This window comes from Amia ocellicauda, chromosome 21 (genome assembly GCF_036373705.1).
Source record: "Amia ocellicauda isolate fAmiCal2 chromosome 21, fAmiCal2.hap1, whole genome shotgun sequence".
NCBI lineage: Eukaryota > Metazoa > Chordata > Actinopteri > Amiiformes > Amiidae > Amia > Amia ocellicauda.
The window spans coordinates 11,035,104-11,107,192 of record NC_089870.1 but is presented as its reverse complement, the minus strand read 5'-3'; the positions used below and the strand labels follow the sequence as shown (position 1 = coordinate 11,107,192).

Genomic DNA, 72,089 nt, shown 5'->3' with positions numbered 1-72,089 from the left:
GTTGCATGAAAAAGTCTTAACAAATTCAAGTAAATGCTAACTATGTTGGTGAAGGGAAAAGGTGCTATACTTTAGTAGGTTATTAAATACTTATGTGTACATGTGTAACAGGCTCATTGTGTTTATGATTTGTGGAAATAAGATATCATAAGTTAGGACAAAGGCAAACCAGTAGTCAGAGTCAAGTTGTTTTTAGCTTTGATGTTTTGAAGAGACTAATTTTAATATATTGTAAACTCCAATACATAGTTTGACATTAAAAACACTTAATTTATAGTGCTTGCTTAATTAGTGCATAAAAACCTGACAATACGGGGAAGTTGTTACTATTTTGTAGAGTATGTATTATTCCTATCATATTATAATAACAAATTATAAATGACTCTAATTTGGACAGCTTATTCCGCATCACTTAAGTCAAACTGCTCACCAGACAGCTGGTTATTTATTTGATTAGGCTGATTGGTTTTCACATTGATTGCTTTCGATTTTGGGGCAAATGCTAACCACCAGTGCTGCCCCTAAAGTATCTTGGAATTATGGCAAGTCTACCTGGCAATGGCGATGTGTGTGTTTATATTCCTTTCATAGGCACTGGGAAAATGTTCACTTTGGACATTATGTATAACTCAAGTTGAGTCACCAGTCCTGGCAGTTAACTGTAATTAATTATGTTGCTATTAGTTTGTCTGGGTTGACCAAACCCTTAGAGAACACTCTGAAAAGAAAATCAAACAGACTAAGCATCAGGAAAAGTCATACATAATAATTCAGATTGAGGTTTTCTGTCTCTAGGAGTGTATTTTGTGTGTACAAGTAACTTTGAGATCCTTTGTTGTTACTGATTTAAGAGCACCACAGTTTTTATTGATTTATTGTGCATTTTATTTATGCATTATTTTATTGACCAATTGAATAAAGAAATATATTTTTCCTACCCATAATTCAACAAATGGAGTTAAAGCTACAACAAAACCATAATTTATACATATCCTATTTTTATATCTCTATTTATAAACAAAAAATAATACAGTGCCTTGCAAAAGTGTTCAGACCCTTCCTATGGTATCCAATTTTGTGAAATGACAAAATGATGCATACACAAAAAAGTTAATATTAAAAAAAACTTGAATGCTCAAAATGAAGACTTCTAAAGGTAAGATAAGTTATAGTAAATGTCAGCAAGAGCAATAGAGAACAAAATTAAATGTTGATTCCATAAGTATTCAGTCCCATCACCAATGGCAGCCATTACACCCACAAGTCTTTTCTTGTGAGTCTCTGCCAACATTGCACACTGGCTTGGTTCAATTTCTGCCCATTCTTCTTGGCAGATTTTGTTCAAGCTCCCAAATTGTTTGGGGATCGCTTCTGGACAGCAAGTTTTACACTGATTCTGCATAGGATTTAAGTCGGGACTTAGACTGGGCCACTCAAGGTCATTCACTTTCCTATTCTCAAGTCACTCCAGTGCAGCTTTGGCCTTGTGCTTTGGATCATTGTCCTGCTGAAAGGTGCATTTTCACCCCAGTTTAAAGTCTTTAGCAGACTGAAACAGGTTATCCTCTAGTATTTACCCGTACTTTGCTCCATCCATTTTCCTTTCAATTCTTACAAGCTTTTCAGTCCCTGCTGAGGAGAACATGACTTGGAATTTGGGGTGTAGGAGGGTGTAGGCCAAATACACTGCACATAGGAGCCTATCATCAGGGTTTGCTCTCAAGCTTTTCTTGTGATTCCGTGTGAGAAATGATGTTCCATAATTCCCTGGGAACTGTTTCTTAATTTCAGATAACCAAGCTTGCATGTGCAACCCAACGTTATCTAGGGATGCAATGGTCCAAACAGAAACAGACGCAAATCACACAGAGCAGTGATGATACGAATCACAGCAACAGCATTCAAACGAGGAACACTTATTTAGTCTCTTTCCCTGTACTGAGATCATTACCCCCAACAATTCTATGAATTATCGTCCTGAAAAAACTATTTATATGTCTATGTAGCCACAGATCTGAAAAGCAAGCAATCACAATGGAGTGGGATCTTGAGGTTTGTTCCCCTTTCTAAGAAATGGGAGGTTTTTGTTTCCCTTTTGTTTTTTTTCTCCTCCAACTCTTTAAAATATCAGTTACCGAGGTGATGCGGAGTCCAGAACGGTCAATTTCACATCAGAAACTCTGCCTGGGTGTCTTTATAAAAAGCAGCTGCGTTTTTTGTTTTTTGTTTTCTTAGAAAATAACCCTTTTTTCATGGGTACAGTTCACTGTTGTTGCATTCAATCAGCATTCATTAGGCCACACTGTGACATAATGGCAGTGCCTTTAGAACTGCATTAATTTCATTCTTATGAGCGGTGATCCTACAAAGTGGGGTGTCCAATGAAAAAGTGACAGCAATTTCTAAGGTAAGGGAACCAAGATAATGCTTTGGAATCAAGCCTGCATTAGTTCAGAAGCAGTACAAGTTAATGCATGTCCAATACACCTGATCAACCTAATGTTTTCTCTCCGATTGATGCGGTTTTCAATCCTACCAGGTTTGTTGTTAAACACTGTGAATCACTCTAATGTGACCCTGCCCTTTTGCTATAAAAAATATGAACATTTTGAAAGACACATAAAGAGAAAGAAAGTAAAAGGAGCAAGAGAGAATGAAAGAAAAATGACCCCATCTGATATTCAAACAGACAAGGGGTCTCTGTCCTCTGTGATGGGTTTAAAGAATTAAACTATTTTGACAGAGAATAACAAATGGATAGTTTTTTGTTTATTCATCTTTTCTTTGTATTCATCAAGTGTAAAATAGTAGCAGAGTGTCCTTCCATTCTGTTTCAATGCCGTCATGTTATTAATGATGGTTTGCATCTCAAGTTGCTCATGCACATTTTCTTTTTTTTTTTCTTGAAACAGAGAGCCTTGCTATATTCCTAAGATATATTCTCAGCGAGGAAACTGTGAAGATCTTTTTCCTTTCAGCCGTGCTACAAGTTAAGGTCATTTGACTGTTTGTGGGGACAGTAGGGATTTTCTCCACGAGACAATGAGAATGGAGAATGTTAATTCAGATAGCTGAAGCAAAACCACTGAACCCAGCTCATGCACTTGTGAGCCAGTAACAGTGGGAAACCAAAAATGAGGCCAAACACACACCAACATTTTCCACTCTCTTCTAACCACTATTGTCCTGAAATGTTGGCAGGTACTGGTTGGTATTTTACAGATGACTCTCTGTGAGGGTTAAAAAAACATTGGAATAAGTGGTATCTCGCAGTTGATAGTGAGAATTGACTGATGTTGACCCTCTTGGCTTGCAGATGCTGGGCATCACAGGAGGTTTTTATAAACACTTTTATGGTCTGTTTTGTGTAAATAAATAAATAAATAAATAAATAAATACATACATAAATAAATAAATAGAAAAGGACAGAAGAAAACACAAGAGAGAGAGAGACAGGCAGAAAGAGACTTCAAACAGAAAAATGTGAGGTCAGAAGTAAAGCTTTCTCTGTTAAAAACGACCTCATCTGGATTTCATTTGATAAATTCCACATCTTTTACATACACTGGTTGCAATTTTCACTAGCTCCTGTATTAAAAAAAAAAAAAGAAGAAAAAAAAAACAATGTCCTGGCTTTCTGAGCAGAGCTTCAGCAGACAGGAGCTGCCCCAACCCCCCTCCTCTCTCCTCTCCCTCCCCACACCAACACACCCACCAGCAACGCCACTCCAGCCCAGCCTTTGATAGGGACGCGTGAAAGAGCAGGCGGTTCAGCAGTTGAAGTGAAGCAGAGCTCGTGTGAAAAGGGCCATTGAGAGGGCCTGGGGTGTCGCGCACCTGCACTGCCTATTCAGCCCCACTGTTTACACACTGTCATCCACTATTAATGCTTCCCATGTGCCTCCGTGGAGCTGCCCTTTCCTTGAGACGGGACCCCATCCTGTGTCCTTGTAGCTGTTTAATTGAGCATACAGCACTCCTGATTGAATTAACTGCTCTGTCTCTGGGTCTTCTAAATGAGGGGACTATCTTTGAATCGCCAGTGTTGGACAGCGAGTCAGGGCCGACGACGGGGGGGTCTGAAGCCGTCAAGAAAACGTGGCCCTTTCTTTTTGCAAATGCAGGTTGGAAATGTGAACTGGGGGCAAACAGAGGTCCCGGGCTTCACAGAGATGGGCATCGTCCCCCCCAGGATCCTAAACTCAGACGGTTTCAAAGTACTTTGGTACAAAGGGAATACAAAAAAAATCACACAAAAAAATCACAGCGATGCTGAAGTATATCCGACACACACATTTATACACCAAAACCGAGATATTTAATGTTAAACCTCTTCAAGACTACCTAATTTGCAGTCTTTTCTGAGGATTCTTGCCCCATATTAATGAGATTCACCACCAAGATTGTTCTTCACAGAAACTTCCAAACATGCTTACTGAAATTAAATTAAGTCGAATCCAAATATTTTCTTGGACAGATGCTTGTGAATCCATTTGATGTTCAAACTGTATTCATGAATACTACTGTATGTATTAAGTGTGATGAGTCTTAAATCAATGAATTTGTGTTTCGTTGTGCACGGTTATCTGGACCAAAGTATAGGCTTCCCGTTTACAAGAGCTGTTGTTGCCGATGATTGTAAGCCATGCAGACACGAGAATTGCTTGTGGAAGCGAAGGGTTTCTGTCAGCTCAAACTCCCGTTTAAAGAACTTCAATTGTATTGAGATCAGAATTGTAATTTCTCTGCCAGGGTCAGAGTCTCCATTTCACTTAAAATGCTGAAATGTTTGAAAAACCCAAAGCATGCCAAGGTGTCTATGCAAACCTAAATTCACACTGGGAGATCTTGTGTTCCTTTGGCAAGTTGAATGATTTTTTTATATATAATTTTTAATATACTAGTTTTTATAACATTCTCTTATATTCTCTGATCTGTATGAAGAATGCCATCTGAATACCTGATGATATGAATTGTGAACAGTGAGGGATAGTATATGGTAATGTTATACCCTTCCCACAAGTTACTGTTTCATGATCCGTCCCTCTGGTATATTTAAAGCCAACTACAATCAATGACAAGGTAAATAACTCCATTAAAATGCCATAAAGAGCAAAAGGAGAAGTTCATTTCTGATGTGGTCTGACCATGAAAACAGCAATTGCCTTCTATTACATATTACAGTAAGAAATTCTTTATTCTCCACAGTACAATCTGAAGTAGAAGGCAGTTCTTTTATTTTATTATGAAACAAAATATATATTAGTCTAGAGATGAAAATCCCATAGTATGTAATCTGCACAGATTAAAAAGAAAAAAGAAAAAGAAAGAAAAGACAATCTGAGAAAACCCTCACACACTATTATGTTAAGTTGTGGGTTTAAATTGTGGTAAAGCGTAGTTATTCCTAACATATTTCTCTAATTTAAAATAGTATACAAAATAATATATAATTAACAGAAGTCTTTATTCTCATGTAAACCTTCAGATATGATGCAGTAATAAAGTACTTCAATTATGTTGTGGTCACTATTAATATATGATATACTTATTGTGATATTTTGTCAAATTTGTATTTTTCATTTTTCCTGTGGAAATGTATCCAGGTAGACATTGTTTGGTGATATTTCATCATAATCAATAAAGGGATAGAGAAAGCGTACATTCCCCCGAAGTAAAGTCACCCGACATCAAATTTTAAATGTATAACAATTTTTTAAATAATTCACTGCAATTCTTGAGCTATAAAATAAATGTTGTGTGTTGTGCTAAGATAACAGATATTTGATATTTGCAGGAAGCTAATTATTTATAATAATAAGAACATACTGAAAAATATCGATTGTGGTTCACATGGTAGATAAATAGTTTTATCTAGTTTAGTTTTGCTTTATGTACCAAACAATTTAGATTACACATCTAGTTTTCTGTCAGGGTTTTACTTGATTAAATCATTGAAGGAGTTTGGAAGAATTTTTATTTATTTTTTGTTTGGGGGGGCGTCATGCCATCACAAACCACATTATTGCTTAAGGGGAAGAAAAATACAATCACATATTTTTTGGAATGGCATGCTACAAGCCAGTTCATGTAGATGTTGTCACCTAGTTGTTTTCATATTATATTTTGGAAAGGCAAAAGCATTGGCTTATAAATCTGCATATTTTAACTCAACAGTTCCCCCATACTGTATGATTTTGTGAAATAATTTCATATTCTTTTAAGGTTCCACCCAGGATTGTATAGACCAAAAACCACAGTGAAAATGTTCTAATCATTAGTGTTTTATTTGTGTATGAAACTATATCAACTGTATTCTTGTATTAAATTTGACTGTAACCCACACTAAAAATAGCAGTTAGCGGTACTATAAAAATAACTATCAACTATATTACCTGTTTGTACAGAGGTATATGAAAACTAAATTGACAAATCAAGTTTAACATCTACATATATCTAACTATATCCATAGTTGACTGGAATATGAATGTTCTGTATATTGAATCGAATTCTTAAATTGTAAAACTATGGTAAGCTACTACAGTATTGTTCTCCTGGCTATTATCCATCTACTGCTCTCAATCAGAGTGAAAATTTGCCTACGTTAACGAGCCAATCAAAAAGCAGCAAAAGATGCAGTGAAAGAACGAGATCACATGTGCAGTGTCTCTAACTAAAGAGCACCCAGTAACCCTGCTGTGACCCATCTGTGTGGAATTGAACATACCCCTTTGTCGGTCAACTGTGCTGTGATGGCATATATTGACATGTCGACAAACAAGCCCTTTTATTCTGGTCACTTACCCAGTAATTACGATGTGCCACTTCATGTGGCATCATTTTTGTTTTGGAAACCTGCACTGAGGTGCCAATTAAAGTTGTGCATAATGGGTCAAAAGTTTAGGAGGTCAACAGAGTGAATACAGTATTATATTTTACTTTTTGGTCACTTAAAAAAAGAAAATGGGGATTTGAAATTTAGTGCTTAAAAATAACAACAACTGGAGACTTGTGTTGCAGAGCTGTCAGACCGTGAGAGATTTTAATGAGTTTGGTGCAAGATAGTTCAATGGCTATTTGCTGGGTTTGAAGACATTAACAGTTATTAAAAAACAAAAAATGCATCAACTCACACTTACCTTTACAACTGATAGCAATGAACGCTAGGGATTAGGGTGGGATACAAGCATTAACTAGTTTATGATTCTCAAATCTGCCAAATCTGCAGTTATTTCATTAATCTCTCATGGATTTAGGCAGTGTAAAATACAAACAGAAGGCAAGCACAGACTCCAGAACACATAATAAAAGAGTTGTTAGAAGTGGCATCCTGTTCTGGCACTGTTAGAGAAATCTAAGTAAGAGTTTATGGGTTTCAAATGACCTTTCATTAATGGATAAGAATAGTCTTTTTGTTTCTCCTCTTGAAAGGAAATCAAAAAATATAGTTTGCTTGTCACATCCAAGAAGAGTCAAAACAAAACCATAAAATATTCTGAAATGTGTCCAATGATTCCTATTAGCAGACAATGGTGTGGGTCCTTTAAAAGTCTGGTAGCTTATGCTGGATTTCACACCCTTCACAACAAACTAATGGGCAGCAGAAATGTGCGTTACAGGTAGGAAAAGGACACTGAGTAAAAAGTAACCAGGATTAAAGTAGATTTTCCAGTTTTTCCTGTTTCCCGTCTCTTCATTTTTCTATTCCTCCCCCAGCTCATCCCTACTACTCAGCACAGGACAGATACAGACAGTTCACATATGACCTCCGAAACATAAACTGTGAGGCAATGAGCTTCTTTAAACATTCGGAAAATGGCTGATCATATTCATTAACCACACATTCAAAATCATTTAAAATTCTTATCAGATGTATCTAGAAATACAAACACTGCCAGACAATCCAAATAGGACACAAAATTGTTGGCAATTAAATTGGCTAAGGCAATACATAGTTGATCGGTTGTCAATGAAGGGGCAGGACCACGTGAACAGTGAAAGACCATCTACAAGGGGAAATAACTAGAATTGCTTTGTATCTGCAGCCTGAAACAACTTTTGAGCTCTGCTGCAGAAGGATGTGTCACAAGCTGTGTATCAGAACACACACAACATGGATTTTGAACTAATGTCACTGGACTGCTATAACTGAATGTGTGGTTTACAAAACCAGGGCTTAGAAGGAATGACAGGAGCTCATAAATCAAATGCACTGGTCTGAAATCTCTAAAAGAATTAATTAAACATACAGTAGGAGACAATAACACACGTTTTGCAGTTTCTCTGGATTTTAGTGCATGATCTTTGGCTTGCAAGGGGAACGGTGTTAGCACTGCTTTTAAAACATTGGCTATGATGAAAAGGGGGTGTTTACTCAGTCTGTTCATTTCATCAGTCCTTGAACTCAAGTCTTACATGTTGGAAAAACTAAAAACAAAACAAAAAAAGCAAAAAACATCCAAGTTCATTTTAGACTGAAATTAAATATCATGCTTCCAGTACTATCACGTCCCTAAAATGAGAGACAGATGTTTTTGAACAACCTTTCCATGCCTATCCAGAACTCCGATCATGGTGCCAGGGGCATGACCCTAATTTATCAACAAATTCATGGTGTTTTTGGATCATTTTCAAGACACGGATTCAAGATCAGCAGGAAATGTAGCAGTCTCAAAAACAGTTAAAAACAACAATCTTAAATATAGCAATCATAAAAAATATTTGACAAAACTAGTTTCATATATGAGAGCACATGTACAAGGCCATATATTGAGTGGCAGACACGTTTACAGTCAGACTTTTTCAGTTCTGTCGGATCTTTAGAGTTTTCTGTCGGCTGAATCAGTGTTCTACCAACTCTGAAAATGTATCATTGATTAATTGGTATAGTTTAATTAACAATATTTAACAAAACACTACATAATTTTATTACAAAACAACAAATAATTGTTTCAAATTAAATACATTCAACAACAACTGTATACAGAGTGATAAGGTCAATGGATATGTTCTGGAAGTATTTCAGTATGTAACCTGTTCTCTGATCTGTAAAGTCCTAGAATCTTCAGGACATGTAGCTCAAGCATTTATAATTGTAAGAGTAGTAGACAACTGATGTGGATATTGAACAATCATTGCAGCTAAGAAAAGTAAGACCCATGGTTACAGAAGACAGATTTCAGTGGTCAGTGGGTATTGTTTGACCAGGAGAGAACATATAGGCTACATAGGGGGAAAAAAATGTTTACAATCATGAGGGTTCTCCTGTTTCGTGCATTAGTCTTCTGAACTTTAACTAAATCTTTAACTGATCTTTTGTTTGACATTTGTAAGAACTTTAAACTTCAGTACAGCATTTCAAAGAAGGAATTAGGTCTGATTTGTTTATTGGCATTTCTGTGTAAACTGTAACAGCTTTCCCCCTGACAAGAGACACCACTATGAACAAACAACAGGCGCCAATCTATGTTATCGTTTTCTGCTGCCGGTTGTTGTGATTATCAGCAATGGACAGTGTGGAAGAAGCTAATCTTCATTTCAAATTAAAGGGCAAAGGGCAAATGTTTGTTACAATATGTATACATCATACCCTTTGGAGCAGATTGTAGGCACGGATAATGTAGAAAATGTGTGCAACACAAACCCAATCAGTAACTTTGAGATGAAGAACAGTAGAAGATCCTGGAGGTTGCAGCAAAACTATAGCCCATTTCTAATAAAAATAATCACTGTACAGTTTCTACCAAAGAGTATACTATTCAGACGTAGGGCTGCACAGTGCTCTGTGATACACATATTGCATTGATTCAGCTTTCATCTTTTACATTTAATATTCTATTCAGAGGGCCTCAGGCTGGACACTTAAAGCTTTATTGAGCATTCAAAGCTACACCACATTATCTCTGCCTTCATTTACTTGAAAGGAACCTACATAGCAAGAGAAACCTGGAAGTAGAGACTGGAACTCCTGGCCCAAACAAGATGGCGTAGTCAGACAAAGCCCATGAGGGGGGAGCCACATTTGGTGTAGTCGGCAGGATCATTCCCAGATTTAAGCGCAATGTGTTTTTGGCTGCTGAAAGGATCATAGCCAGAATATCGTTATATTTATATTAGTTGGGCTAAGATAATAAAATAAAAACAGCACTGTACCAGTAGATCCCAGGGGGAGGAAGAATCCATGCCATCTCAGTACATCTGACTCAGCTGTCTGTCAGTTCCTAGGACTGTCCTGTATGGAGACAACAGTGAAGGCCTTGGTTTGATAAACTTAAACTTATTTATTTTTATTTACTTTATTATTATTATTATTATTATTATTATTATTATTATTATTATTATTATTTTATAATTGTTTGAGTTGGGATTTTAGACCGACAACAGCCACCATTTATTCTTGTATTTTGTGTCTATATGATGGGGACAGACCTTCAGTAGACAACATAAGGTTGAACTTAAAAGTTTAAGGGAGCAAATGCAGCTATTAACGTGTAATTAGACGTCGGCCCGTGCGCAACATGACTGACTCCAGATTAAGCCCAGAGAGTAACCCAGGGTCAATTCCTACCCCAACAACTGTGGAGACCCCACCTATAGAGCATTTTGTGTATGTACCTCAGTGCCCCGAATTTTCAGGGAAAACAACTTTCCTTAAGTTGGTAGAAGATTGGATGAAGGAGGCACAGCCAGACTCACAGCCAGGCATATGTCCCACATAGATCAAGCATTTTTTCTCCATGATCATTTAGAGGAGATTAAATATCACCCATGAAGAGAGAAGAAATTGTAGAGATACTGCCCAGGTTATATGGCTGATCACAGCCTCATGTGTGTTTGCAGTTCTTTGGCCATAAGCAGAGGGAGGGAGAATCCCTTAAAGAATACTCTCATGTTTTAATGTCCCTAGTGGACACGGTGATTTGAATTAATCCAGAGTGCAATATAAATTCTAAGTAAATCTGAAGGGATCAATTGGCAGGTATGTGTGAAACAATATGCTGCATATGAGCTTAAGAGGCTGGTTCAGCAAGACCCTATGTTGTCCCTCTCTGACTTGAATAAAGAAGCAATATGGTGGGAGGAGGTGGATGAATGAGGTCACAGTGGGGAGATCAGTCATTTCTCAGATCTTGCCAGGTACAAGTTGAGAGTGGAGGAGAATATGATGTTGTAGTTACTGCTCAGAAAGCCAGGTCAGGTTTGGGATTTGTTAATGAAGTACAGCCAGGACTTTTCTAAGAGTGAGAGATATTAGGCTTTATTAATCTTGTAGCTCATTAAATTCTCCTGCTAGATTAGGGATTCCAGTCTGCCAGCGATAAAAAAGAATCCTCCCTTCTCAGTATGGGCCTGTGAAGGATCATATCTCACAGCTCCTAAGCAGCCAGGTCATTCAAGAGAGTAGCAGCCCATATTCCTCCCCTATAGTCTTGGTTCAAAAAAAGGACAGTAGTCTCTGCATTTGTGTTGACTACAGCCAATAAATGGCAAAATCGGGAAGGACGCAAACCCCCTGCCTTGAATTGAAGAATCTCCGGAAGCCCTCCTGGGTGCTCAGTGGTTCTCGATACTTGACTGAGCTAGCAGATAAGATCTAAGGCTTCTGAACCGCAATCTGAAGGAACTGTTGTTCAAGAAGCTCATGCACTGTATTATCCTTTGCAGAAAAGACTTTGAGTTTTGCGTCCCTCCATTTGGCCCTGTTGCTTGTCCCTTGCACTTTCTCCAAGTGCGTTGACAACATTCTGGCCCCCCTGCAGCTACATGTCTTGAACAATCTAGACAATTGGCTGGTTTGCACTCACTCATGCAAGTTCGACTGCATCCACAAGTTGAAGAAGAGCTATCTTATGCTGAAACAGCAGATGCCGCTCCTTGGACTTCAGCTAGACACTCCATGTCTGCTTTCCTTACTGCTGGGTTTTGCTATGATCCACCTGTTTCTCCCTATTCCAGCTGAGAGACAGTGTCAGTGGAACATATCAGAGGTTGCTGGGCCTGTTAGCAGCTGCATTGCAAGTCCTTCCCCTGGGCCTCCTCCAGATTAGTCCTTGGCAGGCATGGTTACACACTCTGTAGGTACACTGACTCGACACCAGCATGCTGGAAAGCACTCAGCTCGGGGAGGAACCCTTCGTACCTGAACCTCTGGGTGTGCCTCAGGCCAATACATCACCAAAAAGTTCTGATAATGGATGCTTCCAATGCAGGTTGGGGAGCAGTCTGGAACAGAAGAGGAGTCTGTTGGAGTCCCAAAAAGGCTCTTCACATCAATGCATTTAAACTCTGGGCTGTGTTTCTAGGGCTCTAGTCTTTCTTGACGGTCCTGCAGAACATACACATACTGATTCTGATGGATATCACCATTGTAGCGGCCTCTATCAACAGACAGGATCAACAACACTGAATCGTCTGGCTCACAAGCTCTGCATTGTCTGGCCTCAGCCTCTCTTGCTCTTGGTCAGAGCAGTTCACCTCCTGGGTGTATAAAACAGGGCAGCTGACTTCCTGTACAGGAGACGTTCCCTGGCCTCCAGGTTGCTCCTTCACCCACAGATGGTACAGCACATCTGAGACCAGAATGGCAAGCAAGCATAGATCTCTTCAACTCACAAGAGTCCACTCAATGCCCACTATGGTTCTCCATCTGAGACCCAGCCAGCATGCTGGGGATTGATGCACTGGCCCACAGGTGGCCCTGCTGTCTCTACTAATTTCCCCCATTCCTCCCATGGTGATAAACAGGATAGCATGACCCAACCTATCATTTTATCACCACGTTGTATCTTAAAAAATAATTAATCACAGCCTCCCCCCATACTGACACAGCAAAATAAAAGATACACAATGTTCCCCTTTGGATTATGTGGCACACTATTCACATTACAGAATAATCGGACCCTAAAACCCCATCAAGCTTATTACTTATTATTTTAACTGTGTGAAGGTTCAAAGTAAAGAAATCTCATCCACTTGCAGTTGGTGCTACTGGCCATTAAGAAAAGCCTGCTTACCCGGCAAAGTCAAAGAAAGGATTAACTGAGTCAATAGGCTGCACCACAGAGAGAAGTGAAAACTCTAAAGATCCAAGTTGTAAGAATGGGGTTAATAAAGGGAGTGTAAACATTGGAGTGCCACGAATTATGGAGTGATAGTAAAATGTTTACACAACCCCTGTATTAATTCAGTTCAACCAACTGGAATTTTACAGTTTTCCCTAGGCTTAAGTAAGAATAGTTGAAAGAACCATATTTATTCAATTTCAAATGAAAGGTATGAATGCTTTAGTCTACAGCTCTACATATATATCATTTTGTATTAAGATATATAATGCAATGTTCTCTGTAAGTTTTCAAATTCAAAATACTTATTGTGGTAGTTTCCTCCCATGTGACAGTATAAAAATGTTGCTTTCAGAGAATCTCTTTAACATAACAAAGTGCTCCCTTTGAATACTCTGCAGGGCTCCCGACTGTGTATAAAACTAGACTACTTTATAAACAAAGAATTTCAAAACTTAAGAAATCCAAATTCACTTCCAAAACTATTTATCAATGATTGGCTGTGTTGAAATGTGTCATTGCAACAGTTCCCTGACAGAACCCTACATGTAACTGAAACTAACAAACCAACTCAATTCAATTCCTACTGTTTTTTTGTTTTGTTTTGTCTTTAAGCCACAGAAATTAAGATGCTCTCACAAAGTAATTGAGAAATCCTTTGGGAGAGGAAATCTGTGCTTGCAATAGAAGAATATAGGAGGACCACATGCTTGTATTGATATTTCTTTATTAAACTACTTGTACTAAAGCTGCTGGGATTATAAAGTATGCATTCAAAAGCTGCCATGACCAAAGCCACACAATGTTGATGAATACAATTACGTTATACTTGTACATGGAACTATAAAACAATAAACAAGTGCAAAGCACACACAGGCTGAAATAATCTAGAACACAATGACAAAGTTAAGTAAAATTCACTACAATATATACAGCAAAAATAGCAAATGAGATGCAAAAACCTGCAGAACAGAAGAGTGAGCATGAAGACCAAACTCAAGGGTTTTCATTTGCTTCCGTGCATTTAGAGATATAGGCTATATGTTCTGGTGCTCAAATTGTAATTATTAATACATGTGCACATGTGGCCAACAAGAACTGCATTATGAGCAGCATCTCCGCTAAGAAATACTATTACCACTCTAAACACTATCAGAGATCTGATGTTTGTTAGCATTTTTTTCTATGAGTGTGGAAATGCATTGATTTTCTTTAAATGATAATCATAAAATGCTAATTTATGTAAATTTGCCTATGATTTGCCTATGATATATATATATATATATATATATATATATATATATATATATATTCAACTTCAATATTTAGTCTATATGGCTTTTCATATATATATATATATATATATATATATATATATATATATATATATATATATATATATATATATATATATATGAAAAGCCATATAGACTAAATATTGAAGTTGAAAGTATTCACACACTTATTTGTCTCTTTATAATACTTATAATAAAATGTCTTATGTACGGTTATTTGAGATAGCACCCAGAATAGAAAGGCACTATATGAATGTGTTATCAATACAAAAGGGGGGGAAGTAAAAGGTCAACATGATAGCAACCCAATCGGAAACCACTTTACCGAATACCGTAAAACTAAACCTAAACTACACAAACTTCAATATTATGTTACAGAATAAATGGCAAAGAACTGTTCGCTTTTCACATTTTTTCACTGAATTCTAGCATGTTATCTATACTGGGAAAAACTAACCTGATCATGAAGAAAATAACTGAAACAAAATGTGTGTACCCAGCGCCCTCTAGTGAGATTTGTAAAAACCAACAGAACAACTTTCAAAGCCTTTTGGTCCACTTTCAAAATTCCAGTTAAGGTCAAGTAATAATTCCACATATAGAAATACTTTTTGCTACATTTCCAGCTTAATGAAGTAAAAATCTTGGAAAAGCCCCATGATATTCTTCCATTTTAGATATTGGGCTACTGTGTTTTACTGAATATAAACATCAGGTCTGCCAGTATTTTATGAACCGTGTTGAGTACTGTTGAATACTTTTACGGATAATAAAATCCTGGCAAACCTGATATATGTAAAAATGAGTGGACATAACCCTATTCATGTCTTTCATTCAATACAGTACATTTACAGAATGAAGACTGCATTCAGTACCAATTAATTCAATTAAATAAATGTTGCCTTGCTGCTAGAGGTCTCTGCAAACATTGCTGCTCTGCTTTGTTTACACCAGGCATTTCAACTTGGAAAATATATGTGCCTAAACTAATTAAGCTGGACTTCAAAACAGTGACGTGCATTTACTATTAAGCATGCTTCTCTGTGTGCTGTTTGTGTTCTTCCATCAATGCCACAGAACCCCAACACAAACATGCCACAGTTCCTACCTATGGGTGCACCTGCCTCGATTGCTAAATACCTGATGGCACAGATGGTAAGATGGTACTTCTAATCAATTCTGATCTCCACAAGCACATACATGGATTCACAATTTGGACTGATTGTTAATTCTACTGGAATGCTCATTTGGATGCTGCCAGTCAAATGTGTGATGTAACTTGAGTCATGATGCAAAATGTATTATTTAGTGTCAATATGTCTTCTGGAGGGTTCTTCAAAGCTCTGAAGAATGGAGATTATAACATTATTTCCAAATGCACCTTCTATATTTTGACAATGTATAATGTCCATATGTATAACAAACCAAGGACGGAGGTTTGGTTTGAACATTAGTGGGGGGACAATTTTTCAGGAGACAGCTGTTAAATTGTCACTTCTGGACACGAATGCAAACACACATTAGGTCACTCGGTATTTTACATATATTTCATGACATGTTTTCCATTGTGATTAATCTATTTGAGCCAGACAGATTTCTATCAATCTCTACAATAAAGACAATACGACTTTTTTTATTTCACGAATCCCCTGGTGTCTGAAACACTATAGAGCGCAGGAATGGGAACACTTACAGATAGTATCAAAAATGTAACTTACCAAAATGATGTCATAAATAAAGTTAGTGGTTGTTTTTTTGGTTTTTTTGGCAGCTGGGTTATGGTTAATGACACTTCAGGCGAACAAAATCAATGAACGTGCATGGTACTTATATAAATTATTTTACTTATACTTTATAACTTGAAAACTGACGTGAATTTTATTTTCACTTTTCACGGACTCATACTGCGTCACGTCATGGTACATGGTACATCCTTCCCACATGACGTGACGCAGCGTGAGTCCGCGTTACACTGGTGCATTGTGGGAATTTGAGTTTTACTGTCTGCTGATTGATTGTTATAATGGTTTCAACTAATTAGCTGCAGCGCCGACCACAGTTATCACTCACACTCAAGCCGGACAGTCACCTGCCATGCCGACTGAAAAAAAAAAATGTTAGTTACTTGGAGTCTTTCTTTTTCTGTCATGTCTACACAAAAACTACAGATAACGGAATTTAGGATGTAAACAGGGCCTACAGCTACAACAATAGGATCCGAGGAATAGATCGGCGGACCTGTGAGTACTGTTGTTGCAAACCATAGCCCAAAAAATACAAGCACTGATAGCATAACACATAGAGGTGCCGTCGATACAAGAAAAACACACAAATTAGCAAACACATTTAACACAGGAAGGTCTTCCAGTGGGTTGAAAACGTTACTCAGGCACCGTTTTGGTTAGAGTTTGGTTTTGACTATAATGTTTCATGTTTTATTTTCTGAGAGCATATTTTTATTATTATCGCCTTACCTGTACTCTTGCCCTAAACCTAACCTCATAGGAAGAAGAGAGAAAAATACAACCATTATGGTAAAAAACATACAACAACATTAACTGAGTAACGTGGACAGATCAACGCTGTCGCCGTGACGTCATTCCAAGACTAACATTACACTGTATTGCCTTATTTGGATCCATAGTCTCCAAATCCACAAGGAATGACACACTTAACGCACTAGTGTAACTGAGATAAAAAGGCGGTGAAACCTGTTGAACTTGGTTTTGGTTTATGTGAAATCGGTATGCTTTACTAAAATGTTTTATATATGTAACAAGTATTACAAAATATTCCAACGCCTTTATGCTGTCCAAGTTAAATTCAAATAAACACTATATACCATTTGCAGTTATGTTTTCATTTGAAACCGATACACTTTTTCACAAGCCTAGTTTATGTTTCATTTTCTTTTCTTAGCTTCTAAGTTTTCAGGTGGCCAGCTGATTTTGGCATCAGTGTATTTGTATATTTATTCTGGCAGCCAAGATACAGCCATTCTCTTGTTAGACAATTCTATGCAACAGGAATTGAGAAAATGTACACCACCGTAGATGTTTGCCTAATTCTTTTTACTAACCAGAGAATAGATTGGTTAAAATAGTAAGACACTGATATTGCAGTTCGAGTTACAAATCCCACACAACGAGTATTTCCCAAGGCGCTTTGGAAAGCCTGATTTTTTGCTTTAGTTTGAATATGTAAAGAAATGCATTTTGCTAGTCTGGCTCTGAGGTGGAGCTGAGTTTGCTGCTTGTAAATCTGTTTGGCAGTGATTGGAAGACTTCTCTCAATAAACAGAATTAACTTTCACTGTCTGCTGACCACCAAGAAAGCCTATTGATTAGAGCAATCTGTTTCTTTTTTTTTTTACCATATGTGTAGATGCCTGCTCCAGTCAGTAACGATTGCAATCTGGATAATGGAAATGTCGTGTGATAGAATCTTATTTTATTTTCTTAGACATACTTAAAACAGACGTATATTTCACACGCCCTTGTTATAAAGCAGGTAAAAGTCAGTCATTACATCAAATACAAAAGTCTAGAGGGTAAAAGAGAAAGCACAGAAAAAAAATTGATAAAGGGTCAAGCTTTCTTAAACGTGTATGAAGATTGAATAATCAAGATTTCCACAGCCTCCCCTATACCAAATGTTTGGCTATTGTCACGATTAAGGCAAATTTTGTCCCCCCCTTATTTACAAAAAGGTATGTTTGCTAAAATAAAACAAAAACGATATGCAGTATTCCTTAATTTAACACAATTACATTATTACTTTTAAGTACATGAATTGAATAGTTCTACTATCCATGCTTATATCTGGCAGAAACAAAGCCTATTGAGATGCAATCAGCATAATGGTTGAGGCCAGAGTGTGTAAGTTAAGGCTTTATTGTATGCAGTACATGACTGATTCATTGGTAGACTTATGGGGTCGATTGTTTGTTTAATAGTATAAGACTTCCAATGAGCAGCTAATGAAACCGATATTACATCAGACAAAGCTGATAATAAATGACACCCCTGATATAAATGTTCAATGATTTGAGGTATGGATATGAAAGTGTCCCATGGAAGATTTGTATAGTAGAACCATGATTATAAAGCATTAATATTATAAACCCTAATGTGTCTCATATTTTCAGTAAAAGCAGAATGGAGGAATACATATTACATTGTCAAAAATGGGTATGCTTTAATGACTTGCTGCAAATCTTGCTATGTAGTACTCAAATAGCCTAAATATAACTTTGGCCTTACAAAAATTGTATTAAAACCAAAATAAACAATGACAAATATATGCTTTTGTTCTTAATGAAGGAACATTTCGAATAACTCCTTCACACATGGCCACACACACTACCTGCCACTATGACATTTTCATGGCATGTTCATCCCCAAGTATATAAATATAGATGCAAATTAATTTTATTCCAATGTTGCATGTGCTTTATACTGTATTCAATTTTTGTTGCCCTCTAGTGAAATAGTTGATTTACAGCACCCAAGAAGCACAGGCATTATAAGAAATGTTTTCTATGAAGGATAACACATAAATAAAGACTTCACAGTTCATTCAACCTTCCCTTGTTCAGGACAGAGAACGTGTCACAACAATAACCCAGATTCAATATTCAGCCTGATTTAGACATGTAAAAAAGAGTAAAGACACTATACGGATACAGTTCTTCCTTTAGTCGCTAGATGAATTTGTTGAGGAAAAGTTCAAGTCCCTCCAGCAGTTGGAGTAGTTTAAATGGATTGCAGCCTACATTTACCTGACCCAGTCAGACCAATCTCCCAATGCCTCCATCCAGCCCGACCCCTGGCCTGACTGTCTGTACTATTTCAGCCTGCCATAGAGCAGTTTGCTCCCACTGGTTATATTTTTCATAGCAGGGTTATTTTTCTGAAATGTGTCTTTGAGCCATAATTCCTTACATTTCCAAAGTTCATGTTAAACTTTAATATGCTGTTAAAGGACATCATGTTTTTCACACGCACTCCCATCTTTTTAATCTGGGTTTTTTCTAGTCACCAGACTCTTCTAGTCTCTTTGTCTTCCAGCAATAACCCCAGGAGGGCTAATGAGGCACTGTACATCATGGTCAGTGTTTAATGTATTTCAATCAATAAGAATGTTCACCCGTTTCATCAATGCCATATTTGGATAACTAATTTTCATGAAAGATGAACTTGCAGTTATTCAAGTTTCTTATCTCCTTATTTCTCCATGGAGGAAACCAACTGGGGCTATACATAAGAAAGTAAATCAATAAACAGATAGATCAATAAAGATAGGCTTGTATATCTTTTTTCTGATCTGGAAAGTTTTATCATGTAGTAGGTGTTCAAATTAGTACTCATTTATATTTTAGCCAGTTACTATCCATGTTGATCACCATTGAATGAGAGTAAACAGAAGGTGTGTTGCATGTATGACATCACAATGAGAGCTCATTCAAATCAGTTTGTATACAACAATTGGAAAAAAAAAAACTCGTATTTACCCTGCATTGTTTGCTTTCAAAGAGGTTAATTAAAAAAATAATAATAACACATGAGTACTTCACATTTTCTACTTTCAACTGTTGCTCATTTAAAATAAACATAAACAACAGCAATTTGTGTATAGGCATGTACTTGAACAGTATGGCGTGAAAGGAAAAGAAGTAGTGCTTGCACCACACAGTCCCAAGAAACTAAACAAAACACAGTACACCAAAAAAACTGTCCCTTGAAATTGTGGGTTTAAAGGCTTTCCAAGGTCTATGGGAGTGACATCAACATAACATTCTCATGTACACGAGCCCTGTAGCACCAGCAATGAAAACAGTTTGATTTTGCTCATGCAAGATCGGACAGATCCAGTCAGCAGCCTCACAACAGCTGGTTGGAGATATGTATATATCCTGCAGCTCAGTTCTACACAGCATCACCGTATCAACATTCAGTGGGAGTGACAGAACAACGATCACACCTGGCACTTACGGAGTTTTGCAATAATGTTTCCTTCCTGTGTCGATCCTCCATTTGTCCTTGAGAGTGGCCAAAGTCAAATTCTTTGGATGCTCTTTTCCCACTTTAACCGCCTCAACATCAGTTCTGTTTTTTAATAATGATTAATCTTAATAGTGGGATTATCATTAATGTGCTAGCACACTCCTGATCAGTCACCAGCTCCATAGGAAATTCTTGCACCAAAACTCAAAGTTATGCAACATCTGTTCTGCAGTCCAGAGTAAATCCTGTTACACTTTAATCGCTAGATTACACACATGGTACTTAAAATCTGTTAAGTAAGCACATGGGATGTAGGAGTCAATAATATAGATGTAAACCAATCACTTGTGCAGTGAAGAAATGTATATCAGAACACAGTGTCATGCATCTTGTAGGTAATCTATAAAATAGGGATGGTCTTATACTTTTCCACTAATTAATTTAATTTAATAGAAATATCCCATCTTTTTTTTTTGCGTGATTTTTATGTGGGCATATGCCCATATTGTCTTTGGTTGTGCTTATTTATATTTTATTTTCTATTACAGAGTAAAGTTAAGAAAAGAGAGGGAGATGGGAAGAAACATTAGAAAAGAGGCAAAAATGAAGGAGAGATGGGAAGGGGGAAGAAGACTAGCTGAAAGAGGAAGAAACTTAAGTATGAAGTGCAGTTCATGAATATAAGAGCAATACACAATGAGTTTGCCCGAATAATTACTGTTCAAGTCAAACACAGCAAAATTGGATCCTGAACAAAGTACTGTTAGCTTGGTTTTCCCAAAAACAAACTGCCCCCACAGCCATCTCTACAACACTGCTTAACCTACCCACCTTCAGGATCACCACTTATAGCCATGATTTTATTGCATTCAAACTCAACTGACATGCACAGACACACACTATTTAATGTATTGCATATATGTATGTATGCTCATTGTATATTGTGTGTTGTACTGATTTTTATTTACTGCACTGTAATGCTTTGAAAATGTAGTATTCTCAGGTCTCAAGTCTAGGGTAAAGAACTACTCTAGAATTACGCAGAGAATACTTCATAGACCTAAAAAAACGAAAGTGCCCTTTCTGGGGCTCAGTTGGGGGCGGAGGGGGTGCGGTCGGGTTTTTCAGCAGCTCTGTGTGTAGAGAAATGTACATTACTAAAGCCCAGTGTAGGTCATTTCACTTGCCAGGCTGACAGGACGTGTGCAGCTGCAGATCTGCGTCAGGGAGAGGGCGGACAGACGCGTCGAACTGGGACTGTTTCTGAGTCTGTGTCTGTGCCATGCGCAGCCCATAGCAGGACACGGAGGCAACAGCGATGGGAGCTGCTGGTCCTCTCAGTAACCCGATATTATTATGCAGCGACTGAAGGGAAAGACAGGAGACATACGACTGGAAACAAAGCTCCGTGTTGAGATTGATCAGCGATTGCGAAGGTCAGTGGTTTTTATGGTTTGTCGTTATTTTACCTTTCACATAGGTACTGTCGAGTATTATATATATATATATATATATATATATATGTAATACATGTGTTAGTAAGTAACGGAAATTGAGACGGGGGCGTATTTTTTCTTCACTATTATTACAGTTTTGAGGGTTGCACGCACAGGACTATGCGGCAGCATGACTAGAAAATAACATTGTACTGTATTTATTGAAAAAAATGGTAGATCATTTAAGATCGAATGAAAAAATAACCACACATCACACAGATATGCATGTAGGGTGAATGCAAATAACAGACAATATGACAATTCAGATGCATGTATCTTTATGCGTCTATTTATCGGGAGAGATATGTAAATATTCACACAAATGCATAGATATTGGTGTATGTATGGGGGGTTATGTGTGTATATTTTTAAATGCCACAAACTACAGAAACGTTTTAGGTGGGGGGGGGAATCAATTTGATACCTTATACCTTATCATGTAATATACCATAGCTTTGCACATGGTTACATAATTCCCAACCACACAGCTTGTGCAACTCAGCAGGATCAGTCTTTTGTAGATAAAATATGCATGCATGCTCAAGCTGCCTTGTTTCCTTAGATACAGATTGCATCAGTTTTAAAGCCCATTCACTATAATCCTCCCTGATTAAAATCTGCTGTTTTATTTATTTTTATCCATACCAATGGATTATGATTTCTGTTTTCAGCTTTCTCTGGCCATGGTGGACCCTTCAGATGAAGAGGAAAAGGGCAAAACCGCTGATGCAGGGTCTGAGGGCTCGGGCTCGGCCTCAGCCCCCGAAGACCCCAAGGCCCCGAGCAGAAATGGAGCTGAGACTGAAGCAGAGAGCTCGGTCCCAGGCAGGCAGCGCGAGCAGTCACCGAAACTGCACCTGGATCTGTTCAACTTCGACTCGCGGGAAGCGGAAGGCAGCCGCTACGTCCTCACCAGTCCCCGCTCCCTGGAGGCCTGTGCCCGTTGCGGGGTCAAGCCAGTGCAGTTGCTGCCCCGATCCCTCAATGACTTTGCGAGAGATGCCCCAGGTCACTCCATGAGGGTGGCAGCGAGCCTGTTTGAGGTGTATGAGAGCGAGAGGCACGGCAAGCTCAAGCAGTGCCGGGAGGAACGTGAGAAAATCATCAGGGAGGAAAAGCGACGTATTTTGAACTCTGTTGCCAGCAGTGTGCCTCCGTCTCCCGGTAGACCCCCATCTGCAATTGCTGGGCCCAAGCCCCCCAAGAAAGTCACCCCCGCAGCCCCAAGCCCAGCCTTAAACACCACAGCTGCAGTCTCAAGTCCAGCCTTAAAAGCCACCCCTGCAGCCCTCAGTCCTTCCACAAAAGCAGCTCCTAACGTGATGCCTGTTTCAAATTCTTCAATGGCCAAAATTATAGCATCTGCTAATGGCGCCCCAATGACTCCTGCTTGTCAGACCAATGGACACGCGGCCAAGCCCAACGGTAAAGGGAAGAGCCATTCCATGGATTCGCTTCCAAAGAAGCGGGAAACATGTTCCTCCACTACGACCCGGACGTCTTCAGAGTCCGGGACCTCTTCCTTCAGCTGGGACAGTCCCCGGGAGAAGGACAAGTGGCTGAAGACGTCCAGCCCCCGGGCAAGGACGGTGGCCACCCTGAATTCCTTGATGGGCCGCAGCCTGAGCTTAGGAGACCTCAGCCACTCGCCGCAGACCACCAAGAAGGTGGAGAAGATCGTGAGGGAGGTAAAGCGGCGAGGGCTAAAGGAGGTGCCCGAGCGGGACCGCAAGATCGCCGCGCTGATGCTGGCCAAGCACCAGGAGGAGGACATCATGAGTCAGACCCGCTTTGTGGCCCACCTGCAGTGGGACAGTGAGCGGAGGCTGGAGGAGATGCGGCGCGAGCGGGAGGAGCGGGAGAAGCAGAGGGCCGTGCTGCAGTGCCAGCGGATGTGGCATACGCAGGTGGCCAGCCGACAGCGCCGTCTCAGCCAGGAGCAGCAGGACGCCGCGGCCATCAAGTTGCGGCAGGCAGCCGAGAGTGAGGAGAAGTGGAGGGAACTGGCTGAAAGGCAGGAACGCTCCCGGCAGGAGAAGCTGCGGCAGGCGGCCAAGGAGGAGAAACACAAGAAGAGCCACCAAGAGCAAAACCTCAAGGCACTGGAGGATGAACGGCAGGCCATGCTGGAGCAGGAGCTGCTGCTGCTGCAGGAGAAGCTCACCATGGCCGAGCTGAAGAAGCAAGAGAAGGAGCATCAGGTGCAGAAGGAAAGGCGGGGGCTGAACCAGGCCGAGAAGATGAGGCACGGTGCCCTGATCAAGGAGATCGCCCGCAGGGAGGCTGAGGAGCGGGAGACAGCCAGGAGGTCCATGGAGGAACGACTGAGCAAATCGGTGGAGAACTACGAGCAGATCCAAGAGCGTCGTAATCAGGAGCTGAAGGAGAAGGCCCGGAAGGAGGAGCAGCAGATCCAGAAAGCACGGCGGGCAGCAGAGAAGAGGGAACGGCAACAAAAGGAGCACCTGGAGGCCCTGGCGAAGGAGGCAGAGAGGAGGACTCAGCAAGCAGCCCAAGTGGCTGAAGAGAGGGCCAAAGAGAAGGCCCTGAAAGCCATTCAGAGCCGGCGGGAAAAAGAGAAGATCCAGAGGCTGAACCGGCAGCGGGTAGAAGAGGAGGAGCAGCAGCGAAGGCAGGAGCTCCTGATGTCCATTGAGAAAAAGCTGGAGAAAAGCGAGCAGATCTTCCGCGAGAAGAGAGCCGTGCTGGAGAGCGCCCGCTCCGTTGCTCGGGCCTCTTTCCACGTCCGGGACCGTGTGCGTGAGGAGACCAACATGCGCACTTTTGACAAAATGGCACTGGAAGCACAATTGAAAGCCAGCCTGAATGAGAAATAACCCCTCTGTGCTGGACTGCCCTAAGCTGCCCCTTCTCTCCAAACTAAAAAACTTATAGGTTGAGAGTAGATCCAATAGGAGTATCAAGTGGAAGTCATTCCATTTAGCAGAGGCCACTTCTCCCGTAGAAACATTCACATCATGTCTTTTGTTTAATTCCTCTCACCCCCATTCCTGAAAGAGATTTGTTTTATTCACACACGTTTATTAATATTAAATAGTGAAATAGAGCCCTGTTGGAAACCTAAATGAAATATTCAAATATGAGATATAATGTGCTTTTGAAATTTGCTGTCATTCACTGAGATTTTAAGCTTGGATATCTTCTGAGTCCGTATGTCCCATTTGGAAAACCACCTGTGAAAACTGTGTCAGGAAGGATTACGATCAGTTTGTTGATTAGAGTGGGTTTCAGTGCTAGCTCATGCTGTTTTATAAACACTAGCATTTGCCATTCATTTTGAAGGGATTTTGACCTAAATTACCGAACCAACTTCACCTCAGCACAGGATGCAGCTAGCTCGCTACCATGCCAAATCTGTTACTACTGTGTTATCTAAAGATCAAATCCCTAGCAAGCCACAGGATTTATGACAACCCTCATTTTATGCTTCCGTAATAAAAAAAAAAAGCAAGGAATTAGCTTGACTGTCTGTGCCAGCTGCTTATGTTCCCCAGTCGGAAATCTGGCATGTAAAGTCTGTAGCTTTCCATCCTTGCTAAAAGTCTGCAATAAAGTCAACCAAGTGCTTCTTTGAAATCAGTGATCGCAGGTGCACTTGGTGTCTGGAAGGACACACTGTGGCTGTGGGATATCAAACCACCTCCAATAAGCAAAGGTATGTGGTCGCTTTTAGTAGCTTAAACATGATCTGTGTGTAAAAGCCCTTTCAATGTATGCAAGAGATTGGGACAATGTTATTAATAGGTAGACAATGGAGTATAATGTTCATTAATGTGTGTTTAGCCTCTATCCACTTAACTTGGCTTGAGAATTCAAATCCTGCTGGATTAGGTGGGATCCCCCAGACTGGCAAAGTCGTGTATAATTGCATGAGAAGTGGGAAGTGTGGACAGAGTTCAATTCCCAAATTAAAGAGTCATTTATCAGTTCCTTTCAGTTCCACCATTTTTTATTTTTTTTTACAAATTAGTGGCATTAAATGGCGTGGAAAACTACATTGCCACATTCCTGGTGAAGAATGGCTAATTAGTGTTAGGTTAACACGTATGTACAGTGTTCAAGTTACCCTGGAATTGACCTTTTCATATTTTGTAGGTATCACATGTACAGTATTTCAAATGTAGACATCTGTAAGCAACATGTTTTATGTCCATTTGCAGGGGATTGGGGATTGGCACAGGTGGAGGGATACATTTGCCACCATGGGAGATGACAAGTTATTTTTATATCTAGGTTTCATTGTTTCCTTGAACAGTATGGGTGCAGTGAAGTTAGAAGTTGTCCCTTCTCACAAATAGAAACCCTACACCATGTAACCAGGGTTCAGTAATCAGTAAACAGTATTCTCTATCTTCATGTTTATATAACAGAGTGCATTGAAGTGTCTGTATATGAATCTATAAAAACGAACATCTTTCCTGTTTGATGTATGGCCTGTCAAAACCAGATCTAGTGGTGATTCATTACAGAAAATAACTGCAACTGTTCATTCATTCATGTGGGTGTCCTGTATAAAGTTTGCACATCTCTATCATATTCCATTTGTCCCTGAATGTTTTATTTGGTTGTCTGGTTATAATTTCAGTCCAAGAAAATTCACAGCATTTTTCAAAGAATTCACGAAGGGTCACAGTGAAAAACAATATGTTTTGGAGGCAGAAATAAAGTAAGTTATCAATAACTGTATTAAACTTTAATTTATAAACAAAGATATTTAAGAAATATTTTTAGAAGATTAATTATACATAATAGCTATTAATCCTGACATTTTAAACATTGACATGGATTGCAGTAAAATTAAAAAGTTTGTGCAGCTTCAAGCAGATGTTTGTCCTGTATCTTCTGTAACAAAACTCCCTGTACTGACACTGATCTATTTGCAGTAAACTGTAGAGGTACTGCTATGTGAAAGTGTATGAAATAAATGGAAAGTGAGGATTGATTCAAAATATTAGAAGTAAAATAAAAATACTAAATTCACAGGAACTAGTCAAAGTCACGATTTTCCATGAAACCATGAATTTTCCATGGCCCTAGTTATTAATTATCCATTCAGGATCTTCAGACATCCCCACAGTGTATCAGAGGATTGGCAATTGGAGATAGTTTGTCCTTGACCTGCTTGCCTGAGGGACCGACAGTCTGGCTGTGAGGATCCTGCTGCACAGCTGTTGCACAGGCAGTGACAGGGAGTCGAACTGATGGACACTGAAGGGGAGTTTATTACTCATAGTCATGATTTTCTAGGAGTGCAGTGGAGGGTGAGATGGGGTTAGTTTTCTCTCATTAACTTCTGTTTTAAACTACCTTTAAAATAGTCTCTCAAGTGACTAAATTGGTAGAAGCCTCCACTTGGGATGTAGGCCAGACATCACTGTTAGGACTGACAGTGTGATTTCATTTCATGTTGTTTGGTTTTGTTTCTTCCCAGAGTTTACAGAGAAAGCAAACCTCGATGGACAAGCCCCTTGGTGAAGCTCCCTAAGCCCTCTTCTCTTATCCCACTTTGAGAGAGCTGTTCACAAGGTAAGTTTTTCAATGGCACTCTTCAGAAAACGCTGACAAAGACTTATGGTACAAATGTAGAGTTGCATACCACTGAGACAGAGTGCAAACCTCTCATTCAGGGATAGTTAGAGGACTCCACTTTCATAGCAGTTTGATCCCTTTCAGATCATACAATCTGCATGCTATCATGCACATCTTTTTTTTGAAGTAGTATATTTTTAATAAACCAATAGCCTTAAATTATGTGTATCTTTTCCTATTCCTATTGAAATCAGTTCAGCTACAAGCATGTCAGACTTCTGTCTCATTTTCCCTGCCTGAGCTGCCCAGTTTCTGAATTTGTGAAAAGCTGGCTTTTATCAGAAGCATGCTACTAATAAAAACATAATTTATTTGTAATCCCACAAACGTTTACCTTTCAACATGGCTGATATGTTTCTCTTATTTCCAGTCAGTCCACAAATAGAAAGATGCCCACTTCTCTCTAGCAAATTGCAAAGCCAGAGAAGCTGACAGCAGTCGGCCACATCCTTTCTAGCTGCCTGTGGAAGTGGGGCTTTCATTCTCTTTAACTGCTTAATCATTGCCCTCCTAAAAACAGATCTAATATTTTGTTTTATTAAACAGCTATTTTTATTGATCTACACAATCTTTCTACAAGCATTAGGGTTAGAGACAGTGTGAGGTCTGGACAAAGGATGCCAATACAATTTTGACTTTTATTAGATTTAATTTCGAAACATATATTATGAGGAGGAAAGGATAAATTACTGTTTAATATCTCTACACAAAGATCAGGCTAGTAAATTATTTCCAACTGACACCAGAATCCAACTAAATTATTTTAATGCCTAAGTGTCTTAAATAGGTAATTGGCTGATTGGTCAGTTATTTGTGGAAATGGACTATGTCCATATTCCCTGTGCTGGTCACTTAGTCAGGAATGCCCCCTAAAAAGCAAATCTTAAGGCCATGAAGGTCATTCTACCCAGGGATGGATAAAGCCTGTTACCTGACACATTGTAAGTGAAAGAGAAAATGAGCCCTGCATGACAATGACCACAATGAGAAATAATACAGGTTTTATGTTTTCACATCGGATCCTGGGACAGAGCTCAAGTGAAAATGTATTGTTTCCCAGTGGTCATCAACCTCTGTCCTGGAGTGCCCTAATCTAGTTGTATAGGTCAGCCTTAATCACCCGACTTCTTAAGAATGAACACATGTGATCAATTAGGCAATTCACTCGGTCCATTGAGGGAACTCTGGTCCCCGAGGGCTGAATAGTATACAGGTGGTTGTTCCAAAGTTTCTCTAACTTACAGACTTTACTAAAATGGTTTCTCAATTGTACAGAAATGCATGTTTCAAAGGCATTGTGTATTGATGATTAAAGAGCGATCTCCAGGACCAGAGTTGAATACAGTTGTCCCAGTCAAGTAGTTCTTGAGCCTGTTATTGGAGTACCCATAATGCTCAGCTATTTAAATCAAATCTCACATCAAGTCTCCACTTGTTTCACAGCTTGCAATAATAAAAAGGACTATTTAAGAAAGTGCGGTGCAATTAAATGCTCAATTAAGTCATTCAGAGCCCAGATTGAAATGGATACAGATGACACAGGGCTACAGGTTCAGACTTGGCCAACAAAAAGGTCAGTTGTGTTATTTTAAGAACTATTCTATTCAGTGAAGTGATCTGAGTTCTAACGGCCACTGATGGAAATAAATAAATATTTCCCTATCCTGTGTCGTATGCACTACTTGTCACATTATAGACCTCAATCATAAATAGCTTATGAATAGCCATCAATGTAGACATGTATGCAGACCATCTGTGTAATATTATTTTGATTCTGGTACTAATAGTGCATTCCCTGTATTGTACAGTACTTTTTGTTGCCTTTTGTTTTCTTCAGTGGTCAAATAAATAGGCAAAATGTTAGCCAATACCACTGCTGTGATAATGATAGTGCAAAGGAAATAGGGACAAGATCAAAGCTCAGTGTAACTTTTATAATTTGATTAATTTAGTTTTAGTAAATTTTTGTAAAGTTTGGGTTCCATGAGATTCAAATACATAGAATACAGCCCTGTAATCGGATTGCAATACAGAATAAAAACAAACATGTCTAATGTTAGTTAAAGTTCTTTGAGGCAGTGTTTGGTTCTATTTTTGTGTCACATTAAAGGTCAATGTTCTTCGGAGAAATAAAAAAGCAGCTTGCTAGAATATTGTCCTAGCAGGTGGCTGAGGGAACTCAAGAGGTTTGCAATTGCAAGTGTCAATGTTTCTCGAAAAAAATAAAGACTCTTGTTTTGCTAGAGCAATGAATGAACTGTTATAAATCCCCAAAGATGAATGAAGGCAAAGTACATTCCAACCCCAGAGTAATCTTAACTGATTAAAAAAAAAAAAAAACGCTGAAAAACAACATCTGGGATTTTACACGTAGATGCAGCGGTCGCTATGGGGATAAGTATAAAGGATATAGCTGGATTTAACTGGAATCAGAGCCAGTGAATCTCTAAACCCGTGGGTTTCGATGCCTCTGAAACTATCCATATTGTACATTCGTGAAATTAAAAAATGTATTCTCCATAATTAGTAGCTGTCCATGATATCTGTTGATTAAGGGAAATCTGAATACATCTGGAATGTGGTCAAGAGGATACACTCATAATATAGCAACCATAACACTTCAAACTTGTCTTGTGCTGCTGATTATGATTACCAGTTGATTCAGTTTTGCTTCTCTGCGTGTAACATTAAAACAAAACAAAAATATCACTTTACAACAGATCACAAGGCTGTAAAATGAAAGTGGTGAACGTTTCCACCTCCTCCTCTGTTCCTCTTTCATGTATCTTGTCACTTCTAGTGCCTATATTGCAATCCTTTATATATGTGTATCTTCCTTTGCTTCTAGTGTTTCACATTTGAAAGAGAAGAGAGAGTAAGGGGGTTCCCAGATGATTCCCTCTGGTTGACATACTGCACCCAAACACCAGAGTGTTGGAGAGAGTCAAGACTCTGATTCTGCCACTGCTGGGCTGAAGAGTCTCAACGCACAACTCATGGAGACCCCAAGATGTAGTCTGCAGACTTTGGGGTTGGCAGCCACGTCTGGGGAATGCCTTCTTCAGCCAGTGACATTCGACTGCAGGCCTTTTTCCCCTGTTAATATCAAATTATTATCTCAGTTGTTTTTTTTTCTATTCCCATTGTGTAAACCCAGCTCTTATATCTGCATGTCTTTTCTATCTGAATACATTTTGTACTTCCATAAGCAAGGCTTGCCGCATGTTCTGTTCCATTCAGGTTTTCTCCATTCTCCATCTGCAACAATGAATGTACAAAAGGCTGCAAAAACTAGTTCTCCCATGAGATACTATGCAGTCCAAATCATGGAGCTAAAGGGACCACTTCTTTGTCTATTTTTGCTGTCATCCGCCTAGAGGATCAAGACAGTTATGTTTTGCAGGATCTTCCTTCCATAGATATCGGTAATATGGATACACCTCAACAATGCCAATGTAAGAATCCGTGCAGATAACAAATAAAACATTGTTTTATTTTCACTGCAGCCTGAACATTGTGTCACTACAGCAGTTTGTTTTTCTTTTCGAGGTGCCGGCTCTTGTTTTTCAAAGCCACACTTGTGCTTTTGCAGCGGACTCGGTTGAACTTTTCCTTTTGAAGGTTTGTGTCGGCGTCTGCTTGTTTTCTTCTCTATCCGTTGGGCTTTGTCCATGCCACATATTGATCTTTGAAAAGGCCCTCATGTTGCGTATTATATTTCTGCCTTGAGCTCGAGCCTGCACACTCCTGGTCCTGGGGGGAAGCACTGAGCACTGTTTTCAACATGGCTGCCACCTGGCACGACCCTGGCATGTGAATCGCTACTAAATCAGAAACTAATTCATAATCGTAAAAGAAAGCCAACAAGTTAATAATTGAATTGCTTACATTGGTATACATTTGTTTGGGCTTTTTTCTGACAGGGATTCATGTGACTTTTTATCATTAGGTAATTAGCAGACATTTGTATTTAAGGGCCTCTATTCAATTTGCAATAATAAATAGCACAAAAATGCTATTAGTATGAATGAATGGAACTCATAATTAGACTACCAGACTCCGTTGCTCTGGTCAGTTTAATCCAATTTGAAGCCAGGTACCAAACAAGGGTGGATTGAGAGACTGAGGGAGTGTCTAACTTTGAGTGCTGCAGCATTTGTGTGTTGTGTTTGAGTTTTGTTGAAGATTTTTATTTTAATTTCACAAATAATCCACATTTTTGTTTCCTTTCTGTCGTCCCCTGGCTAGAAGTGAGAACAGTCTGGCTTCGCTTGTTGGTTTTGTAAATGCAGAAGTTCAGATACATTTCTTATGAGGAAAAATGTGGAGGAGATTAAATATCTAATATATAGAAACGTTATATGTGTTTTAAAGGACCAATATATTTGAGGGTGATCATATTATTCTGCCATGAATTCACTTTGCTTGCTTAATATAATATGAATGTATAATTTGGAATCATGTATTAGTTTTATGGTTTAATATTTCCCAATTTGGACACATGACTTCAGCCATCTGACCAACACATGAGATGTTGAAGACTCTACCCACTTATAATATCACAACACACTTGCAAAATATGTTGGTCTTGGATGCAATACTGTCATGAACAGTTGATTGTTTTTAAGATTCTGTAATAATCTGTTATGTTATGTCAAATGTCAATTTTCAGAAAAAAACTCAGGATTAACAAAACAAAGAAGCATATCCAACAATCTTTAATTCGATTGTTTAAATTATTTGTGGCCATAAGACCTCTGACTGTAAATAAGATTATAAGCAGTTTGTTTATATATATATATATATATATAAACAAACTGCCCATCTATACCATTTATAATCCTATTTACAGTCAGAATACAGATCAGAATACAGATTTTATATATATATATATATATATATGATCTGTATTCTGTGCCCCTCAGCATGTGAACAGTTCTCTACACTCCCAGTAAGAAGCTGTGGGATTTCATGTTAATTGGCTTCTGCTTGTCTTTACACAGTTCTCTCTACAGTTTCAGGAGAAAGCCCCGTCAGCAGCCGATTGATTCACTGGCCTCAATCCATCTGCTGTGAATGTGTCGGCACAGACTGGCGATTGTCCCAGTGCAGCCTGGACTGAAACCTCATCTGCACATCAGTAGCACCCTCTCATTGCGCAGTGGTCTGCAAGTAAAGCAGCCCTGGGGAGTTCGGAGCTGCATGTCCTCCCATGTGACTTTGGGTTAACTCATCATGCCTGTATGCTGCTCTGGGCATCTCATGTTACTTGGAGAGCTGAGTAATGTCCATTGGGGAGAAAGGTCTTAAAAGTGTATGCAGATCTGTCTATTTTGTGGATGCCACCACTAAGACTATAACAGGATTGTAAGAGTTTTCTAAGACACAGTTGTGGATAACAGTGACACAGCTGCACCACACCCCGGGAAGATTTAGGATTCGGAATTCACTAGTTTAATTCTCAACAGTTTGATAAGGTATTTGAGTTCTTGTATTCATGTCTGCATTTGCACAAAAAGCTTCTTGCACCTTTGATGTGCAGCAGGTGAGACCAGTTCTGCTTAATTGCCACCAATAATTCAGTCACTAAGCATTCCTGGCAATCGCCCCCCTGTATAACACACTCATAGGAACACATGCTCTCCATGTGTCTTGTGCTTGTTCGTGTGCTGGTTCCCCCAGTCTAAGTGTTTTTTTGTTGGTATTCAGTAGGATGAACAAGAGGGAAGATCACTGGATTGGTTTGGGTCACCTGAGGTAATGTATTATTTTTATTATTTTAGGCAGTTTACTGTTTTTTTTTTTATATTAAAAAGTTACTTTAGTATATTGTCAGTTATGTTTGGTCATTCATAGTTTTTCTCTTTCTACAGGAGAAACAGCTGGCCACTGTTTTGTGTGTTTAAATATTTATGGTTAATTTGATCTGTTCATTAGGAACTCCTCCTGCTCGTGCAATACCAAGGTGGTGTAGTGTAATCAATAGGCTGGGCGCTGTTGCATATGATTTGACGTCTAAATGTTAATCTAGTGCAAATGGCGGACCGGGGAGACAGAGGGAGCCAGGCCGAGGAGAGGAGTGCCAGGACGCTGCTCGGGACTGGCAGGCACTCGAGCACTGTGTGGTATTTGTTTAGTGTGCAAAAGATGCTGATGTACAATGCAATATATGTCAGATAAAGCCGAACTGCTGTTGCAGCACCATGGCTCTCATCCAGCAGGTTAAACGCTGGTGCTACTGTGACACAGGTGCGCTGGCCTTGGCCCTAGCCATGTTGATATGTTGGTGTCTGTGCATATTAACATGAAATGTCTCGTAACATGTTTGCCCATGTTAGTTTATAAGAGTAGTTTTCAAGAAGCTATTGCCACAGAAATGTCTTTTTACTTCAATTTTTTTCCATACACTTCTAAAGAAGGTGTTTGACAAGATTTGTTGGAGTATTTTACACAATCAATAAATGAAACTGCAATAAGGTTTGATAGGGATTTGTATGTTGTGATTCACGGGCAGCTCATTGATTTGGTCTAGTTTAGTTTGGTAATGTCACATGATCCACCCTGCCAAATTCAAGAGCATAACTCAAACCTTTGAGATAAATCAGTTAATGTCTTGTGTAGGTTAGTATTGCATTTTGAAAAATGTGCATTTGTTTTTAGTTTTAGCAGTGAAGGTGTCTAATTTGCATTTACATTTTAACATGTCTGACCCTGTTTGACCCACATTTGAGACTTGAAATACTAACCTTAAAAGATATAGGTGCCTTGGATTGAGAGGGGAGCAGCTGGACATCTGTTTTCATTCCCAAAACCAAATCTTCCACTTTCCTTCAGACTGAAACCATCACGATTCACTCTTCCTTTTGGCATTACGGTAATATTGTGCTCAGTAATAAGAAGACCATGTGCATGGTTTAAGAAGCACTAATCCACAGTCATGTAAAAATAATCTAGACATTAGAAAGAATACAAAAATGAATTGTAAAAGAAGATAGGAAAGCTAGGCATAATCTAAACAGTGCTTTAAGGATGTGTCCAAATATAAATGTAGACTGAGATTTTGAAATATAAATGCAGTAGGCATAGGTAACACTCTGTACAGTATGTTAAATAAATGAGCAGTACTTAAACAAAATAGAAACAGTCTTTATTAACATTAATTTATTGCATACATTTGAACTTGAAAAACAGTTCAGTCAGTAAAATACTGATATTGTTCATTGTGCAGTATTAATTTTGAAATAAAATATAAATACAGAATTCACTGGCGAGACTGAGGGCCTGCAATGAAGTCACTTGCATGTATTGTGTATCAGGAGCAAATTTTGAGGGGAAGTAAGTAATGAAGTTGCTGGGCTTTGAGAATGTTCAATAAAAGTGTTTAAATCATGTTAAAATCATGTTAGTCATTTAACTATATGTGCCAGATTTCCATATCTAGCAACATCGATCAGATTAGCCTTACATAGCAGTGTAAGGTGGATATATCAGATATCTGAGTATTCAAATGCAGAGTCCTTTGTGGCTCATTGTGTTGTGTGCTGGTCTGAAGCCTCACAGGACCTGGGTTCAAATCCTGGTGCAGTGTCTTTCTTCCATGAATGCTTGTGAATTGTGTATGATGTGTTTCAGTGCCAGAGGGGGCAGTGTCAGGCTGATAACACCAGAGCTTTGAGAAAGTGTGAAGGGAATCCTTGTGGCTCACTGCAGGGAGTGCTGGTCTGGAAGCCAATAGGACTTGGGTTCAAATCCTAGTGCACCACCTGTCTTCTGCAAATCTCTTGGACTTGTACTTGTGCTTTGTTTTAGGGTCAGATGGGGGCAGTGTGAGGTAGATATACCAGATCTTTGATCAGTGAATATGTGTGGCTCACTGCATGGAGTGTTGGTCTGAAAGTTCAAAGGACCTGTGTTCAAGTCCAGGCTGAGGAGCATGCTGCTGAGGTAAGTACATTAAGGGATATAATACTAACCAATGTGTGGATACCAGGGGTAGAGTGGGTTGTAGTAGAATGAGTGGAGGGGGAGTTTAGGTTAGAAAGGTGGGTGGGGTGGTCTAGGGTAACAGATGTCATGGATGGAGTGGGCTGGAATGAGGGGAGAGGAAGTTAAAAAAACTGGGTTGGGTGGTCAGGAAGCTGAGGGTTAGATTGAGGGGGTGCAAGAGACTGCAACTTTTTTTTAAATATAGACCAAACCTGCACACAGTCCTCTTTTCCTAGACTACATGTGCCTCCTTGTAGCCCAACCACCTCACCTCTCTTATCCTCAATCATCTAACCCTAGACAACCACTTACCTCATTCTACCCAACATCTCCTCTCTGCAGCTGTCTTACCCTAGACCACCCCACCCAGCCTAAACTACCTCCTCCAGTCTCACACAACCCACTCTGTCCTCTATCATGTACTTACCTCAGTAGCATGCACCTCAGCCTGGACTTGAACACTGGGCCTTCAAGCTTTCAGACCAGCACTCCATGCAGTGAGCCACACCATACACACATGCTCACTGATCAACTACCTCACACTGCCCCCTCTGACAAAGTACAAGTACATGACCAAGAGATTTCACCAGAAACAGGTGGCCTGCCAGGATTTGAACCCAGGTCCTCATGACATCTAGACCAGCACACCATGCAGTGAGCCACAAGGACTCCCTTCACATGTTCTCAAAGCTCTGGTGTATCAGCCTGACACTGCCCCCTCTGGCACTGACACACACCACACACAACAGATTTCTAGAAGACAGGTGCTGCACCAGGATCTGAACCCAGCTCTAGACCAGGGGTGGCCAACCCTGTCTTGAACACAAGGCAATTGTACCTAATTAAGACCCTTGAATCTCTCATCTTCCACCACAGAGAATGGCTGCCTTGATGATCAAGTCAATAATCAATCAATCATTGGTGATCAATGTCCTTTTGTCTCCCTAAGATAAATCAATCAATCACTAATTGCTGTTAGGGATTGTGTGTCCTGCTGAAATAACACACCACAGCAGCATATCAGTCAATTGTGCATTGATGGCAGTTACCTGTGAATTCAGCCATGATTAAACGTATGTAAAGCCATGTTGGGTCGCTTTTAAACTTCAGCGGGGGTGGCAGATCAGGCAATGTGTTGACTCACAGGTCATGGATCGGCTAAAACCGCTCTGTATCTGTCAGTTACAGAGCGGTCTTGTCCTGTGACAGCAGATTCATGACCGGCGGTTTGTTCTTTATTTTATGCTGAATTATAAAATATGAGATTAACTGTAGCCCACTTTTAATAACTTGTTTTCTTAAATTGTTATTATTATTGTTGATGTTATAGGTACAACAGTATAAGCTTGAACTCATTTCACCTACTGGACAGACATGTTTTCTGAGGCACTACATCCCCTCAGTCGATGCTCAGTAGGCTGTATATCTTATTTATATATTTTGTTAATAATTTATTGTATTACTAATTAGCTCCTTGTAGGTTCTTTTCTTAATTAATGGAACTGTTTCTCATAAATGGTTCCGAATGTGGAGCCAAGAAGGCGCTAAAGCAGGGTGTTTGAAAAAGAAAAGGTTTACAGTCATTCTCTTTCATTGACCTTTATTTGCCACTAGGGGGAGGTAGAACACAAACTGACAAGCAGAGACGTGGTGCTTCACTGTTCACATTCAATGAGGCAGGAGCTCCCACGCTGACACACAATAAAGAGACAGTGAAGAACATGCTCAACCTTAGAGGACAATCCATCACATTATACAGCCTTCCTCTCTCCTGCCTTAGCAGGTCTATATGTGCCCCCCGCTCCCTCTCTCACCTGCAGCCCTTCAAACCACAATCAAACGAATCAGTCATTGCACTACACTCTCCCAATGAAAGAAGCTCGTCTCACATCAGCCCATCAATCAGACACAACAGTGGGGTCCGTGACTGGGGTGCGTTGAAACTGGGGGGTGCAGTTGCCCTTTAAAAATGCTTTCTACAATTTCTGTATTTCAGTTATCATCCATACATTTTATTAGTACATACTAAAAAGCAAATCATGTAATACAAATACTGTAATATGAAAATACACCTCATAAAAAATCCACAGTAACTCACACAGACACTGTAATGCATCATCATTATTGGACAAGAACCATAGCCATAAAATATACCACATGTATTTCAGATGATCTGGTCACTTCTCTCTGCAGACTAAAATGTACAGTAAAAAGCCCAATACAAATGAGCTCCATACAATATTCATAAATATATTTAATAACAGAAATGCCACACATTTCAGTAATCCGCAAAGCAAGTAAACAGTACATCCATAAATTAAATATATTTGGTTCATTTTAGGGTGAAAGATTTCCTGAGTCGTACACGTGTGTGCAGATACAATAACAGCACTAACACCATTTCAAACGTATTTACAAAGGTGTCAAGTTCAGCATATGAACAGAACAGTTTAAAAACGGATTGATCTCAACCCTTTTCATAGAGTAATATTTAGTACCTTATTCACAGTATTTCATCAAATACCCACCCACCCACCCATCCATCCATCCATCCATCCATCCATCCATCTTCAAAACCGCTTATCCTGGTGAGGGTCGTGGGGAAGCCGGAGCCGAGCAGGAATACACCCAGGACGGGATGCCAGGCCATCGCAACACACACACACACACACACACACACACACACACACACACACACACACACACACACACACACACACACACACACACACACACACACGGCAATTTAGCGAGGCCAATGAACCTAACTTGCATGTCTTTGGACGGTGGGAGGAAACCGGAGTGCCCGGAGAAAACCCGCGCTGACACGGGAGAACATGCAAACTCCCCACAGACAGGCCCTGAGCCGAGACTTGAACTTTGTGATGAGACAGGTGATTGTATCTCTAATTCCGCACGACTGAAGTAATACATCCTCCTTTTTTAAATTTCATAAATTAAAATTTAATGCCATTCTTCTCTGACTGTCATCGCCTTATGAGATCGCTGCTCGAGCAATGTACACTTATATAGTGCCTTTGAAAGTACTCTTTGCAGGCGATGCTTTCTAATAATTAAACAATACGTGAGGACAAGTGTTGGTCTAGCGGCATGGTTCAATGGGAGTCTAATCAATATATTACCCATTTCAGATGTCTGTGTCTTGGGCTCTACTGGTCTCAAGGCTGGTTTACTGTCTGTCGCCCGATCACAGACTCCGCGACAGGAAGCGGGCCGGCGGCGGAGCCCGATCAAGTGAGCAGTGCAGTCCGCCGCGGAGCCACATGCGCCCGCTGATCCAGCTACTCCAGCCCGCGGCTTCAGATGCGTCTGAACATGGATCCGCCAGAGACGCGCTGGACACCTGCTGACGCGGAGACACGGTCTGAGCCGCAAGTGTGAGGGCCATGCTTAGTGTAGACTAACTGGCAACTCCCTGAGTCTGTTAACAAGGGTTGCATTTTTAACATTGTAGGGTCTTTCTTGGGATGGGGGGACGGGACTGGCCGCTGGTGATGAAAACTATCAAAATCAACGCACATTTTTCAATACGTGATTAAATACATGCTAGGCCTATAGTCAGTCACTTCGTTATTTTCTACACTTGTTGATTCATATGGTTTATTGCTGTTCCGTTTATAACTGCATGGGCTGCTGGGGTTGTCCTTATGTGTACAGTACCGCTTGTTTAATGATTTGCGCATGCGCAATGGTTCGCAAATGCCCCTTCATACTCGGCTCTATGAAGCGGATATAGACAGTGACATGCATTGAAATGCACTGTAGCGCTACGTCACAAGTACTGCATCAATTAATCGCCTAGCAACGGCGTCACGGCCCCGTGCTTTGGAACCTCGGACACCGTACTAAGAGAGCGCGCGGCGTCACAAAGCGCAGACTGCACAGCGAGAGACAGCGACTCGATTTTGCTCTTTAACGAAGACTGAATTTTGCGACAGAGAAGCGACAGCAGGCCTAGCACACTTGAATTTGTTCCGCCCGGGAACATTATCTGGTTGTAACAAGGTAAACATTGCAGTTATGTAGGGTAATCGAATAATAATATACACCAAACAGTCTGATAATGCAATGGTGCTGTTATGAGAAAGCTTGTTGGCAAAGTGATTTTTTTGTTTGTTTTAAATCATTATCGTCCTCTACAGGATTTTTGCATTGGAGTAATACCCACAGTAATGTATCATGGTTGTTGTATGATGTTGCTATTATTAGTGCATTGCTTGTTGTGTATAGTATAGTAACAGTAACAGTAGTGTGCAGGTAAATTGCAGCATGTGTATGGAGTAGGATTGTTTCACATTTAAAAACACTGAAGTCGCATTAGCTGGTGTTATTTTATGCCCACACATTGTGTGGGGCCATGAGCTGCTACTACTGCATGGCTGTTGAACTGAAGGAAGGAAAAAGGGCCATTCTCCAGGCCAGCTTACATGAAAACTCTCAAAATGTGGCGATTCTATGATGTCACTAGGCCTCTTTGATGTCAGCAGCCAAAGATTTAAAATGTGAAGATTCAATTCTGATGTCTATGGAAATCCCTTCCTAACTTTCTCATTTGTATTATTGAGCCTAGCCATTTGCATCGAAGACCTTGCAGAGTTGGACACGGATTAATAGTGCTCCTGGCGACACTGAAACCCGTCTGCACTCCAGCTGCCAAATACCCCATCAATACCACAAGTAAGTTCCTTTTTGATGGTTTAATTTAAAAGAATTTCCAAATGTTAATTCCAATTGCTGATCTGATATTTTATAATGAAGTTACATGAAGAAAAAAAAACTGATTTCAAGATCAATGTGTTAAAACCAAAAACATCAATTGGTAGTATATAAACTTCGATTTGTATTGGGGAATCCACTGAAATGTAATTGAAAAGGGTACCTAGAAAATGACATGCCTGTATTAACTTTTCCCTAAAACAGAGAGCCTCTAAAGTGTCTGTTTCTCTCTATTGCAGTGACTCAAGATTCAGTGGACCAGGGTTCACGAGTCTGCGTGCAGAGAAAGATCCTGGCTTGGTTTGACAGGTGTGACTCTGCTGGGCTCTCTGAGTCCAGCACCCTGCCACCCAGCAGCCCATCTGACTTGGACCCACAGGTGTCTGGGGAGCAGACACAGAGCGGAGGAGGGCCTGAGGAGCCCATTGGGAAGGAGGAAGACGCGCTCACTTGTTCACCAATAGATGCGTTTGAGTGCACAGAGGTCAGAGCCGAGCAGGAGACCCGACGCTGCGGCCCTGCAGAGCTCCCGGCCGCCTGCCAGGATGAGAGCGGGCTCGGCGATGCCGGCTCCTCGGTCAGCAGTGGAGAGCTGGTTATTAGGAACAGTGCTTACATGGACCCTGCCTTTGTGAAGGCCGTCTCAATCAGAGAGAGGGTGGGCAATGTGCGCCGGTACAAGTGTGCCGGCTGCCTGCGGTACTACAACAGTATAGGCTCACTGCAGGTCCATATATACCTGGGTAGTATAGACGGCTACAGCTGCGGTGTTTTCTATCGCACACTGCTGTCAATCCACCAGAGCACAGGCCAGCAGCAGACAGGGCGCTTCCATCTTTTCAGAAGCCGACTTCAAGCCCTTTTCAAGCGCTTTCGAGGTGCTTTGACAAGGCTTTTGCAGCGCTTTCAAGGTTCATTGTCAAGACTGTTCAATTACCTCACAGCGTCAGGCATTTAAACCATCTTTTTCCTGAGATTTTAAATCTCTTTTACAGGAGTGTCCTGGGCAAGACAGGCATCAGCATACACAAACTAATTTAAAACACACAACACAACATGGGGAAATCAAAATACAGACACCATACCATCCAGCATCAATAAATGACTAAATAAATGCAGCTACAGTGAGGGGAAAAAAGTATTTGATCCCCTGCTGATTTTGTACGTTTGGCCACTGACAAAGAAATGATCAGTCTATAATTTTAATGGTAGGTGTATTTTAACAGTGAGAGACAGAATAACAACAAAAAAATCCAGAAAAACGCATTTCAAAAAAGTTATAAATTCATTTGCATGTTAATGAGGGAAATAAGTATTTGACCCCTTCGACTTAGTACTTGGTGGCAAAACCCTTGTTGGCAATCACAGAGGTCAGACGTTTCTTGTAGTTGGCCACCAGGTTTGCACACATCTCAGGAGGGATTTTGTCCCACTCCTCTTTGCAGATCCTCTCCAAGTCATTAAGGTTTCGAAGCTGACGTTTGGCAACTCGAACCTTCAGCTCCCTCCACAGATTTTCTATGGGATTAAGGTCTGGAGACTCCAGGACCTTAATGTGCTGCTTCTTGAGCCACTCCTTTATTGCCTTGTCTGTGTATTTTGAGTCATTGTCATGCTGGAGTACCCATCCACGACCCATTTTCAATGCCCTGGCTGAGGGAAGGAGGTTCTCACCCAAGATTTGACGGTACAAGGCCCCGTCCATCGTCCCTTTGATGCGGTGCAGTTGTCCTGTCCCCTTAGCAGAAAAACACCCCCAAAGCATAATGTTTCCACCTCCATGTTTGACGGTGGGGATGGTGTTCTTGGGGTCATTCCTCCTCCTCCAAACATGGCGAGTTGAGTTGATGGCAAAGAGCTCGATTTTGGTCTCATCTGACCACAACACTTTCACCCAGTTCTCTTCTGAATCATTCAGATGTTCATTGGCAAACTTCAGATGGGCCTGTACATGTGCTTTCTTGAGCAGGGGGACCTTGCGGGCGCTGCAGGATTTCAGTCCTTCACGGCGTAGTGTGGTACCAATTGTTTTCTTGGTGACTATGGTCCCAGCTGCCTTGAGATCATTAACAAGATCCTCCCGTGTAGTTCTGGGCTGATTCCTCACCGTTCTCATGATCATTGAAACTCCACGAGGTGAGATCTTGCATGGAGCCCAGGCCGAGGGAGACTGACAGTTATTTTGTGTTTCTTCCATTTGGAAATAATCGCACCAACTGTTGTCACCTTCTCTCCAAGCTGCTTGGCAATGGTCTTGTAGCCCATTCCAGCCTTGTGTAGGTTTACAATCTTGTCCCCGACATCCTTGGACAGCTATCCCCTATCAATCAGCAAGATTTCTGGCTCCCAGGTGTCTTTTATACAGGTAACGAGCTGAGATTAGGAGCACTCTCTTAAAGGGAGTGCTCCTAATCTCAGCTTGTTACCTGTATAAAAGACACCTGTCCACTGAAGCAATCAATCAATCAGATTCCAAACTCTCCACCATGGCCAAGACCAAAGAGCTGTCCAAGGATGTCAGGGACAAGATTGTAAACCTACACAAGGCTGGAATGGGCTACAAGACCATTGCCAAGCAGCTTGGTGAGAAGGTGACAACAGTTGGTTCGATTATTTCCAAATGGAAGAAACACAAAATAACTGTCAGTCTCCCTCGGCCTGGGCTCCATGCAAGATCTCACCTCGTGGAGTTTCAATGATCATGAGAACGCTGAGGAATCGGCCCAGAACTACACGGGAGGATCTTGTTAATGATCTCAAGGCAGCTGGGACCATAGTCACCAAGAAAACAATTGGTACCACACTACGCCGTGAAGGACTGAAATCCTGCAGCGCCCGCAAGGTCCCCCTGCTCAAGAAAGCACATGTACAGGCCCATCTGAAGTTTGCCAATGAACATCTGAATGATTCAGAGGAGAACTGGGTGAAAGTGTTGTGGTCAGATGAGACCAAAATCGAGCTCTTTGCCATCAACTCAACTCGCCGTGTTTGGAGGAGGAGGAATGACCCCAAGAACACCATCCCCACCGTCAAACATGGAGGTGGAAACATTATGCATTAGGGGTGTTTTTCTGCTAAGGGGACAGGACAACTGCACCGCATCAAAGGGACGATGGACGGGGCCATGTACCGTCAAATCTTGGGTGAGAACCTCCGTCCCTCAGCCAGGGCATTGAAAACGGGTCGTGGATGGGTATTCCAGCATGACAATGACCCAAAACACACAGCCAAGGCAACAAAGGAGTGGCTCAAGAAGAAGCACATTAAGGTCCTGGAGTCTCCAGACCTTAATCCCATAGAAAATCTGTGGAGGGAGCTGAAGGTTCGAGTTGCCAAACGTCAGCCTCGAAACCTTAATGACTTGGAGAGGATCTGCAAAGAAGAGTGGGACAAAATCCCTCCTGAGATGTGTGCAAACCTGGTGGCCAACTACAAGAAACGTCTGACCTCTGTGATTGCCAACAAGGGTTTTGCCACCGAGTACTAAATCGAAGGGGTCAAATACTTATTTCCCTCATTAACATGCAAATCAATTTATAACTTTTTTGAAATGCGTTTTTCTGGATTTTTTGTTGTTGTTATTCTGTCTCTCACTGTTAAAATACAACTACCATTAAAATTATAGACTGATCATTTCTTTGTCAGTGGGCAAACGTACAAAATCAGCGGGGGATCAAATACTTTTTTCCCCTCACTGTATTTAACCAGGAAAAGAACTTGCTAAGATTAAAAATCTCTTTTACAGGAGTGTCCTGGGCAAGACAGACATCAGCAAACACAAACTAATTTAAAACACACAACACAACATAGGGAAATCAAAATACAGACACCACACCATCCAGCACCAATACATGACCAAATAAATACAGCTATTTAGGTTTATACACACCCAGTGCTACAAGCTCCTGCAGTTTTAGGTCAGATTGAAGACCATTCCCTGCAGTCGGAGCAGCAACCCCAAACGCTTTTCTGCCCGTCTCTGTGCGCACAGTGGGAACTGCCTAAAACTTCTCTGCAGCGATCAACAGAGAGATTGAACTAGCTGGATTAAAAATAAAAAAATAAGAAAGTATTTACAACCTGAACGACTGCTGAATGAATAAAAACAAAACTAAAAAAAACAAAAACAAACATATTCTTCTAGCCTTGTCCACCCGTCTGCCATTCCCGCGTTTTAGACGATAATGTGTGGCGCTCACAGGTGGGGCTTCATAAACACCTGTTTAATAAACGTGTGACACGCCACTCCTTATATTGTTTTTATTCCACTAGCAGGCTGTACCTACAGTGTGTTACACATAGGCCAAAACACTTGCTATCACTCTAATCAGTCATCTGGTTAAACCTTTGAGTTGCAACCAGCTCAACACCACCCCCCCCCCCCAGTGTGTATTTTCCCCATTTCGGCCCAGTTTCTGGGCTCTGTGTTTCAATCACACAGCCAAGCATTTTCATTGTGTTACAGTCACAGAATCCTGTTTGTTACCAAGCGACTCAATTTTCTGATTAAAAGGAGAACACACTAGCCAGCTGTTTCTCTCACACATCTCTCTTACAGACTGCACTCCACTAGATGCTGTTCTTTCAGGAAATTCTCACGTAAGGAGTGTACAGACATTTTCAAAATCAGATTTTCTGTAGGCCTACATTTTATTTATTTCAGATCCTCTGAAGTTAGGCAATGTTGTGCAATGAACAAAAAAAGAAAAGGTTAATGAAAACACTGGAATAGATTCAGACAGGACATAACACTGGGAAAAAGAAATAAAACAAATACTAAATCAACATTTATTGTACGGTTGTATTGTTTATTCTACCAGCAGCTGTAAATGTTTTTTCCCCAATTTAATCTTTATAACAATTTCACCTGTATTTTGAAGTACACAGTTATGGTTTACACAGACTGGTCTGCTGCAGTTGTGTGTATATGTCTTGTTTTTCATAGATTTCACAAATTAATTAGGTGGTTTGGACATGACAATAAGTAACACTATTTGGAAAATAGCACATTAACATTGATGAACTCATACAATCACAGCTTGTACAGGGTCTGCAAATCAAGATTTAAACAATAACCCAATCTTTCCAAGCACCTAGTCTTATTATAGTCATTTCAATTAACACTAGGGGGCAATAGAGAACAGAATATTTAGGGAAATATTTCATATATACATATTCATATTTTATTTGTTAGCAGATGCCTTTATCCAAGGTGGTTTACAATTGTTACAATATACTACATTATTTTTACATAGTTACCCATTTATACAGCTACAGAGTTTTTACTGCAGCAATCTAGGTAAAGTACCTCGCTCAAGGGTACAGCAGCAGAGAGACTGAACCCCCGGCCCTCTGCCCCAAAGTCCAGAGCCTCAACCGCTTCATAAAAGACTCATAATTGCCTTGGGTGTATGTTAAGCTTAAATGTTTAATTTATAAATCGTGGGATCCCCCCGCCGTTCTACAGGGCGCTCCGAGCATTTGCGCTCGAAGTAGGCCTCCATAAAGTCATGCTGGCCTCCTGGGATTATAAGACCATCTGTAGCCAGATGAGATCTACCCAGGAGACCAGCCGGATAGAAGATTTCCCTCCCGAAACCTGCCGGTTTATCTGGGCTAACGCTACGCACGTTTGCCTCACAAACACGCAGAAAGATGTCTCCTGGATGGTTGTGAGTCAGTGTCTCCCCACCCGAGTGTTCATACACAGAAGGGGCCTGGCGCCTTTTGACATCTGCCCCTACAAGGGTTGCCTGGGAAAGGAGACGGAGGCTCATATCTTTAGGGATTGCCCCTCCGCCTGCAGGGTCTGGCTCCTGTTTTCTCCGTTCCTCTGCAGGTTTGCCGTTCCTGTGTGGGCGACGGCCCAGCAGATCCTTTATGGTCCAGCCAGGGGAATTACATCTTCAACCCTGAGGTGCTGGTGGCGTGTCGTCTGCGCAGTGAAACAGGCCCTGTGGGAGGGACGGAACATCTGTCTATTCAACAAGCAGGAGCTGGACCCAGTCGTCATCGCGCGGAGGGGCATGGTCCTAGTTAGGGACTATGTCAATCTGGAGGTCCACCAGAGGGGCAAGGAGGAAGCCTTTAAGAACTGGCAAATACAAGATCTGGGGGAGATCAGGATCCCATGATGGGACCCACCTCCGGGGACGGCCATCTACCCCTGCTGGAGCCCGAGTTCAAGATCTTTTAACCCCTTTTATGAATGATTGTTTTTTAGAAATTATTTTAAAAAAACTAAATTGTAATTGTTTTTAAAGAATGATTTGATTTTAAATGCACTTGTTTTGTTTTGGTATTTGGTTGGTTTTGTTTTGTTTCTTTGTCAAATACATTGGCCGTTTGGATTAAAATTTTAAATGCATCAGACTGTTTTGTTTTTGTTTTTTATTTTATCGTTTTATTTGATTTTTGTTTTGTCTGATGCATTTTCAGTTACTTTCAATGTATTTGACCTTTTTTGTTGGTTTGCAGTTTGCTTTTTATCACAAGTTTATTGTTTTATTGATTTAAGCACATGTTTATTTGAGTTCAGGTATGTTGTTAATCACATTAAGATTTAAATTTTTTTTAAGTGATTTTAGAAATTGTTTTTTAATCATAAGTATTAAAATCTTGAATGTTTTTATACTGAAAATGTAAAATACTTCAACAAATAAAACAGTATAAATAACAGGCACAGTTGAAACAGCTAAAATCATATTTTAAGGGGCTGCACAAACCGTATAAGCAGATACTGAGCATAAAAATTGTATAAACCCGAATCAGCACAATTGTTAAATCATGCTCAAAAATCAATGCACCCGAATACATGTTTTGTCCATTTTTTTTTACTCAGCCAAGTATCTCCATTTGTTAGCCACCACACCTGCAAAGTCTGTCACAGAAACCAAGCAGTGCATCACACTGTCTGTGTTTGCCACTTCAGGCCTAATCCTCTCCCCCAGCATATTTCTGCTCGTTGTGTCTTTTCCACTCCTGTCAGTGGGTTCGGGTCAGGAGAACTTCTGCTTGCCATTGAATGCCTTGGCTCAGGTCGGTTTGAGAATGATTCTAAAGACACCGCGATCCAGGGATCCCATCAATCGCATGTACATGGAGTCATGGACACTATCTACATTGATAAGGAAACCTTCACTGTCCAGTGGCTTAAGCATGGTAAAAAGAGTACACACATACACAGCAAGGCATGACCAGCTGTATTTGCAATGGGGTATTAGCCCCCCTTTGCCACGAAGGGATTGTTCCAGAGGTCTTTGAAGGACACTATAACTGCCAATATGCACAACAGTGCAGTGCAACTATGAACTGAATTTTATGATAAGGGTACATATACCAAGAGTGAGAGTGTCTGAGGCAGAACAGCATTGAAGACATTTAACTGAGTTTAATCACAACACCTCTGTGAGTAGGAAAGAAATTGGTGAGAGACTATTTGCTACTTCACTGATTTCCTACCAAAGTGTTACAGACCCAGGGTCAGGTGTCATCAAGCAGGGAACACGTAGGACCAGATAGACAGCTCTCCAGAAGAAAGTAATTGAATTAAGTTTTTTTTTTAATGGAAAAATAAAAAAACAAATATCTGGACAGAATAATGGTAGAAAATCTATCCCTTCACATGAGAACAGAAAAACTCCTGAGAGCAGGGAAAACAAGAGCTACCTTGTACTCTAGCCACCTCCTTGGAGGAACCCAACCTTCCAACTGACCCCTAGCAGTTCTCACACTCCCTCTTTATACCCCAAGGTCTACAACTCCTCCCCCAAGAACATACCACTAATAAAACATAAATATCTCAATATCTAAAAGTATAGACCCAAATACTGTAAATTACCCATTCTCATGATATCAATAAACAAAACTAATTATATCTAATACCATGAAAAAAACTAAACAACATCAGTACAAAGAGAAATAAACAAAACATTATTGCAAACACCCCTTTCCTATAACCCCTTGAACCCTTCCCTTATGGCCAGAGAATTAAGATAAATAGGGTAATGGCCAAGCATATATTGCACTTCTCCATCATGGCCTGTGTAACCACTTTTACCCTTCAACAACATGGACGCCAACACACCAACCCCAGCAACTCCAGCCCAACTCCCCCTTTCCCTTCACCGCATGCCCTTCTTTTTTTTTTAATATTTTTTCCTTTTTTTAAATATAGCATTATTTAAAATGGAGCTTGTGCATTCTGTCATATACAGCAGCGTATTAATAAATACACACATATACACATATTTGACATTGCTTGGTCCCTTGACCTGCTTCATCTTTATCACGTAGCTCATGAAGGATGATGGAAAAGGAAAAGGGTGTCCACCAATAAATACATAATAATAAAAAAGATATAGTTTAGTTCAAGAACTGTGAGAGAGGGAATTTACAAATGTGTTCTCTGGCTTTTAACAAAAAATGCAATGACAACATATGTCTGTTGATCATATTTATATATTTTGTTCATTATTTATTGTATTACTAATTAGCTCATTATTAATGGCTTCTTGTAGGTTCTTTTCTTAATTCATGGAACTGTTTCTTAAAAATGGTTCTGAATGTGGAGCCAAGAAGGCGCTAAAGCAGGGTGTTTGAAAAAGAAAAGGTTTACAGTCATTCTCTTTCATTGACCTTTATTTGCCACTAGGGGGAGGTAGAACACAAACTGACAAGCAGAGACGCGGTGCTTCACTGTTCACATTCAATGAGGCAGGAGCTCCCATGCTGACACACAATAAAGAGACAGTGAAGAACATGCTCAACCTTAGAGGACAATCCATCACATTATACAGCCTTCCTCTCTCCTGCCTTAGCAGGTCTATATGTGCCCCCCGCCCCCTCTCTCACCTGCAGCCCTTCAAACCACAATCAAACAAATCAGTCATTGCACTACACTCTCCCAATGAAAGAAGCTCGTCTCACATCAGCCCATCAAACAGACACAACACTGGGGGCCATCGGTGGGGTGCGTTGAAATGGGGGAGCGTATCTTGGGTGCGCTGAAACTCCGGGTCATCACTGGGGTGCGTTGAAACTAGGGGTCATCACTTGGGTGATTTGATACATGGAGGCCAGACCTTGGGAGCACACCTTCTATGTAAGATGATTGGGTGCGTTGAAACTCGGGTACTTCACTGTGGTGCGATGAAACTGAGGTTCCATCTCTTGGAAACACACCTGCTGTGTAAGACAATTGGGTGTTTAGAAACTGAGGTCCGTAACTCGGTGCGTTGAAATTGGGGGCCAACACTTGGGTGAGTTGAAATTGAGACCATCACTGGGGTGCGTTGAAACTGGAGGCCATAAATGGGGCGCATTGAAACTGGGGGCCATAACTGGGGTACGTTGAAACAGGGGACCATCACTGGGGTGCGTTGAAACTGGGGGCCATAACTGGGGTGCGTTGAAACAGGGGGCCATTACTGGGGTTCGTTGAAATTGGGACCATCACTGTGGTGCGTTGAAACGGGGGGCCAAAAATGGGGTGCGATGAAACTGGGGGCCATAACTGGGGTGTGTTGAACTGGGGGCCATCACTCGGGTGCGTTGAAACTGGGAGGCATCACTGGGGTGCGTTGAAATTGGTACCATCACTGGAGTGCGTTGAAACTGGGTGCCATAACTGGGGTGCGTTGAAACAGGGGGCCATCACTAGCGTTGAAATTGGGAACATCACTGGGGTGCGTTGAAATTGGGACCATCACTGGGGTGCGTTGAAATTGGGACCATCACTGGGGTGCGTTGAAACTGGGGGCCATGAATAGGTTGCGTTGAAATTGGTATCATCACTGGGGTGCGTTCAAACTGGAGGCCATCAGTGGGGTGCATTGAAATTGGGGGCTATCACTGGGGTGCATTTAAACGTCGGGCCATCACTGCGGTGCGCTGAAATTGGGACCATCACTGGGCTGTGTTGAAAGTGGGGGCCAACAATGGGGTGCCTTGAAACAGGGGGCCATCACTGAGGTGTGTTGAAACTGTGTGGCGTAACTGGGGTGCGTTCAAACAGGGGGCCGTAACTGGGGTGCGTTGAAGCAGGAGGCCATAACTGGGGTGTGTTGAAACAGGGGGCCGTAACTTGGGTGCATCGAAACAGGGGGCCGTAACTGGGGTGCGTTCAAGCAGGGGGGCGTAAATGAGGTGCGTTCAAGCAGGGGTCATAACTGGGGTGCGTTGAAACTGGGGGACATAACTGGGGTGCGTTGTGTAGCGTAATGTACACTTATACATTTCAGTTCAAAGAAGTGAATTTCAGTATCACCTTATCAAGAATCCTAGAATCTTGTAGAACTCAATTTCTGCAATAATTGGACGCAGATACCAATTCCAAAGATATAAATTCTCAAATTTATTAAAAACAAAGATAAAATGTAGCACTACACTAGCTAAACAAAAAAGGGAAAACTAATTAAAATTCACTCAAGATCAACAAATCAAAGACAAATCACTTCCGTGACCAAATCAAAGACCATGGAATCACATATGATGACACACAAAACGTTACACAAGATTACACACTGTCTACAATACCGGTTAATAAGACGAAGGTGAGTCTCTCATTAGTATTGTTAGTCGGACATTAAATAACTAAGGTGAATTAGTATTTAAGTCAAATAACTTCTCGTTATATACACTCACCTAAAGGATTATTAGGAACACCTGTTCAATTTCTCATTAATGCAATTATCTAACCAACCAATCACATGGCAGTTGCTTCAACTGTGGGTGTGGTCCTGGTCAAGACAATCTCCTGAACTCCAAACTGAATGTCTCAATGGGAAAGAAAGGTGATTTAAGCAATTTTGAGCGTGGCATGGTTGTTGGTGCCAGACGGGCCGGTCTGAGTATTTCACAATCTGCTCGGTTACTGGGATTTTCACACACAACCATTTCTAGGGTTTACAAAGAATGGTGTGAAAAGGGAAAAACATCCAGTATGCGGCAGTCCTGTGGGCGAAAATGCCTTGTTGATGCTAGAGGTCAGAGGAGAATGGGCCGACTGATTCAAGCTGATAGAAGAGCAACTTTGACTGAAATAACCACTCGTTACAACCGAGGTATGCAGCAAAGCATTTGTGAAGCCACAACACGTACAACCTTGAGGCGGATGGGCTACAACAGCCCCACCGGGTACCACTCATCTCCACTACAAATAGGAAAAAGAGGCTACAATTTGCACAAGCTCACCAAAATTGGACAGTTGAAGACTGGAAAAGTGTTGCCTGGTCTGATGAGTCTCGATTTCTGTTGAGACATTCAGATGGTAGAGTCAGAATTTGGCGTAAACAGAATGAGAACATGGATCCATCATGCCTTGTTACCACTGTGCAGGCTGGTGGTGGTGGTGTAATGGTGTGGGGGATGTTTTCTTGGCACACTTTAGGCCCCTTAGTGCCAATTGGGCATCGTTTAAATGCCACGGCCTACCTGAGCATTGTTTCTGACCATGTCCATCCCTTTATGACCACCATGTACCCATCCTCTGATGGCTACTTCCAGCAGGATAATGCACCATGTCACAAAGGTCGAATCATTTCAAATTGGTTTCTTGAACATGACAATGAGTTCACTGTACTAACCTGGCCCCCACAGTCACCAGATCTCAACACAATAGAGCATCTTTGGGATGTGGTGGAACGGGAGCTTCGTGCCCTGGATGTGCATCCCACAAATCTCCATCAACTGCAAGATGCTATCCTATCAATATGGGCCAACATTTCTAAAGAATGCTTTCAGCACCTTGTTGAATCAATGCCACGTAGAATTAAGGCAGTTCTGAAGGCGAAAGGGGGTCAAACACAGTATTAGTATGGTGTTCCTAATATTCCTTTAGGTGAGTGTATATTAGTCTCATTTACGTTTGGGTGCCGAGAAAGATCCTATCATTACTTGTTTCCACAATTCTCCCCAATTGATTACTGTTCAATGATTAAGGATAGGCAGGGCCACCTATAATCCAGTGTCTATTAACGTGTGTCAATTTCAGACTAAACAGTTAAACAGGAAGGAGAAGATATTTCTCGGCGTTGACAGATTTTATTTCTAAAATTGTCAATGAAACAGTTTAATGCAGCACACATTTATATTTAAGAAAATACTAAATGATATTACACCTTCTAAAGTTTATGACTCACAGAATAACACTTCTAATTGATTTCTCAAAATGTCATGAATTATAAACTCCAAACTGTTAACTTATGTGAACTTCGTCGCAGAGAGGCCTCTCTGTCTTCGGGCTCAGATAACAGCACACGGCACGAGGTCCGTGTGGTTTGGAACAAAGGCAGGCCGGTTCGGCTTTGTCCAGTAACTTCCACTCGGTCGATGCACCTGGAAGTTGGGGTTTCGTGAAAGTAGAGTCTTTTCCAAACAGATTTTCCAGGGTTGTGCACAAAATCTTCTTTGCAAGCAGGGTTTCCACCATAGTTACTTGAAGACAAAGTCTTTGAGGAAAGCAGGGCCCTGTTCGTTTCCAAGGGTCAAGTTTCTTAAGACTCAATAGCTATTTAAATGACTGAACACTTTCGTATTGCAGTCGATGGTCCAGCTGTAAAACTCCACTGATCAGATGGGTACAGGCGGGCAGCGCAGTTTCTAAAGTTCTTTAACTGAATAAAGTCCTTTAAAAGAATTCTTCGTACGGCTCAATCTCCTTCTCCCACTTCAACTCTTCTGTTGCCGGCAAAGACTTGGTTGGTTTATGGTTCCGGTTCTGGCAACAGAGCTACAGGTTGAGCTGTGGCAGCGAGATACTGGTTCAGGTGAGAGAAGGAGAAAGGTGTTGTGCGTTGCTTTTTAATGCCTGTCAGATCAATAGATGATTGGTTCTTGAGTTTGTGAGATTGGATTTCGGTTTCAGCCCCCAGTGTTCTATTGGAGGAGGCTTGATTTATGACTGATGTCAATCCATGCAATCTTTTGGGAATGCCGGTTGGCCTGGGTTCGTAGCTCTGTGTCGGGATTTCAGCTCTCAAACATCCACATCAAAGCTTTTTTTTTCTTTAGGCCCTATTCCCCAGACATTTCACAGCAGGGATCCCAAGCCATTCGGCCCATTCTCGGTGCCATCCTCCCAAGACTGCCACTTTGATGTAGACCAGTTCATGCGCCGATGAGCTCAGGCAATCTGATAACTTTGGGGGAGAGGTCTTCATTTAGATCAGAGCTTCGGCTAAGGCTCTGAATGCTCTTATCAAAATACACCCCCACTTAACGCTACAGCTGAGACTGGGAGCCATCACTGGGGTACATTGAAAATGAGATGTCTGCTCTTGGCAGCACATTTTCTGTGTAAGATGATTGAGTGAAAACAGGGGTCCATAACTGGGGTGCGTAGAAACATGGGGCAGTAACTGGGGTGCGTTGAAACTAGAGGCCATCACTAAGGTGCGTTGCAATTGGGGGTCGGCTTCTGGCAGCACGAACACCTAGTTGCCGGGGTGCGTTGAAACGGGGGGCCATCACTGGGGTGCGTTGAAATTGGGGGACATAACTGGCGTGAGTTGAAACTGGGAGCCATGACTGGGGTGCGTTGAAACAGTGTGCCGTAACTGGTGTGCGTTGAAACTGTGTGCCTTAACTGGCGTGTGTTGAAACTGGGAACATCACTGGGGTGTGTTGAAATTGGAGGCCATAAATGGGGTGCGATGAAATTGGGGGCCATAACTGGAATGTGTTGAAACTGGGGGCAATCATTGGGGCGCATTTAAACTCGGGGCCATCACTAGGGTGCGTTGAAATTAGGACTATAAATGGGGTGTGTTGAAATTGAGGGCCATAACTTGGGTGCGTTGAAACTCAGGGACATAACTGGGGTGCGTTGAAACTCAGGGACATAACTGGGGTGCATTGAAATTGGGACCATAACTGGGGTGCGTTGAAACTGTGCCGTAACTGGCGTGCGTTGAAACTGTGTGCCGTAACTGGGGTGCATTGAAATTGGAAACATCACTGGGGTGCGTTGAAATTGGGAACCTCACTGGGGTGTGTTGAAACTGTGTGCCATAACTGGGGTGCGTTGAAAATGGGAGACATAAATGGGGTGCGTTGAAACTGTGTGCCGTAACTGGGGTGCGTTGAAATTGGGAACATCACTGGGGTGTGTTGAAATTGGGGACCTCACTGGGGTGCGTTGAAACTGTGTGCCGTAACTGGGGTGCGTTGAAAATGGGGGACATAACTGGGGTGCGTTGAAATTGGAGGCAATAACTAGCGTGCGTTGAAACTCGGGGCCATGACTCGGGTGCGTTGAAACAGGGAGCCATAAATGGGGTGTGATGAAACTGGGGGCCATCACTGAGGTGCGTTGAAATTGTGAGCCATCACTGGGGTGCGTTGAAACTGTGTGCCGTAACTGGCGTGCGTTGAAACAGGGGGCCATCACTGAGGTGCGTTGAAATTGGGAGCCATCACTGGGGTGCGTTGAAACTGTGTGCCGTAACTGGCGTGCGTTGAAACAGGGGGCCATCACTGGGGTGCGTTGAAACTGTGTGCCGTAACTGGGGTGCATTGAAAATGGGGGACATAACTGGGGTGCGTTGAAACAGTGTGCCGTAACTGGTGTGCGTTGAAACTGTGTGCCTTAACTGGCGTGTGTTGAAACTGGGAACATCACTGGGGTGTATTGAAATTGGAGGCCATAAATGGGGTGCGATGAAATTGGGGGCCATTACTGGAATGTGTTGAAACTGGGGGCAATCATTGGGGTGCGTTTAAACTCGGGGCCATCACTAGGGTGCGTTGAAATTAGGACCATAAATGGGGTGTGTTGAAATTGAGGGCCATAACTTGGGTGCGTTGAAACTCAGGGACATAACTGGCGTGCGTTGAAACTGTGTGCCGTAACTGGGGTGCGTTGAAAATGGGGGACATAACTGGGGTGCGTTGAAACTGTGTGCCGTAACTGGCGTGCGTTGAAACTCGGGGCCATCACTTGGGTGCGTTGAAACTGGGAGCCATCACTGGGGTGTGTTGAAACTCGGGGCTATCACTGAGGTGCGTTGAAATTGGGACCATAAATTGGGTGCGTTGAAACTGGGGGCCATAACTGGGGTGCGTTGAAATTGGGAACATCACTGGGGTGCGTTGAAATTGGGAACATCACTGGGGTGCGTTGAAACTATGTGTCGTAACTGGGGTGCGTTGAAACAGGGGGCCATCACTGGGGTGCGTTGAAAATGGGGGACATAACTGGGGTGCGTTGAAATTGGAGGCAATAACTAGCGTGCGTTGAAACTCGGGGCCATGACTCGGGTGCGTTGAAACAGGGAGCCATAAATGGGGTGTGATGAAACTGGGGGCCATCACTGAGGTGCGTTGAAATTGTGAGCCATCACTGGGGTGCGTTGAAACTGTGTGCCGTAACTGGCGTGCGTTGAAACAGGGGGCCATCACTGAGGTGCGTTGAAATTGGGAGCCATCACTGGGGTGCGTTGAAACTGTGTGCCGTAACTGGCGTGCGTTGAAACAGGGGGCCATCACTGGGGTGCGTTGAAACTGTGTGCCGTAACTGGGGTGCATTGAAAATGGGGGACATAACTGGGGTGCGTTGAAACAGTGTGCCGTAACTGGTGTGCGTTGAAACTGTGTGCCTTAACTGGCGTGTGTTGAAACTGGGAACATCACTGGGGTGTATTGAAATTGGAGGCCATAAATGGGGTGCGATGAAATTGGGGGCCATTACTGGAATGTGTTGAAACTGGGGGCAATCATTGGGGTGCGTTTAAACTCGGGGCCATCACTAGGGTGCGTTGAAATTAGGACCATAAATGGGGTGTGTTGAAATTGAGGGCCATAACTTGGGTGCGTTGAAACTCAGGGACATAACTGGCGTGCGTTGAAACTGTGTGCCGTAACTGGGGTGCGTTGAAAATGGGGGACATAACTGGGGTGCGTTGAAACTGTGTGCCGTAACTGGCGTGCGTTGAAACTCGGGGCCATCACTTGGGTGCGTTGAAACTGGGAGCCATCACTGGGGTGTGTTGAAACTCGGGGCTATCACTGAGGTGCGTTGAAATTGGGACCATAAATTGGGTGCGTTGAAACTGGGGGCCATAACTGGGGTGCGTTGAAATTGGGAACATCACTGGGGTGCGTTGAAATTGGGAACATCACTGGGGTGCGTTGAAACTATGTGTCGTAACTGGGGTGCGTTGAAATTGGGAACATCACTGGGGTGCGTTGAAATTAGGACCATCACTGGGGTGCGTTGAAATTGGAGGCCATAAATGGGGTGCGATGAAATTGGGGGCCATAACTGGAATGTGTTGAAATTGGGGGCAATCATTGGGGTGCGTTTAAATTCGGGGCCATCACTAGGGTGCATTGAAATTAGGACCATAAATGGGGTGTGTTGAAATTGAGGGCCATAACTTGGGTGCGTTGAAACTCAGGGACATAACTAAGGGTGCGTTGAAACTGTGTGCCGTAACTGGCGTGCGTTGATACTCGGGGCCATCACTGGGGTGCGTTGAAATTGGAGGCCATAACTGAGGTGCGTTGAAACTGGGGGACATAACTGACATGCGCTGAAACAGGGGGCCATCACTCGGGTGCGTTGAAACTGGGAGCCATCACTGGGGTGCGTTGAAACTGGGAGCCATCACTGGGGTGCGTTGAAACTGGGGGCCATAACTGAGGTGCGTTGAAACTGGGGGACATAACTGACATGCGTTGAAACAGGGGGCCATCACTCAGGTGCGTTGAAACTGGGAGCCATCACTGGGGTGCGTTGAAACTGGGAGCCATCACTGGGGTGTGTTGAAACTCGGGGCCATCACTGAGGTGCGTTGAAATTGGGGGACATAACTGGCGTGCGTTGAAACTGGGGGCCATCACTCGGGTGCGTTGAAACTGGGAGCCATCAATGGGGCGCGTTGAAATTTGGACCATCACTGGGGTGTGTAGAAACTGGGGGCCTTAACTGGTGTGCGTTGAAATTGGGAACATCACTGGGGTGCGTTGAAATTGGGGTCCATAAATGGGGTGCGTTGAAATTGAGGGCCGTAACTTGGGTGCGTTGAAACTCAGGGAGATAACTGGGGTGCGTTGAAACTGTGTGCAGTAACTGGCGTGCGTTGAAATTGGGGGCCATCACTCGGGTGTGTTGAAACTGGGAGCCATCACTGGGGTGCGTTGAAACTGTGTGCCGAAACTGGGGTGCATTGAAATTGTGAACATCACTGGGGTGCGATGAAACTGGGGGTCTTAACTGGGGTGCGTTGAAATTGGGAACATCACTGGGGTGCGTTGAAACTGGGGGCCGAAACTGGGGTGCGTTGAAACTGGGAACATCACTGGGGTGTGTTGAAATTGGAGGCCATAAATGGGGTGCGATGAAATTGGGGGGCATCACTAAGGTGCGTTGAAATTGGGACCATAAATGGGGTGCGTTGAAATTGAGGGCCGTAACATGGGTACGTTGAAATTGAGGGCCGTAACATGGGTGCGTTGAAACTCAGGGAGATAACTGGGGTGCGTTGAAACTGTGTGCCGTAACTGGCGTGCGTTGAAACTCGGGGCCATCACTGAGGTGCGTTGAAATTGGGAACCTCAATGGGGTGTATTGAAACTGTGTGCCGTAAATGGGGTGCGTTGAAATTGGGAACATCACTGGGGTGTGATGAAATTGGGAACCTCACTGGGGTGTATTGAAACTGGGACCATCACTGGGGTGCATTGAAACTGGGGGCCATAAATGGGGTGCGTTGAAATTGGAGGCCGTAACTAGCGTGCGTTGAAACTCGGGTCCATGACTCGGGTGCGTTGAAACTGGGAGTAATCACTGGGGTGCGTTGAAACTGTGTGCCGTAACTGGGGTGCGTTGAAATTGGGAACATCACTGGGGTGTGTTGAAATTGGGAACGTCACTGGGGTATATTGAAATTAGGACCATCACTGGGGTGCGCTGAAACTGGGGGCCATAAATAGGGTGCGTTGAAACTCGGGGCCATCACTGGGGTGCGTTGAAATTGGAGGCCATAACTGAGGTGCGTTGAAACTGGGGGACATAACTGACATGCGCTGAAACAGGGGGCCATCACTCGGGTGCGTTGAAACTGGGAGCCATCACTGGGGTGCGTTGAAACTGGGAGCCATCACTGGGGTGCGTTGAAACTGGGGGCCATAACTGAGGTGCGTTGAAACTGGGGGACATAACTGACATGCGTTGAAACAGGGGGCCATCACTCAGGTGCGTTGAAACTGGGAGCCATCACTGGGGTGCGTTGAAACTGGGAGCCATCACTGGGGTGTGTTGAAACTCGGGGCCATCACTGAGGTGCGTTGAAATTGGGGGACATAACTGGCGTGCGTTGAAACTGGGGGCCATCACTCGGGTGCGTTGAAACTGGGAGCCATCAATGGGGCGCGTTGAAATTTGGACCATCACTGGGGTGTGTAGAAACTGGGGGCCTTAACTGGTGTGCGTTGAAATTGGGAACATCACTGGGGTGCGTTGAAATTGGGAACATCACTTGGGTGCGTTGAAATTTGGAACATCACTGGGGTGCGTTGAAACTGGGGTCCATAAATGGGGTGCGTTGAAATTGAGGGCCGTAACTTGGGTGCGTTGAAACTCAGGGAGATAACTGGGGTGCGTTGAAACTGTGTGCAGTAACTGGCGTGCGTTGAAATTGGGGGCCATCACTCGGGTGTGTTGAAACTGGGAGCCATCACTGGGGTGCGTTGAAACTGTGTGCCGAAACTGGGGTGCATTGAAATTGTGAACATCACTGGGGTGCGATGAAACTGGGGGTCTTAACTGGGGTGCGTTGAAATTGGGAACATCACTGGGGTGCGTTGAAACTGGGGGCCGAAACTGGGGTGCGTTGAAACTGGGAACATCACTGGGGTGTGTTGAAATTGGAGGCCATAAATGGGGTGCGATGAAATTGGGGGGCATCACTAAGGTGCGTTGAAATTGGGACCATAAATGGGGTGCGTTGAAATTGAGGGCCGTAACATGGGTACGTTGAAATTGAGGGCCGTAACATGGGTGCGTTGAAACTCAGGGAGATAACTGGGGTGCGTTGAAACTGTGTGCCGTAACTGGCGTGCGTTGAAACTCGGGGCCATCACTGAGGTGCGTTGAAATTGGGAACCTCAATGGGGTGTATTGAAACTGTGTGCCGTAAATGGGGTGCGTTGAAATTGGGAACATCACTGGGGTGTGTTGAAATTGGGAACCTCACTGGGGTGTATTGAAACTGGGACCATCACTGGGGTGCATTGAAACTGGGGGCCATAAATGGGGTGCGTTGAAATTGGAGGCCGTAACTAGCGTGCGTTGAAACTCGGGTCCATGACTCGGGTGCGTTGAAACTGGGAGTAATCACTGGGGTGCGTTGAAACTGTGTGCCGTAACTGGGGTGCGTTGAAATTGGGAACATCACTGGGGTGTGTTGAAATTGGGAACGTCACTGGGGTATATTGAAATTAGGACCATCACTGGGGTGCGCTGAAACTGGGGGCCATAAATAGGGTGCGTTGAAACTCGGGGCCATCACTGGGGTGCGTTGAAACTGGGAACATCACTGGGGTGTGTTGAAATTGGAGGCCATAAATGGGGTGCGATGAAATTGGGGGCATCACTAGGGTGCGTTGAAATTGGGACCATAAATGGGGTGCGTTGAAATTGAGGGCCGTAACATGGGTGCGTTGAAATTGAGGGCCGTAACATGGGTGCGTTGAAACTCAGGGAGATAACTGGGGTGCGTTGAAACTGTGTGCCGTAACTGGCGTGCGTTGAAACTCGGGGCCATCACTTGGGTGCGTTGAAACTGGGAGCCATCACTGGGGTGCGTTGAAACTGTGTGCCGTAAGTGGCGTGCGTTGAAACTGTGTGCCGTAAATGGGGTGCGTTGAAATTGGGAACATCACTGGGGTGTGTTGAAATTGGGAACCTCACTGGGGTGTATTGAAATTAGGACCATCACTGGGGTGCGCTGAAACTGGGGGCCATAAATAGGGTGCGTTGAAACTCGGGGCCATGACTCGGGTGCGTTGAAATTGGGATCATAAATGGGGTGCGTTGAAACTGGGGGCCATAACTGGCGTGCGTTGAAACTCGGGGCCATCACTTGGGTGCGTTGAAACTGGGAGCCATCACTGGGGTGCGTTGAAACTGTGTGCCGTAAGTGGCGTGCGTTGAAACTGTGTGCCGTAAATGGGGTGCGTTGAAATTGGGAACATCACTGGGGTGTGTTGAAATTGGGAACCTCACTGGGGTGTATTGAAATTAGGACCATCACTGGGGTGCGCTGAAACTGGGGGCCATAAATAGGGTGCGTTGAAACTCGGGGCCATGACTCGGGTGCGTTGAAATTGGGACCATAAATGGGGTGCGTTGAAACTATGTGTCGTAACTGGGGTGCGTTGAAATTGGGAACATCACTGGGGTGCGTTGAAATTAGGACCATCACTGGGGTGCGTTGAAATTGGGACCATCACTGGGGTGCGTTGAAATTAGGACCATCACTGGGGTGCGTTGAAATTGGGACCATAAATGAAGTGCGTTGAAACTATGTGCCGAAACTGGGGAAATTGAGGGCCGTAACATGGGTGCGTTGAAACTCAGGGAGATAACTGGGGTGCATTGAAACTGTGTGCCGTAACTGGCGTGCGTTGAAACTCGGGGCCATCACTTGGGTGCGTTGAAACTGGGAGCCATCACTGGGGTGCGTTGAAACTGTGTGCCGTAAATGGGGTGCGTTGAAATTGGGAACATCACTGGGGTGTGTTGAAATTGGGAACCTCACTGGGGTGTATTGAAACTGGGACCATCACTGGGGTGCACTGAAACTGGGGGCCATAAATAGGGTGCGTTGAAACTCGGGGCCATGACTCGGGTGCGTTGAAATTGGGACCATAAATGGGGTGCGTTGAAACTGGGGGCCATAACTGGGGTGCGTTGAAATTGGGAACATCACTGGGGTGCGTTGAAACTGTGTGCCGTAACTGGGGTGCGTTGAAACTATGTGCCGAAACTGGGGAGCGATGAAATTGGGACCATAAATGGGGTGCGTTGAAACTATGTGTCGTAACTGGGGTGCGTTGAAATTGGGAACATCACTGGGGTGCGTTGAAATTAGGACCATCACTGGGGTGCGTTGAAATTGGGACCATAAACGAAGTGCGTTGAAACTATGTGCCGAAACTGGGGAAATTGAGGGCCGTAACATGGGTGCGTTGAAACTCAGGGAGATAACTGGGGTGCGTTGAAACTGTGTGCCGTAACTGGCGTGCGTTGAAACTCGGGGCCATCACTTGGGTGCGTTGAAACTGGGAGCATCACTGGGGTGCGTTGAAACTGTGTGCCGTAAGTGGCGTGCGTTGAAACTGTGTGCCGTAAATGGGGTGCGTTGAAATTGGGAACATCACTGGGGTGTGTTGAAATTGGGAACCTCAGTGGGGTGTATTGAAACTGGGACGATCACTGGGGTGCACTGAAACTGGGGGCCATAAATAGGGTGCGTTGAAACTCGGGGCCATGACTCGGGTGCGTTGAAATTGGGACCATAAATGGGGTGCGTTGAAACTGGGGGCCATAACTGGCGTGCGTTGAAATTGGGAACATCACTGGGGTGCGTTGAAATTGGGAACATCACTGGGGTGCGTTGAAACTATGTGCCGAAACTGGGGTGCGACGAAATTGGGACCATAAATGGGGTGCGTTGAAACTATGTGTCGTAACTGGGGTGCGTTGAAATTGGGAACATCACTGGGGTGCGTTGAAATTAGGACCATCACTGGGGTGCGTTGAAATTGGGACCATAAACGAAGTGCGTTGAAACTATGTGCCGAAACTGGGGAAATTGAGGGCCGTAACATGGGTGCGTTGAAACTCAGGGAGATAACTGGGGTGCGTTGAAACTGTGTGCCGTAACTGGCGTGCGTTGAAACTCGGGGCCATCACTTGGGTGCGTTGAAACTGGGAGCCATCACTGGGGTGCGTTGAAACTGTGTGCCGTAAGTGGCGTGCGTTGAAACTGTGTGCCGTAAATGGGGTGCGTTGAAATTGGGAACATCACTGGGGTGTGTTGAAATTGGGAACCTCACTGGGGTGTATTGAAATTAGGACCATCACTGGGGTGCGCTGAAACTGGGGGCCATAAATAGGGTGCGTTGAAACTCGGGGCCATGACTCGGGTGCGTTGAAATTGGGATCATAAATGGGGTGCGTTGAAACTGGGGGCCATAACTGGCGTGCGTTGAAACTCGGGGCCATCACTTGGGTGCGTTGAAACTGGGAGACATCACTGGGGTGCGTTGAAACTGTGTGCCGTAAGTGGCGTGCGTTGAAACTGTGTGCCGTAAATGGGGTGCGTTGAAATTGGGAACATCACTGGGGTGTGTTGAAATTGGGAACCTCACTGGGGTGTATTGAAATTAGGACCATCACTGGGGTGCGCTGAAACTGGGGGCCATAAATAGGGTGCGTTGAAACTCGGGGCCATGACTCGGGTGCGTTGAAACTGGGAGCCATCACTGGGGTGCGTTGAAACTGTGTGCCGTAACTGGGGTGCGTTGAAATTGGGAACATCACTGGGGTGCGTTGAAATTAGGACCATCACTGGGGTGCGTTGAAATTGGGACCATAAATGAAGTGCGTTGAAACTATGTGCCGAAACTGGGGAAATTGAGGGCCGTAACATGGGTGCGTTGAAACTCAGGGAGATAACTGGGGTGCATTGAAACTGTGTGCCGTAACTGGCGTGCGTTGAAACTCGGGGCCATCACTTGGGTGCGTTGAAACTGGGAGCCATCACTGGGGTGCGTTGAAACTGTGTGCCGTAAATGGGGTGCGTTGAAATTGGGAACATCACTGGGGTGTGTTGAAATTGGGAACCTCACTGGGGTGTATTGAAACTGGGACCATCACTGGGGTGCACTGAAACTGGGGGCCATAAATAGGGTGCGTTGAAACTCGGGGCCATGACTCGGGTGCGTTGAAATTGGGACCATAAATGGGGTGCGTTGAAACTGTGTGCCGTAAGTGGCGTGCGTTGAAATTGTGTGCCGTAAATGGGGTGCGTTGAAATTGGGAACATCACTGGGGTGTGTTGAAATTGGGAACCTCACTGGGGTGTATTGAAATTAGGACCATCACTGGGGTGCGCTGAAACTGGGGGCCATAAATAGGGTGCGTTGAAACTCGGGGCCATGACTCGGGTGCGTTGAAATTGGGAACATCACTGGGGTGCGTTGAAACTGTGTGCCGTAACTGGGGTGCGTTGAAACTATGTGCCGAAACTGGGGTGCGATGAAATTGGGACCATAAATGGGGTGCGTTGAAACTATGTGTCGTAACTGGGGTGCGTTGAAATTGGGAACATCACTGGGGTGCGTTGAAATTAGGACCATCACTGGGGTGCGTTGAAATTGGGATCATAAACGAAGTGCGTTGAAACTATGTGCCGAAACTGGGGAAATTGAGGGCCGTAACATGGGTGCGTTGAAACTCAGGGAGATAACTGGGGTGCGTTGAAACTGTGTGCCGTAACTGGCGTGCGTTGAAACTCGGGGCCATCACTTGGGTGCGTTGAAACTGGGAGCATCACTGGGGTGCGTTGAAACTGTGTGCCGTAAGTGGCGTGCGTTGAAACTGTGTGCCGTAAATGGGGTGCGTTGAAATTGGGAACATCACTGGGGTGTGTTGAAATTAGGAACCTCAGTGGGGTGTATTGAAACTGGGACGATCACTGGGGTGCACTGAAACTGGGGGCCATAAATAGGGTGCGTTGAAACTCGGGGCCATGACTCGGGTGCGTTGAAATTGGGACCATAAATGGGGTGCGTTGAAACTATGTGTCGTAACTGGGGTGCGTTGAAATTGGGAACATCACTGGGGTGCGTTGAAATTAGGACCATCACTGGGGTGCGTTGAAATTGGGACCATAAACGAAGTGCGTTGAAACTATGTGCCGAAACTGGGGAAATTGAGGGCCGTAACATGGGTGCGTTGAAACTCAGGGAGATAACTGGGGTGCGTTGAAACTGTGTGCCGTAACTGGCGTGCGTTGAAACTCGGGGCCATCACTTGGGTGCGTTGAAACTGGGAGCCATCACTGGGGTGCGTTGAAACTGTGTGCCGTAAGTGGCGTGCGTTGAAACAGTGTGCCGTAAATGGGGTGCGTTGAAATTGGGAACATCACTGGGGTGTGTTGAAATTGGGAACCTCAATGGGGTGTATTGAAACTGGGACTATCACTGGGGTGCACTGAAACTGGGGGCCATAAATGGGGTGCATTGAAATTGGAGGCCGTAACTAGCGTGCGTTGAAACTCGGGGCCATGACTCGGGTGCGTTGAAACTGGGAGCCATCACTGGGGTGCGTTGAAACTGTGTGCCGTAAATGGGGTGTGTTGAAATTGGGAACATCACTGGGGTGTGTTGAAACTGGGAACATCACTGGGGTGTGTTGAAATTGGAGGCCATAAATGGGGTGCGATGAAATTGGGGGCATCACTAGGGTGCGTTGAAATTGGGACCATAAATGGGGTGCGTTGAAATTGAGGGCCGTAACATGGGTGCGTTGAAATTGAGGGCCGTAACATGGGTGCGTTGAAACTCAGGGAGATAACTGGGGTGCGTTGAAACTGTGTGCCGTAACTGGCGTGCGTTGAATCTCGGGGCCATCACTTGGGTGCGTTGAAACTGGGAGCCATCACTGGGGTGCGTTGAAACTGTGTGCCGTAAGTGGCGTGCGTTGAAACTGTGTACCGTAACTGGGGTAGGTTGAAATTGGGACCATAAATGGGGTGTGTTGAAATTAGGACCATCACTGGGGTGTGTTGAAACTCGGGGCCATCACTAAGGTGCGTTGAAATTGGGGACATAACTGGCGTGCGTTGAAACTGTGTGCCGTAACTGGGGTGCGTTGAAGTTGGGAACATCACTGGGGTGCGTTGAAACTGTGTGCCGTAAGTGGCGTGCGTTGAAACTGTGTGCCGTAAATGGGGTGCGTTGAAATTGGGAACATCACTGGGGTGTGTTGAAATTGGGAACCTCACTGGGGTGTATTGAAATTAGGACCATCACTGGGGTGCGCTGAAACTGGGGGCCATAAATAGGGTGCGTTGAAACTCGGGGCCATGACCTGGGTGCGTTGAAACTGGGGGCCATAACTGGGGTGCGTTGAAATTGGGAACATAACTGGGGTGCGTTGAAATTGGGAACATAAATGGTGTGCGTTGAAACTATGTGCCGAAACTGGGGTGCGATGAAATTGGGACCATAAATGGGGTGCGTTGAAACTATGTGTCGTAACTGGGGTGCGTTGAAATTGGGAACATCACTGGGGTGCGTTGAAATTAGGACCATCACTGGGGTGCGTTGAAATTGGGACCATAAATGGGGTGCGTTGAAACTATGTGCCGTAACTGGGGTGCGTTGAAATTGGAACCATCACTAGGGCGCGTTGAAATTGGGACCATCACTGGGGTGTGTAGAAACTGGGGGTCTTAACTGGTGTGCGTTGAAATTGGGAACATCACTGGGGTGCGTTGAAACTGGGACCATCACTGGGGTGCAATGAAACTGGGGGCCATAAATGGGGTGCGTTGAAATTGGAGGCCATAACTAGCGTGCGTTGAAACTCGGGGCCATGACTCGGGTGCGTTGAAACTGGGAGCCATAAATGGGGTGTGATGAAACTGGGGGCCAGAACTGGGGTGCGATAAACTGGGGGCCATCATTTGAGTGCGTTGAAACTCGGGGCCATCACTGAGGTGCGTTGAAATTGGGAGCCATCACTGGGGTGCGTTGAAACTGTGTGCCGTAACTGGCGTGCGTTGAAACAGTGGGCCATCACTGGGGTGCGTTGAAACTGTGTGCCGTAACTGGCGTGCGTTGAAACAGGGGGCCATCACTGGGGTGCGTTGAAACAGTGTGCCGTAACTGGTGTGCGTTGAAACTGTGTGCCTTAACTGGCGTGTGTTGAAACTGGGAACATCACTGGGGTGTGTTGAAATTGGAGGCCATAAATGGGGTGCGATGAAATTGGGGGCCATAACTGGAATGTGTTGAAACTGGGGGCAATCATTGGGGTGCGTTTAAATTCGGGGCCATCACTAGGGTGCGTTGAAATTAGGACCATAAATGGGGTGTGTTGAAATTGAGGGCCATAACTTGGGTGCGTTGAAACTCAGGGACATAACTAAGGGTGCGTTGAAACTGTGTGCCGTAACTGGCGTGCGTTGATACTCGTGGCCATCACTGGGCTGCGTTGAAATTGGAGGCCATAACTGAGGTGCGTTGAAACTGGGGGACATAACTGACATGCGTTGAAACAGCGGGCCATCACTCGGGTGCGTTGAAACTGGGAGCCATCACTGGGGTGCGTTGAAACTGGGAGCCATCACTGGGGTGCGTTGAAACTGGGGGCCATAACTGAGGTGCGTTGAAACTGGGGGACATAACTGACATGCGTTGAAACAGGGGGCCATCACTCGGGTGCGTTGAAACTGGGAGCCATCACTGGGGTGTGTTGAAACTCGGGGCCATCACTGAGGTGCGTTGAAATTGGGGGACATAACTGGCGTGCGTTGAAACTGGGAGCCATCAATGGGGCGCGTTGAAATTTGGACCATCACTGGGGTGTGTAGAAACTGGGGGCCTTAACTGGTGTGCGTTGAAATTGGGAACATCACTGGGGTGCGTTGAAATTGGGAACATCACTTGGGTGCGTTGAAATTTGGAACATCACTGGGGTGCGTTGAAACTGGGGTCCATAAATGGGGTGCGTTGAAATTGAGGGCCATAACTTGGGTGCGTTGAAACTCAGGGAGATAACTGGGGTGCGTTGAAACTGTGTAGAGTAACTGGCGTGCGTTGAAACTCGGGGCCATCACAGGGGTGCATTGAAATTGGAGGCCATAACTGGGGTGTGTTGAAACTCGGGGCTATCACTGAGGTGCGTTGAAATTGGGGGCCATCACTCGGGTGTGTTGAAACAGGGAGCCATCACTGGGGTGCGTTGAAACTGTGTGCCGAAACTGGGGTGCATTGAAATTGTGAACATCACTGGGGTGCGTTGAAACTGGGGGCCGAAACTGGGGTGCGATGAAATTGGGACCATAAATGGGGTGCGTTGAAACTATGTGTTGTAACTGGGGTGTGTTGAAATTGAGGGCCATAACTTGGGTGCGTTGAAACTCAGGGACATAACAAAGGGTGCGTTGAAACTGTATGCCGTAACTGGCGTGCGTTGATACTCGGGGCCATCACTGGGGTGCGTTGAAATTGGAGGCCATAACTGAGGTGCGTTGAAACTGTGTGCCGTAACTGGCGTGCGTTGAAACTCGGGGCCATCACTTGGGTGCGTTGAAACTGGGAGCCATCACTGGGGTGCGTTGAAACTGTGTGCCGTAAGTGGCGTGCGTTGAAACTGTGTGCCGTAACTGGCGTTCGTTGAAAATGGGGGCCATCACTTGGGTGCGTTGAAACTGGGAGCCATCACTGGGGTGCGTTGAAACTGTGTGCCGTAAGTGGCGTGCGTTGAAACAGTGTGCCGTAAATGGGGTGCGTTGAAATTGGGAACATCACTGGGGTGTGTTGAAATTGGGAACCTCACTGGGGTGTATTGAAACTGGGACCATCACTGGGGTGCACTGAAACTGGGGGCATCACTAGGGTGCGTTGAAATTGGGACCATAAATGGGGTGCGTTGAAATTGAGGGCCGTAACATGGGTGCGTTGAAATTGAGGGCCGTAACATGGGTGCGTTGAAACTGTGTGCCGTAACTGGCGTGCGTTGAAACTCGGGGCCATCACTTGGGTGCGTTGAAACTGGGAGCCATCACTGGGGTGCGTTGAAACTGTGTGCCGTAAGTGGCGTGCGTTGAAACTGTGTGCCGTAACTGGGGTGCATTGAAAATGGGGGACTTAACTGGGGTGCTTTGAAACAGTGTGCCGTAACTGGTGTGCGTTGAAACTGTGTGCCTTAACTGGCGTGTGCTGAAACTGGGAACATCACTGGGGTGTGTTGAAATTGAAAGCCATAAATGGGGTGCGATGAAATTGGGGGCCATAACTGGAATGTGTTGAAACTGGGGGCAATCATTGGGGTGCGTTTAAATTCGGGGCCATCACTAGGGTGCGTTGAAATTAGGACCATAAATGGGGTGTGTTGAAATTGAGGGCCATAACTTGGGTGCGTTGAAACTCAGGGACATAACTGACATGCGTTGAAACAGGGGGCCATCACTCGGGTGCGTTGAAACTGTGTGCTGTAACTGGCGTGCGTTGATACTCGGGGCCATCACCGGGGTGCGTTGAAATTGGAGGCCATAACTGAGGTGCGTTGAAACTGGGGGCCATAACTGAGGTGCGTTGAAACTGGGGGACATAACTGAGGTGCGTTGAAACAGGGGGCCATCACTCGGGTGCGTTGAAACTGGGAGCCATCACTGGGGTGCGTTGAAACTGGGAGCCATCACTGGGGTGTGTTGAAACTCGGGGCCATCACTGAGGTGCGTTGAAATTGGGGGACATAACTGGCGTGCGTTGAAACTGGGGGCCATCACTCGGATGCGTTGAAACTAGGAGCCATCAATGGGGCGCGTTGAAATTTGGACCATCACTGGGGTGTGTAGAAACTGGGGGCCTTAACTGGTGTGCGTTGAAATTGGGAACATCACTGGGGTGCGTTGAAATTGGGAACATCACATGGGTGCGTTGAAATTTGGAACATCACTGGGGTGCGTTGAAACTGGGGTCCATAAATGGGGTGCGTTGAAATTGAGGGCCGTAACTTGGGTGCGTTGAAACTCAGGGAGATAACTGGGGTGCGTTGAAACTGTGTGCAGTAACAGGCGTGCGTTGAAACTCGGGGCTATCACTGAGGTGCGTTGAAATTGGGGGCCATCACTGGCGTGCGTTGAAACTGGGAGCCATCAATGGGGCGCGTTGAAACTGTGTGCCGAAACTGGGGTGCATTGAAATTGTGAACATCACTGGGGTGCGATGAAACTGGGGGTCTTAACTGGGGTGCGTTGAAATTGGGAACATCACTGGGGTGCGTTGAAACTGGGGGCCGAAACTGGGGTGCGTTGAAACTTAGGGACATCACTGGGGTGCGTTGAAACTGGGGGCCATAACTGGGGTGCGTTGAAATTGGGAACATCACTGGGGTGCGTTGAAATTAGGACCATCACTGGGGTGCGCTGAAACTGGGGGCCATAAATAGGGTGCGTTGAAACTCGGGGCCATCACTGGGGTGCGTTGAAACTGGGAACATCACTGGGGTGTGTTGAAATTGGAGGCCATAAATGGGGTGCGATGAAATTGGGGGGCATCACTAGGGTGCGTTGAAATTGGGACCATAAATGGGGTGCGTTGAAATTGAGGGCCGTAACATGGGTGCGATGAAATTGAGGGCCGTAACATGGGTGCGTTGAAACTCAGGGAGATAACTGGGGTGCGTTGAAACTGTGTGCCGTAACTGGCGTGCGTTGAAACTCGGGGCCATCACTGAGGTGCGTTGAAACTGGGAGCCATCACTGGGGTGCGTTGAAACTGTGTGCCGTAAGTGGCGTGCGTTGAAACTGTGTGCCGTAAATGGGGTGCGTTGAAATTGGGAACATCACTGGGGTGTGTTGAAATTGGGAACCTCACTGGGGTGTATTGAAACTGGGACCATCACTGGGGTGCATTGAAACTGGGGGCCATAAATGGGGTGCGTTGAAATTGGAGGCCGTAACTAGCGTGCGTTGAAACTCGGGGCCATGACTCGGGTGTGTTGAAACTGGGAGCCATCACTGGGGTGCGTTGAAACTGTGTGCCGTAACTGGGGTGCGTTGAAATTGGGAACATCACTGGGGTGTGTTGAAATTGGGAACGTCACTGGGGTGTATTGAAATTAGGACCATCACTGGGGTGCGCTGAAACTGGGGGCCATAAATAGGGAGCGTTGAAACTCGGGGCCATCACTGGGGTGCGTTGAAACTGGGAACATCACTGGGGTGTGTTGAAATTGGAGGCCATAAATGGGGTGCGATGAAATTGGGGGGCATCACTAGGGTGCGTTGAAATTGGGACCATAAATGGGGTGCGTTGAAATTGAGGGCCGTAACATGGGTGCGTTGAAATTGAGGGCCGTAACATGGGTGCGTTGAAACTCAGGGAGATAACTGGGGTGCGTTGAAACTGTGTGCCGTAACTGGCGTGCGTTGAAACTCGGGGCCATCACTGGGGTGCGTTGAAACTGGGAGCCATCACTGGGGTGCGTTGAAACTGTGTGCCGTAAGTGGCGTGCGTTGAAACTGTGTACCGTAACTGGGGTAGGTTGAAATTGGGACCATAAATGGGGTGTGTTGAAATTAGGACCATCACTGGGGTGTGTTGAAACTCGGGGCCATCACTAAGGTGCGTTGAAATTGGGGACATAACTGGCGTGCGTTGAAACTGTGTGCCGTAACTGGGGTGCGTTGAAGTTGGGAACATCACTGGGGTGCGTTGAAATTGGGACCATAAATGGGGTGCGTTGAAATTGGGATCATCACTGGGGCGCGTTGAAACTGGGACCATCACTGGGGTGCACTGAAACTGGGAGCCATAAATGGGGTGCGTTGAAACTGTGTGCCGTAACTGGGGTGCGTTGAAATTGGGAACATCACTGGGGTGTGTTGAAATTGGGAACCTCACTGGGGTGTATTGAAACTGGGACCATCACTGGGGTGCATTGAAACTGGGGGCCATAAATGGGGTGCGATGAAATTGGGGGGCATCACTAGGGTGCGTTGAAATTGGGACCATAAATGGGGTGCGTTGAAATTGAGGGCCGTAACATGGGTGCGTTGAAATTGAGGGCCGTAACATGGGTACGTTGAAACTCAGGGAGATAACTGGGGTGCGTTGAAACTGTGTGCCGTAACTGGTGTGCGTTGAAACTCGGGGCCATCACTTGTGTGCGTTGAAACTGGGAGCCATCACTGGGGTGCGTTGAAACTCGGGGCCATCACTAAGGTGCGTTGAAATTGGGGACATAACTGGCGTGCGTTGAAACTGTGTGCCGTAACTGGGGTGCGTTGAAGTTGGGAACATCACTGGGGTGCGCTGAAATTGGGACCATAAATGGGGTGTGTTGAAATTGGGATCATCACTGGGGCGTGTTGAAACTGGGACCATCACTGGGGTGCACTGAAACTGGGAGCCATAACTAGCGTGCGTTGAAACTTGGTGCTATGACTCGGGTGCGTTGAAACTGGGAGCCATCACTGAGGTGCGTTGAAACTGTGTGCCGTAACTGGGGTGCGTTGAAATTGGGAACATCACTGGGGTGTATTGAAATTAAAACCATCACTGGGGTGCGTTGAAAATGGGGGACATAAATGGGGTGCGTTGAAACAGTGTTCCGTAACTGGTGTGCGTTGAAACTATGTGCCTTAACTGGCGTGTGTTGAAACTGGGAACATCAGTAGGGTGCGTTGAAATTCGGACCATAAATGGGGTGCTTTGAAATTGAGGGCCGTAACTTGGGTGCGTTGAAACTCAGGGAGATAACTGGGGTGCGTTGAAACTGTGTGCCGTAACTGGCGTGCATTGAAACAGGGGGCCATTACTGGGGTGCGTTGAAACTGTGTGCCGTAAATGGGGTGCGTTGAAATTGGGAACATCACTGGGGTGCGTTGAAACTGGGGGCCGAAACTGGGGTGCGTTGAAACTGGGAACATCACTGGGGTGTGTTGAAATTGGAGGCCATAAATGGGGTGCGATGAAATTGGGGGGCATCACTAAGGTGCGTTGAAATTGGGACCATAAATGGGGTGCGTTGAAATTGAGGGCCGTAACATGGGTACGTTGAAATTGAGGGCCGTAACATGGGTGCGTTGAAACTCAGGGAGATAACTGGGGTGCGTTGAAACTGTGTGCCGTAACTGGCGTGCGTTGAAACTC

At 43.7% G+C, this 72,089-nt stretch overlaps 1 protein-coding gene and 2 long non-coding RNA genes across 4 annotated transcripts; all 3 read left to right on the top strand.

The window, feature by feature from the left end:
• Positions 1-21,562: 21,562 nt before the first annotated feature.
• ccdc177 (coiled-coil domain containing 177) lies at positions 21,563-30,967 on the top strand. Of its 2 annotated transcripts, XM_066694618.1 has the most exons (4): positions 21,563-21,797; positions 22,529-25,533; positions 27,310-27,404; positions 30,316-30,967. In XM_066694618.1, exon 2 carries the CDS (start codon positions 22,541-22,543, stop codon positions 24,692-24,694), a length of 2,154 nt encoding a protein of 717 aa, XP_066550715.1. In that variant the 5' UTR covers positions 21,563-21,797; positions 22,529-22,540; the 3' UTR covers positions 24,695-25,533; positions 27,310-27,404; positions 30,316-30,967. The 2 variants fall into 2 exon arrangements, with proteins under 2 accessions (XP_066550715.1, XP_066550716.1); XM_066694619.1 differs by lacking the exons at positions 27,310-27,404; positions 30,316-30,967 and adding an exon at positions 26,464-26,883.
• A 1,468-nt stretch (positions 30,968-32,435) lies between these two features.
• LOC136716974 (uncharacterized) lies at positions 32,436-34,813 on the top strand. Its single transcript, XR_010805173.1, has 3 exons — positions 32,436-32,944; positions 33,177-33,224; positions 33,499-34,813. It is a non-coding gene; the product is annotated as an uncharacterized LOC136716974 (long non-coding RNA).
• Positions 34,814-39,303: 4,490 nt separating this feature from the next.
• Positions 39,304-41,342, top strand: LOC136717063 (uncharacterized). The gene is made up of 3 exons (XR_010805182.1): positions 39,304-39,479; positions 40,045-40,151; positions 40,430-41,342. It is a non-coding gene; the product is annotated as an uncharacterized LOC136717063 (long non-coding RNA).
• The last annotated feature ends 30,747 nt before the right edge of the window (positions 41,343-72,089 follow it).

Coding starts and splice junctions, on each gene's coding strand:
- ccdc177 (XM_066694618.1), top strand. CDS start 22,541: ATGGTGGACCCTTCAGATGAAGAGGAAAAGGGCAAAACCGCTGATGCA.